At 34.0% G+C, this 72,089-nt stretch overlaps 1 protein-coding gene across 1 annotated transcript; it reads right to left on the reverse strand.

The window, feature by feature from the left end:
- Positions 1-23,625: 23,625 nt before the first annotated feature.
- Positions 23,626-38,241, reverse strand: LOC110711302 (cationic amino acid transporter 1-like). The gene is made up of 3 exons (XM_021889681.1): positions 37,142-38,241; positions 27,020-27,633; positions 23,626-24,730 (listed from the first exon to the last, which is right to left on the reverse strand). The coding sequence occupies exons 2-3, from the start codon at positions 27,125-27,127 to the stop codon at positions 23,927-23,929; spliced, it is 912 nt and encodes a 303-aa protein (XP_021745373.1). The 5' UTR covers positions 27,128-27,633; positions 37,142-38,241; the 3' UTR covers positions 23,626-23,926.
- Between the last annotated feature and the right edge of the window lie 33,848 nt (positions 38,242-72,089).

The following is a 72,089-nucleotide window of genomic DNA, read 5'->3' on the forward strand; positions in this document are numbered from 1 at the left end:
TTCCGAATTGCACATCTAATTTGTGTCTCACAAATTTATGGGGATATGGAAGTCTTTGCAATTGTTTGGTTTCTTTTTCACTCTCTTTTTCTCTTCTCTCTTCACTCTCTTTTTCAAAATCTTTTTCTTTCTCACATTCTTTCTCCTTTTCATTCTCATGGTTTTGCTCTCTCTCTTGTTTAAAATCACTTTTAAAGGGAGGCTCACTCATGTTCATTCTCTCGTTGCTTTTTTTAGGAACACTTTCTTCCAAAACTTTACCACTCCTTGTTGATATAACATTTACAGGCCTCTTAGGATCTAGTCCTTGGGGTGGTAGTTTAGAAGTGCTAGTCCCTTCCTTCAAAGCATTGGCCAATTGTGAAATTTGTGTCTCTAGCATTTTATTATGGGTCATCACTTCACTAAATTTCTTTTCACTTGAGGCCATGAAAGAATTGAACATTTTAGTTTGATTTTCCAACATTTCCTCCAAGCTAGACCTACTATGTGGTGCTTGTGCATAGTGGTTGTCTTGGGAAGCCCTATTACCTCTAACATTCGAATTGGACGCATTTTGATTTGAAGAACCTCTATTATTATTGTTGTTCCAATTGTTCCGATTATTAGAGTTTCCTCCTTGGTGAAATTGCCCTTGATTCCCATAGTTTCCTTGATTATTATGATTATGGTTACCATAACCACCTTGTTGGTTGTAGTTACCTTGGGGATTTTGGTCCCTTTGGTTCCTATTTCCCCATTGATTTTGATTATGGTAATCGTAATCATTTCCTCTTTGGTTATAGGCATTCCCCCCTTGTTCTCTTCTATTTGGTGGTAAGTATCTTTGATTATCATTCCTATGTCTATTATCATAAGACAAGGCATTGACTTGTTCATTTTCATTTTCATTACCATCTTCGTATTGAGGTTGGGGTTGGAAATCATAATTACAAGAAGAGGTATCATGGTCATAAGACCCACAATTTTCACAAAACAAACATCCATGAGGCATGTTATTAGAAGTATAGGGAGAAGAGTTAGAATTCATACCTCTCCCCTTAGATTGGGAGGGTTGCTCTTGTGTTGAACTAGAGGTCTCTAGTTTTGCCTTAATGGACGTCATCTCCTTTCCAAGGTTGGCGATTTGGGAGGTCAAATTGTTGATGGCATTAAGGTGATCAACGGAGTAAACCGCATTTCCTCCCTTGTTTAGAGAATCTCTCTCTCCTTCTTTCCAATCCATGTGGTGCCTCACCACATCCTCAATTATCTCTATGACTTGCTCCTCCGTCTTGTTCATAATCGGGCCACCCGCTCCTGCATCCAAGCTAGTCTTTCCTTGTGGGCTCAAACCCCCATAGAAAATTTGAAGCACTTGATATGACGGAATGCCATGATGAGGGCACTCCCTTTGATATTCCTTGTATCGTTCCCATGCTTCATAAATGGTTTCACTAGCTTTTTGACGGAAACCTTGGATCAAAGCTCTTGCCTCGGCCGTCTTCTTTTGGGAATAGAATCTTCCTAAGAAAGCCGTGGTGACCTCGTCCCAAGTTCTCAAGGAGTTAGGCCTCACCTCCTTCTCAAGCCATTCAAGAGCCCTTCCTATCAAAGAAAAAGGAAACAACTTTAGTCTCACAAACTCTTGAGTTACCCCATTTACCTTGATCGTGTTGCAATATTTTTCGAACTCGTTCAAGTGTGCAAGAGGGCTCTCATGTTTTGCTCCACTATATTGCCTCCTTTCAATTAAATTAATCATTGCGGGCCGAATCTCGAAGTCATTGGCTTGAGTAACGGGTGGAGCAATGCCGCTTGAAGCTCTATAAGCTCCCGGAGTTCCCAACTCCTTTAAAGGTCTTTGAGGTGGTGGTTCCGCGTCACCCATTTGATCTCGATCCTCCTCGAAATTGGTCCCTCTAGCTGGGGGAGTAGTAAACGGCCTAGAACCGGCTCTTTTTCTCCTTCTATAAGTTTGCTCAATCTCGGGATCGTAAGGTACCAAGATCCTGTTATGAGTTCTGCGCATACACTCTCAACAAACGCAATTAGTACCAAGGCTACAAGTGTAGCCAAAAAGAAACAATCTTTTTTTGAAAATTTTTTTATGGTGAACTAGACTCAAGTAATCAATTAGCTATCAACAACACCGTTCCCCGGCAACGGCGCCATTTTGATGGGCGTTGGAATGGTCGTACATTTCACACTCAATCAAACACATTTATTAACAAACACCTTACAAACCAAGCATAATGACAAGTAAGAGTTCGGTCCACAAGGAACGGGATATGATTGCCAAAGATCTTTACACTTAAGCTAACTCGAAGTCAATTGATGAATTGGGGTTCGTCAAGAAGACAAACAAACTATGGTTCTAAATCAATGAATTAAAGATACTAGGGAATGAGATCCACTCAACCAAGGCAAATAGGTAAACGGGGAGTAAAATAGACAAGATATAGCAAGGACTATATGTAAAATCAACCTCATGCAATTAGAAAACAACTCACACTACTAAACTTAGATTCCTCATTAGTTTAGCAATAGACGATACATAATCAAATTACAATAAGTAATGACGTACTCAATTTACACTTCCATGTCAAATTAGGCATATCATACTATCAAGCTCCTTAGTCAAGGGTAGCTAAACCTATCATGAGGAACTAACAAGCAATCTCATATAATCAATTTAATTGCAATTCAAACATCAATGCTTCTCCCACATTTGCATAGTTAACCCAAAAGGTCGAGCTTCACCCAACCCCTAGCAAGAAGACTACTCACAACTCATGTTTATCAACATGCAATCAAGAATTAGGGTTCTAAATACTTCAATAATTGGGGAAAAGTGGTTAACAATTGAAATAACTATCATCCAATAACAAATTACCAAGAACTAGGAAAATTTAAATAACATGCAAATACCAAATAAAATCTGAAATTAAAAGGAAGAAGGTTGGAGAAATTACTAATTGAAGCTTCAAATGTTGAATACAAATTGCCAAACTTTGAGAATAATTCTTGAATTTCACTAATACAATGATTTGATTTGATGAAAACTAAGCTAAATTAATCCTAAGGAATGTTTCAAACTAAGGGAGGTTTCTGAAAACTAGGCTACTGTCCTGCTTCTCCCGTCCTTTTAAACGATCACAAAAGGACCTTAAATAGTCCGTACAAAATTGGCTGAGATCGGGAAAAGGTCCGACCGAACTCTGGGTAAGTTCGGTCGGACTCAGGGTAGGTTCGGTCGAACCCTGTGTAGGTTCGGTCGAACCTCCCTGATCCTTGTTTGGTCGAACTTTTGAGGTTCGACCTCTCCTGCAAAATTGCTGAAAACAGGTTTGACACTGCCTTCACTGCACCCTGGAGGTTCGGTCGAACTTTTGAAAAGTTTGACCACACCAAGGTTCGACCGGACCTTCCAGAGGTTCGGCCACACCTCCTCTTGCACTTCCTTTTCTTGCTTCCTCTCCTTCCCTTTTGCTCCTCTTGCCTTTGTCCATGGCTTCCATGCTTGGCCAAGGGGCCTCCCACCGTGCATAGGACCGTCACGGAACCTGCAGAAGATACCAAAGTTCACGAGAGCATGGGGATGATAAAATAATGCATAAAGATTATCAAAATAAGCATTACTTTTCATCAACACAAAAAGAAGCCATAAGAGGACAATGAGGTGAAAACCTAAGAAAAATAAGAGGAAAAAGACCTAAATACTACCCCTAAGAGTGACATAAATGTCACTCATCAATATCATGAATAATTTGGTCTTATTTTATAGCAAAAGCACTCGAAACTGCCCAGAATTTATCTTTTCACACGCGTAAAACAAACCGCGGAATAATACGCGTCCCGTGACACGGGAAATTCCACTGTGTCACGGGAATCTTTGTCGTGACACGGCAGGTTTTGCCGTGACACGGTGAACAGTGCCATGACACGACACTTTGCGCGCTATATTTTTTCATCTTTTCCGTATCTATTCGGATTTTTTTTGTATTTTCTTATCTTTAACGTTTATTTTTCAGTCTTTTCTGAGAGTTTTATTTCTAATAAAATTCTCACCTTTTTTTTATTTTTATCTTTATTTTATTTTAAGATTTTATTTCTTTTGTTTTTTATTTTATTTTTCTTTTGGGGAAGATATTTTTTATCATTTTATTTTTATTTCTTTTCTTTTCTTTTCTTTTGGGGAAAGTAATTTTATTTTGAGTGTTTTTTTTATTTCTTTTCTTTTGGGGAAGGTCGGTATCCTCCATTACTCCACTTATGTTTTTTCGTCGTGTCATTAATAAGTGCACAATCACACACAAAGAGTCTCAAACACACACTAACACACACAATAGTAGATATATAAACTAAAGAGTCGTAATACATAAATGTGTCAAGTGTCATCATAACATGTACAAAAACCCTCGGTCAAAAATCTCTAGAATCAGAATCAGTCTCATCTTGACCCTGTGCATGTGGACCTCCCTGTGTGTATGGGAACGGCAAACCGAAGAGTCCCTCGACCATCCGAGTACGGGGAGTAGCGTCCCTACTAGTTCCCGTAGGTCCGGCAGTAGCTAAGCTCAAGGCAGGACCCGTCCAACCGGAAAATGGAGTAGACTGGCCCAAAGATACTGGAATCGTCGGCGAAGGCATCGTTCCATACATCGGAACCGAGAACAAGCCCGACAGCAGTGGAGGAATCCCGGATAATGGAGCCGAGAATGAACCAGAATCCAAAGGAGACCCAAACTCGGGAACTGGAGGCTGTGAAAATGACGGATGCTGAGAAGACTGACCCTGCTGCCACTGAGCCTCCTGGAACGGCTGAGTAGTCTGAGGCTCTCGCTGAGAACGCCGGTGAGCCTCAAGAGATCGTCTACCACGATCAAGCTCCTCCTCGTCCGAGCCTCTGGGCCTCAAGCACGAGCGGGACCTCCGTCGCTCCTGAAAAACACAAAATCAAAAGGTGTCAATGATGCAAAATAAAACAAATGGCAGAAATGAAAAAATAAGTGATACCTCAAGAACGTCGCTAGAGCTCCGACAACTCGCACCACGCCGAAGCTTGATGATGCAATACTTCAGCGCGTCCACCAGCTTCATAATTCCCATCACCTCCGGGCGGTTAGGCTGAGGATAAAACAAATAAAAATCAGTAATAAGCAGCATTAAAAGAGTGGATAATGCGTCGAAGAAAACTTACCGGCTCAAAAACCTCGGGCACTGACTCCTGCACCTGTCTATAACCCTCCGGCGCGTCAGCAATATAATCCTCCGTAATACCGATCGGCCCAGGGTAGCGGATAGACTGAGGAGGAATCTGAATCCTCCGCACAGGGTGGATGGTCGTTTGAAAATATGATCGAATAATCAAGTTATTCGACTATTTAAAACAGAGACTAGCAAAGAAGATTCTCGAAAGAAATCATACCTCGGGAAGACGGGGTGGAGGAGCCAGAGAGGGAAGCAAATCCCGCGCATAGTCGCTCTCCATGTGAACGAGCTCCTGCCACAGAAGAGTGTAGCGCTCTCCCCTGTTGATCAACCCTCTGATCAAGCGGGAGTCCAGCATCGACTCTGGCAGGGATGAAGGCACCACGAAACGATCGCCGCTATGCTGACGGACGACTCGCTCCCCCAAATACCAGACGAAGGGCCCAGTACCAACCAAAATGGTACGGTACACTGAAAGACGTAGGGCCTCGGGTAGGTCAGTCATCCCGGCCCAAGGACGATACTGGACATCGATGGGAACCTGGAAACCATAAAAAGTTAGGCGTGAAACAACAGAAACAACATCAGAAGGAAAAAAAAACGCAACAAAGCTAATCCTTACGCCAATGGAAGAGGTGCTTCGGCGTAGTAGCCCACGAAGCGCCGGAAAAGACTCCACCCGTGACTCTCCTCGGTCACGCCAGCTGGCTCCGACGGGGAAGTCATGGACCACTCCCCGACGCCGGCGAGGAGCCAAGCCTGGGAAGTACTCGTAGAACCATAGCTGCAACAAAAATGACATTCAGCACACGAATCGAACAAGCTGAAATGAAACAAGAAGGGAAAAGATCATCACCTCTACGACTCTCCACAGGCCGTAAACGGTGATAGGGGACTCGTCATTCAGCTGACGGCAGCCATGACGTAGAGATAGAAGAAGATCCGCGTACCCAAGACTGGCCCAGCTGTAGGATCCTATCTCGGGAATCCTGGCCAAAGAGGGGAGGTAGCAGAGGAGCACGGGTGAACTCTTGTCGGGAGAGAGGGTCATAGAGATCAGGATTAAGATGAAGATCCGCACCCGCTGCTCGGCCGTCGTATCCTCCATATCGAAGCCGCGAGCAAGAACTGAAGCCGACTCCGATCGTCCACTCCTAGGACCACCTCGAGACACCGGTCGGGTCCTGATGTGCTGAACGACCGGACCCAACAAATCAGCTACCTCAGCCGATGTCCAAGATAGATCAGACATCTGGCCTACTGCCCGGTCAGTAAAGCGCAGCCCGCTGATCATACTGAAGTCTGGGGGGTCACCGTCATCTCCCCCCAAGCAAAGTGAAACGTGTTGGTAGTATCCTAGAAATACTCCAACAATGCCCGAACGACCGTCGCACCGCAACCCCGGGGGCTGCGAAACTCTACAACCGCCGCGTAGAAATCGACCAAGCCAGACGACTCCCATAGGGCGCTCGTAGCAGGATCCCCCGTAATGACCTGGGAAAGTCGAGGGATCAAATCACCGGCCTCGGAACCATGCTGGCGGAGTGTGCCATCGACTATGCCGGAGAGTGCGCGGTGAGAGACGTGGTTTTCACGGCAGAAAACCAACTGGTCTGGGGTCCACGGAGGTGGAACCCACCTACCCCTACTCGTAGAAGTCCGAGGCTCGGACTCCAAGACGTCGTCGTCCACACCCTCAGGGACAGTGGGAGTGTCCTCCAGAAAAGCCCGACGCCGGCCGCGGGTAGAAAGGTCGCAATCTCGTCGTCTAGGCATGCTATTATAAAAATCTAAATGTTTAGCATCATTTCCTAAACATTTTTTAAGTTGCATATTTATAATAAAATATAAATATCTAAATACTTAGCATCATTTCCTAAGCTATTTAGTTGTTTATTGAATTACATGCTAAATTTTATTAAAATCTAAGTGTTTAGCATCATTTCCTAAACATTTTAAATTGCAAAATAAAATCTAAATACTTAGCATCATTTCCTAAGTTAGTTATTGAATTATATGCTAAATTTTTACCTCAAGGCTAAAAATTGGCAGAAATTATGGTATTTAGTTTCTCCATGACAAACTAATACTACAGTTCTCCTAGCCGCATGATACTATGTTCTCCATGACAATATAGTACATATGCAAAATACGAATCAACACATCATTTCACAAGATTCACCACCATTTTTTTCACCATTTCAAAGCATGAACATTATTTCACAAAGTAGCACCCAAAAATGGTGATTTGCTCAATTCTCCATCAAATCATGCAATTTTTGTCTCAAATTTCTCACAAACACACATGTTCACATATACAAGTAAAATCATGGCAATAATTTCAACATAAAGCTTCAAAATCAAAAACCCCCAAATTGATTTTTTGAGAGTTTGTCATGAAATTGTTAATGTGAAGCAAATTCAAAGAAAAAATCAAAGGGAGCTTACATGAATGTTTGTAAAGAGTCGAAAATGAGGAGAAGATCGAGAAATTACAACAAAATTGGTGAAATTCGAACTCCAAAACTCGAAAATGTGTTCGGGCCACCAGCGCAGCTGCCGCGATACGGGCAAGACTAACCGTGTCACGACGACCTTCAAGCCTGACGGAGCTCCGACAAATCTGGGTGGAAACTCCGGGACAGAAACAGAAGCAGCAACGGAAACAGCAGCAGCGCAGTACAGCAGCCAAAAAACCGCAGCAAAACAAAAAAAAAGGGGAGAAGAAAAAAATCAGACTAACCGTGTCACGGTCGCCATTACCGTGTCACGGCGAGCTTCGACGGCCGGCGGTTAACCTCAAGCGTGGCGCGGAAGTTTTTAGTAAGAAAGGAGCAAAAATGGTGAAGGGTGAAAGAAAGTGTGAAGGAGAAATGTGAAATGGTGAAAGCAAGCATGTGAATATAAAGACAGAAAAGGACAAAAAAGAAAAAAATAACCGTTGTTGACTGATTCAAACAGCGAAAAGAAAAAAAAGAAAAAGGAAAAAAAAAATAGGGGTCCCGTGACACGGGATACTAGTCCCGTCTGATGGGAATCCCTGACCGTGTCACGGGAACCTGATGACGTGGCACGGCAAAACTGAGCTTGGTCAGGGAATATTCTTGGCTTTTTGACCAGTTTGGCTGACTTTCCGAGTTTATTGGGCGATTATTTTCCGCTACAGTTACGCGGAAAATCCCAACTGATATTTAAGGGGGGGCTAAAATTACCATCTTACCCCTGGCAAGCGTCAAAGCCTATTTTTCGGCATTTTAAGCATTTAATATGGTCGGATAATCGGCTTAAAATTGTGAATCATCTGCGGCCCACGTTCGGGGATAATCGAACCACCATATACTTATCAATTTTCTGCAATCGTCGGCTTTCCTCAGGCTTAGAAAGCGTTATCGGTGGATTTTTCTTCAAGTATAGAAAACCGCCAAGTCGGCTTTCCTCAGGCTTGGAAAGCGTTATCGGTGGATTTTTCTTCAAGTATAGAAAACCGCCAAGTCGGCTTTCCTCAGGCTTGGAAAGCGTTATCGGTGGATTATTTTTCAAGTATAGAAAACCGCCAAGTCGGCTTTCCTCAGACATGGAAAGCATCATCAGTGGATTTTTCTTCAAGTATAGAAAACCACAAAATTCCTTTATCAGCTTTCCTCAAGTATGGAAGGCATTAGCGGTGGGTTTCTTCAAGCATAGAATGACACTAAATTCGTTCGTCGACTTTCCTCAGGCATGGAAAGTATTATCCGGTAGCTTTTTTCAGGCTTAGAAAACTGCCAAACTCTTCAGTCGGCTTTCCTCAATCATGGAAAGCGTTTCGATCAATGTCACTCGGTAGATTCCTTCAAGCATAGGAAAATACCAAACTTGTTTATCACCGACACACTGGTGCCAGATACGTATTCTATCCCTTTACTCTTTTATTTGTAGAACTAACATTTTTCTGCAGGTATCGGCGTATACAGAGTGATTTAGGATCGCAGAACGTCTTAAATCATTCTCCGTCCCTATCGACTACTTTGACTATCGTTTTCTAAACTGACATTTCTACAAACTCAGTCAAAGTGGGGGCTTCTGTAGACACCTAAAAATGTCTCCCCAAAACCAAACCCAATGATAAATAACCTTTCACCGCCACTATTGGTCGGGTTTAGTATTTAATCCCGAGAGTGCTTAAAAAATCGTATTTTATTAAATTCTTATTTTTGAAAGGTCTATGGATCAGTTTTGGTGTTTGGTAAAAGCATAGTTTTAATTTTAGCCCAATCTTGTTAATTAATTTTAAACCCAAACCCTTTTATTTGATTATTTTATTTATTTTTGGCCCAAACATTTTATTTTATTTTATTATTTTAGCCCGAATAATAAAAGTCAGAAAAAGCCCGAAATTATCAACCGGCACTTAAAAATCCGAAAGAAATTAGGGTTAAAAATGAATTTAGACGGAAAAATGGACTGGAACTGACCGTGTCACAGTACAGCTTGAGCGTGTCACGGGAACCCTCCCGTCTGACGGTGGGACTTCCCATGACACGGGAGGTCTGCCGTGACACGGGAAGTTCCGTGTCCTTTCTGCGTAAACCCTTAACGCGTTTTTCATTCCGTTTTCAGAAAATTTCCCGAGTCACTCCAAAACTGACCGTGTCACGGGAAAGTGTACCGTCTGACGGTACTGTCTAACCGTGTCACGGTACAGTCTGACCGTGTCACGGGATACTTTTTTAGGGTTTTTATTATTTTAGGGTTCCGTGTGCTCCCTCAGCACATTTCCCTATAAATACCCCCTCATTTCTGATGTACGGGGCAACCAGAATTTTATGATTCTTATTTTCTCTCTTCTATGCTATTAACCTAAACACTAGCCTACCCTTTTCACTTCAAAATTCCTTCTTCAAGCACTCAAAGGAGTCCATATTTTACTCGAGGTTCTGTCCTTAAGCCAAGGCGTGAAAGGTAGAATCGTTTGAGGGTTTGGTCCCAAAATCAACCTTATTTTATTTAATTTGATTTAGTTATTGTTTTATTATTTCCTTGAAGTTACTAACTCGTTTATTATTTTGTAGTTGCAAGCAAACATATTCAAAGTAAGGATCATGCTGTTTTATTGTTATTATTATTTTTCTAACAATTTTATGTTGTTGGGATTGTGATTAAATTGGTATTAATGTTGATTCTATTATTTTTTTTATTATGATCACCATATTGCATGTTTAAAGGGAATATGTAATTGAAAATCACGACTAATAAGATAATTTGGACAACCGGTTTAGGTTCCTTTTTAATCTTGTTGTTAATTCAAGTGATCACCATATTTTAGAATTATGTGTGCATTAATTTTAAACCAATTTAGTTAAATAATAGTTTGGAGCGAATTGAATTATTTTTTGTATGCCTTTGAGATCACAGGAATGCTTTTCAATATAAGAATCGAGTAGAGGCCAATACGGGCGAATGTGACTCCATGACTCACTTCGTACCATCATCCCCGATCCTCCTTTCGTGGTTCCGAACCATATGGAGTTAATAATCTCATGGATTATGAATGGGGTGTAACCTTCACGGGTCAATCGTTGTTGCCTTCGTTGTCCCTTATTTGTGGTTGCCTTTTTTATGATCCGTGAACGGTTTACAAGTTCCTTATAAACTTGTTGGCGGCTCCCTACTTTGCTTTGTCCCTAATCGTAATGTCAATTCCCACTTCCTATGATTGCCAAACATATTCACAACATGCTTTAACGTAGGCGCACTTCGAACGACGCCTACATCAGTCAAATTTAAATGACTTTTTAATGATGCAATAAATTACTTTTTCTAGATTAGAATGACTTTTCAATTATGCAATAAATTACTTTTCAGATTTATAGAACTTTTTCATGACTGTATTCACTTTTGTATGACTTTTTTAAGAAATGCAATAAATTATTTTTTCAGATTTATATCAATTTTCAACAAAATAATTTTTCTTCTTGAAAAATTTGATATTTCTTCTGACAAAATAAAATTTATCAGGAATAAAATCAATTTTGTTAGAAAACTTATGGCTCAAACAGAAAAAAAATATCATGGCATAGCTTATTGCTGACTTTTCTTATATTATAATATTGTTTTAGCAGAAAATTATAACATTATTCCTGAGCTGCATGTTTTATTCCTGAGTAAAAATTTTTTATTACTAACAAAAATGTAGTAATCTATTTTTTTTTTTGTTAGGAAATTCAAATACAGATCATTCATTAATAAACACTCCTTGGAGGCAATCAATAACAAAGAATTTTTACAACCTTGTGACAATATGTTAAGGGAATGAAGAAGTATCAAAAATATGTGATGATGCTTTGGAACAAATGTACAAATCTGTAAGGAAAGTGTTCCAAAAAAATGAAGAAAAAATTCGTGAACTTGATGAAGAAGAAGAGAGAAGAAATACAGTAAAAGATCCTAAACGACCAAAAACAAAAGGAAGGCCAAAGAAGAACAAAAGAATTAGAGGACATTTTGAAAGAAGAAGAACAGCAACAAGAGATCCAAATGATTTTGGAACAATAACTCCAAATCCACAACTCATTTAATATTTCACTACTGCTGACTTCTTCTATCATGAGGCCAATCTTCAAATAATTTTTTTTATTCCAAATAATTGTAAAAAATACTATATTTTGGTATTTTAAGGTTTGATATTTTTTTATTACTCCTGAAAAAAATTATTTTATTTTCTGATTAGGACAATGTTATTCCTGACTAACCTAATTTTATTTCTGACATAAAAAATCTTATTGCTGACGTACTCAAGTTTATTCCTGACTAACCTATGTTTATTCCTGACTAAAACAATTTCATTCCTGACTTAAAAAATCTTATTACTGACTAACTAAAGTTAATTACTGACTAACTCAATTTAATTCCTGATTACCTAAAGTTAATTCCTGACTAACAGAATCTTATTCCTGACTATATCAATTTATACTCTGAACTTATTCAAGGATTTAAAGTTGGAATTTGAGACCAGCCTAGGAGAATATACGTCAAATTCTTTGATGTTTCTCTTGATGAAGATTATATGCACACCTATCAAGTCATATATCACTGTTAAAACGAGATTTTAGATTTATAATCAAAATTAAGTTTTGATAATTTTTATCATTCCTGACAGAATTAATCAAATTTCTGAAGAAAAAAAATTCTATTCTTGACTAACATGTTTTATTTCCTGATAAACATCACTCATTTCTTAAATATAATTTCTGAACATAGTAATGATATTACTGACTAATATGATTTATTCTCTGATAATATTCTCTCATTCCTTGATAAAAATAAGCTAACTTATTCAAAAACACGCATGTACACCTAATTGATAAATATTAAGGAAAAGCAAAATATATACATATATAAATAATTGTATAAACAAAGTTTATCAACCAAAAAAAACCTAATATTTAACTACAAAAAGGTAATTTATACAAAATAAAATTATCTAACTTTAGTCTATATTCTTCTGTTTTTCCATTTCCTGTAGTTTCTTCTTCTCCAACTTGATGTATCTCCTATCTTTTTCATTTTGTATAGCTTCTACATCCTTCTTATATTGAGCCTCAAGCTTCTTCCTTGCAGGCTGAGCTTTTAAAATTTTGTCTTTGTTAATAGAAAATTTAATGCAAGAATTCCATAATTGCTTGCGCAAAAAATTGTCTTCTCTATTAACCAAATTATATGCTATTCTGCATCTATACAACTTCCGATTTTGTTTCTGCAAATTTATACAAAAATAAAGAAATAAAAACACTAAAAAAAATTAGTTTAAATAAAATAAAATATCAAGACAAAAAAAACACTTACGCTTTTTAAATCAATTAGTGCTCCATCAAATCCATTGTATTTTTGCATACACATTAATGCAAAAAGCCCACAATCATAATTTTCAGTGCTAGTCTTCCAACTAAAAACTGGAGTATTCCATGGCAAGGTAGGAACCATATTTGCTAAAGGATGTCCTTTACTTTGCAAAAACCGATGAACAGCTCTGATCTGTAAAGTTATATATATATTTTTATATATAAACATCTAAAAGTGTAATATTTAAGAAACAAAATGAAATAGTTACTAGACAACAAACTTACCAAATACTTATCAATTAAATTCAAGTCAGATCGATCAATGTCAGTCCTGTTATTTATCCATTCTATACGTTGAGTTATATCAGGAATAAAATTGAAAACCATCAGAGTGTAGTGATTTTTGTACCAAATGGGAAAGATTAACTGTAAAAATAAAACAAAAAAAATATGAGTTTTATATTACAATGTCTGACTAAATGATAAATGACATAAATAATCTAATACTTGATAATTCCTGACAAATAATATCTAATTACTGATTATAATAATAAAATTCATGGCAAAATATTGAAATCTTTGATAATTCCTGACTAAAAATATCTAATTACTAATTATAATAATATAATATCTGACTAAATATAATAATAACATATTATCTTAAACTTGACAATGTTAAATCCAAAAGTTGAACTCTTAGAGTATAAATTATTAATATCTGACTAAAATTTAATTCCTAATCAATATACCTTAATTCCTGAATTGAATAAATAATATTTAAGACTTAAATTGTTAAGTCTGACAAAATACAACAATACATGATATAAATCATCTAATATCTGACTAAGCATAGTAATTCCCGACTAATAAAATCTTATTCCTGATTATAATAATCAAATTTATGATTAAATATTGTAATGTTAATCCAATAGTGTAAAATCTAAGATTGTCTAATTACTACATTAAATATCTTTATACATGAAAAAATTAGATGAATACCTGATTATAAAAGCTAGTATTTGAATTTAAAAATATATTACCTGAGTAAAAACAACAAAATAAATTTAATAACTTACCAACTCTGCTTCTGTTATGTTTAAATTTGGAAAACGATCACCCCATTTTTGAATAGCAGCATAAACATCATTAGCATCATGTTTTTTCAATTCCATATTGAGCTCAAATTTTTTCAACTTCTCCTTAAAAGTTGCATATTCTTCTGGATTATTTTCCAAAGAATTCAAAATTTTTTCCTGTTCTTTTATCTTCTTGACATCTCTTTTGTAATTATCTCTCTTTATTAAATATCTCTGTACAGAATCCTACAAAACAAAAAAATTGAAACATATATTATGTTATATACATATAAATTATAAACATTATAAGTAATGAAAAAAAAAACTTACAGCAACTCCAGTAAACAAAACAAATCTTTTGTACTTAAACATTCCTCTGTCAGCTATTTTGCTCTCTTCAAGATTCAAAGCAGAAGCCCAAGTATCATGAATAGCACTATGAATCCAGACAGAGGGGCGCACCGAACAAAACTCCTCTTTCACCAAAATAATATCGCTTTGCGAAAGATCATCAGTTTTAAACTGACAGATAACATCATCTATATCTTCCACATACAAACTATTGTTACCCGCCTTAACTCCCTCATCTTCTGCCGTAAGATCTAACTCATTCTCTTCATCATATTTTCTAAAAAAGAGGAAGTCACACATATATCTTTCATGCTCAGTTAAATTTTTCAGATACAAAGGCTTATTTTCCTTCAAACTCCTAGAGACAATCATTTCTCGGTTTTGAATCGGAATTTTATCAATAGGGGGATCTACCCAATCTGAATCCAAACTAGATGCTTCCAAATTAGCCTGCAATTCCAACAGCTGTTTATCTCTTAGATATTGTGATCTCTCAGACTTTTTTCAGCATATGCATCAGTAGCAATAAATTTAATTTCAGGAGGGACATTTTTATCAGTAGAAACTTTGTCCACATCAATTAACTGAATGTGAGTTTTAGGAGGCTGAGGTCCTAATTCCGTAAACTCATCTTGAGATGATTCAGCAGCAGTAGGAGTAGGAGTTTTGTCGATTACAATAAGGGTAGAAAGAGGAGCACTAGAAGATTTTACAACTTCAGCTGGAACAGATTCATTAGCAACCGTTTCCGTTTCAACATATTTATTTCTCAATAAATCTAAAACTTCAGTTGTATCTCTAGGCTGATCTTCCTACAGAAAAAATAATATGTATTAAAATAAAAAACAAATAACTTAAATACAAACAAAAATAACCTTTATTTTTATTACTGACAAAATTAATCTAATAGTTGATTGAATAAATGTTTTTCCTTATTAAGAATGTATTATTTTGAAAAAAGAAGTAAATTTCTGATCAAAAAATTATTATTCCTGACTAAAATATTCTAATAACTGACAATGACAACTTTATTGAACTAAAATTTCTAATTCCTGATAGGAATATTCTTATTACTGACAAAATTAATCTAATAGCTGATTGAATAAATCTTTTTCCTGATTAAGAATGCATTATTTTGAAAAATAGAAGTAATTTCTGATCAAAAAATTATTATTCCTGATTAAAATATTCTAATAACTGACAATGACAACTTTATTGAACTAAAATTTCTAATTCCTATTCTTATTACTAACAAAAATAATCTAATAGCTGATTGAATAAATCTTTTTCCTGATTAAGAATGTATTATTTTGAAAAAAAGAAGTAAATTTCTGATCAAAAATTAATTATTCCTGACTAAAATATTCTAATAATTGACAATGACAACTTTATTCCTGATGAACAACTAGAGTTAAAATTTACATCTCAACAAAATTTTATCATTTCTTGCACAAATCATCTAATAACTGAATAAAATATAATTATTCCTGATACATTAAATCTAATTAAATACCCAACCTATATTTTAAATCATGACAAAAATATTCTAATTTATGACAAAACTTATATAATATATGACAAAATAAATCTAATTCCTGACCAGAATAATTTAACTCGTGAAAAATAACAAAAAAAAATTACCTGATTCACAGCATCAATAGGTGATTGATGTTCTTCTGTAACTTTGCTCTGACCAACATCATCAGATTTAGTAAAAACCTGAAAACATATGTATAACAGAAATAAAAAATAAATAAATTTATTTATATAAAATATTCAATTTTAATACAATAATTACTAGTATTTTTAATAAATTATTCAAATAAAATACAAATTTTAGACCTTAGATGTGTTGTCATCATCTTTGTCATTTTTTGTTTCTTCTTCAACATTTACCATAACTTCTTTTTCGGTAACTTCTGCAATTTGCTCCTTTGATGGTTGAGGAGAAGGAGGAGTAGGGGTAATTAAATTAAATTTTGGCATAGACTGATCTCCCATTGAAAAACTCCTACCTTCTTGCACAATCCTAGCCTGATTATCATTCAAACCCGCGGAATAAACTTCATTGAGTCCCCTAGCTTTCCTTGGTGTCCTAGGAGGTGATGTTGAAGAACCAAAAACACCCTCCTTATCAACTGAACTAACCATATTTTCACCTGGTGTTGTGACAGGATCAGAATTTACAGCAGTAGTTTCAACATATGAAACAGGAACATCAGTTACATTGTCAACAACAAAAACTTCTGCACCAAGTGAAACATCAGCAACAGGTCCTTGGTGAACTGGAGCAGCTTCTGAACTAAGTGAAACATCAGCTTCATCTTCATGTTTTTCTGGTATCTGTTCAGGGACACCAGTTTCAGGTACATCAAATTCTTCTTCTTCTTCAAATTCTTTTTCTTCATTTCTATCTTCTAATTTATCACTTGTAGGTATATCTTGACTAAAGACTTTTGACAAATCAAGATCAACAATAACATTATTCACCTGTATGAAATAAACATTAATATAAAAAATAAAAATTAAGTTAAATTCATATAAAAATTAAAGATAAAAGTAATTAAACTTACAATTTCATCAGACTTAAGTTTAAGATCAAAATTATCCAATTTGTGGCTAACTCTTTGCTCTTCATAGCAACTAACACTATTTCATCAATTTTAGCTAAGAACTGTGGATTGGAATATATATCATCTTCTCCTTGAGATTGAGATTCTTGTAAACTTTTTATTGCCTCATCCTTCAAGTTAGTAGCAAAGTGAATTTGGTTATCTGATACAATCTTCAAGTCACGACCAAATTTCATCATTTTCTTTTTCACAAGCTGATAAAAAAAATTGAGTTTAAAAAATGAATGAGTTAAATATAATAACATATCCAACATAAAAGACACTGAATATTCTAATTCCTGATAAAAATTAAATAATTTATAAATAAAACAACATTATTCCTGAAACTAATACCTTATTTCCTGACTTTAAAAATTAATTCCTGACAAAAAATAACACATTCCTGACAAAAATAATGTTATTCCTGTTAAAAGTGATATAATTTCTAATGAAAAATAATGTTTACCTAATTCCTGACTAGTAATATATAATTCCTGATCATACTAATCTTATTTCTGACTTAAACTGGCTAATTCCTTAAATTAAGAATGTTAAAATAAAACAAGAACTTAATTAAATTATCTAATATATGAAGAAAACAAACTAAATCCTGATTATAATAATCTTATTTCTGGAATAAAATTGTTAAATAGAAAACAGTTACTATTGATTGACATCATCAATTGGGTATTTAATTTTTTATTACTGATAAACTTATATAAATTCCTGATAAAAATATTCTTATATCTGACTTAATAATTTCTAACTTTTAGAATTATAAGTTATTTCCTGATTAAAATTATTTCATTCCTGAAAAAAACTATGATATTCCTTATCAACATTCTCATATTAATAATGATATCAAATTTCTTACTCCTAATAAAACTAAACTAAACTAAACTTAATGACAGGTTATAATAAAAAAGCTTTCAGAATTTAGTGCATAATAAAAGATAATAAATAATGAACTCTTGAATTAAAAGCTTTAATAAATTAATAAAATTAAACATTTTAAACTTACATCAATATCCATTTTATCAATCTCATCATCAGTTGGATATTCTTTAGGAATTTTTTACATGGCATATCTAGCTTTGTCATCATCAGCTTTGAACTCAATTGGAGCAGATAGTAAACCCTGACCATCCTTATTTTTACCAGAATCAATTAGGGCAGATTGTACACCCTGACCTTCCATATTACCAACAGAATATTCATCATCATCAGTATCTTCAAGTTTAAACTCATTCTTATCCAGCTGAAAAGATTTAAGAATCTCCTGTTCACTTTTGCCAGCATACTGTAATGGTAATGTCTGAGGATACAATTTCACAAAACCATAATCAATATTTTCAGCAACCGCTTTAATCCGCTCATTCAGAGATTCACATGACCAATTCATTACAAATGGCTTCCTATTTAAAGTGGTACCAAACTCAAACTTTTGCAAAAAAGCAATTATAAAGGCAACCAAACAGCCATTTACTTGTTTTGATTTACTTTTCAATTCTTGTCCTTCCTTCTTCTTCAAAATAAAGGACTGAAACTCTGCTATTAGTGTTGTCAAATTTCAAACCGAAACCGTTTAACTGCCCGAAACCGACTGACCCAAGTGAGAACCGAACGGATTAAAAACCGATTTTTTTGAAACCGAAAACCGACCCGAACCGTATTTTAGTAAACCCGAAACCGAATCGACCCGAATAATGTTAAACCGTATAAGAACCGAACCCATTAACAAACCGAACTGAATATAAACCGAACTGAAAGAAAATCGAACCGAAAAAGAACCGAACCGTATCTAACCCGAAACCAGTTCCAACCTGAAACCGTTTAAACTGGAAAAAAAACCGCTTACACCGAACCGTTAGCAAACTGCTACCCGTTTGCACCGAACCATTTAAAAACCGAACTGATTATAAACCGAACCATTTATGAACCAAACTGCTTCTAAATCGAACCGTTTACAAACTTTTTTATATAATTAAATGGAATTTTTTATTTTTTTTTACGGGGATATAATTAAATGGATTAAATATTAGAAATCTTAGAATATTTTTTTTTAAATATCAAGGAAAATCATTCATTAAGGTCTTAAGGATAATGAGTGTTCACAAACAGGAGCAAAACAAGCAGGCTCAGGCCCTGCCTCAAACTATTAGCAACACTACTGCCTCTAGTCATGTATACATTTGAGGTGATGAAACCAAATGAACAAAAAGCTTGTAATATTAAGTACCAAGGCTTGGCTGAAGGCGTAATAAATAAAATTAATTCACAGAGACTATTAAGCATATGATTACATTGATTCTGTGAGTAATAATGAAATAAAGATGGGAGTGTGCTAGTGACATGAATATACTATTAGGCTATGTTTTAATTCAGATTCAACTATAATTTAGTAAACTTGACATGGAACCGATATGAATAACGTTAAAGTGGTTAAACAATCGAAGAACCGAACCAGTTATAAACTGAACCGAAAAAGAACCGAACCAGTTAAAAACTGAACCGAAAAAGAATCGAACCAGTTATAAACTGAACCAAAAAAGAACCGAACTGTTTCTAACCCGAAACTGTTTCCAACCCGAAACTGTTTGAACCGGAATAAAAACCGTTTTACACCGCACCGTTAACAAACCGCAACCCGTCTGCATCGAACCGTTTACTACTCGGACTGTTTACAACTCGAACCGAATTAAAACCGCTTAAGAATAAACCAAAACCGAATCGAACCGATAACTATTTAAACCGAACCAAAACCGACCCGTGAGACAATTAAGCCGATTCCAAACCGACCCGATTAAATACCGAACCGATTTCAAACCGAACCGAAACCGAACTGTCAAACCGTTTTGATAGTGCTATCTGCAATAGATGTACATAACCAATCCATCACATATCCAGCCCAGTTGAAAGTCTTTATGAAACATACATCTTCCAAAGACTTTATGATGTTAAAATTAGGGGACTTATCACCAATTAGAGCCAAAAAATTAGAAACAGCAAACATAACAAAGAGTTTCTTAAATTCATAACCTCCACCCCTATATTTCTCAAACAATGATTGATAAGTAAGAAAATTAACATATGTCTTCTTTTTCTTACTTTGAGCTGGTCTTTCAGATTCCTTCTTCTTGCTTTCAATACCTTTTTCAGATTCATCACCAGTTTTCCTCTTCTTTTTTTTTTGTTACTTTCAGATTCATTTTCTCTTTCCAAATCTTCATCTCCATCCAAACCTAAAAATTTCCTCCACTCTGACTTCAAATAATCATCAGGATTAAAACCTTTTTTGTTTTTGGAAATATCTTATAGGTATATCAGTAAAAGGAATGCCCAAAACATCAGCAATATCAGAACTGTCAATATGAATGGCATGTTCTTTTTTACCAACAATCAGATTTCTTGCCTTAGGATTATAATGAGTTACCATATAACCATACAACTGGTGACTGATATTATCCTTCAAGTTCATATTAAGCAACCCACCAAACCCAATATCTTTCACATCCTTTTTTTGCTGATCACTTAAATCTTCCATGATTTGACAAAGATGACTAGGACCAGATTTATTACCAAGCTCTAAGTCTTCAATATCATCTTCACTAAGAATTCTGAAAGTTTGAAAAGTAAAAAATCACATTAAATTGAGTGATTTTTAAAACATATATTTAAGATAAAAATCTTTAACCACATCACACATTAATGAGAACCACTCTGAGTAAAATAAAAGACTAATAACTGACAAAATTTATGTAATATCTGACTAAAACGTGCTAATTCCTGAATAAAATTCACCAAAGCATGAGATTTATTTTCTTACCATTCTAATTCCTGACTAATAATATTTAATTCCTGATTATATTAATCTTATTTCTGTCTTGAACTTGCTAATTCCTGAAATTTAGAATGTTATGCTAGACCAGAATAGACAAAGAACTTAATTAAATTATCTAATATATGAAGAAAGCAAACTAATTCCTGATTATAATAATCTTATTTCTGGCTTTAAATTTTTAAATATAAAACTGTAACTATTGACATCATCAATTGATTAATTTATTTTTTTATTACTGATAAACCTAGATCAATTCCTGATATAAATTTGCTAATATCTAACTAAAAATTGATAATTTCCAACTTTTAGAAATATATGTCTGACTTGAATACACCAATTCCTTAAGCACACTATCTAATATCTGACTAAACAATCCTAATTACTGGCTAATAAAAATGTTATGCTAGACAGAATAAACAAAGAACTTAATTAAACTATCTAATATATAAAGAAAGCAAACTAATTCCTGATTATAATAATCTTATTTCTGGCTTCAAATTTTTAAATACAAAACTGTAACTATTGACATCATCAATTGATTTTTTTTTTTTATTACTCATAAACCTAGATCAATTCCTGATATAAATTTCCTAATATATGTCTGACTTGAATTCACCAATTCCTTAAGCACACTATCTAATATCTGACTAAACAATCCTAATTCCTAGCTAATAAAATATAATTCTTGAAAATAATAATCTTATTCCTGACTTACCAAAATACAATATTATAACCACATATGTGTGTTTATTTCCCAAGAAAATATACAAGTATTCAACATGGAACAACAAATACAAAATGCTATGTCTGTTTGCAAAATAAATAGAATACAATTTCACACCTAACAGGTCGACTTCGTTTAGACCCAGGTTTAGGACCACGCTTCTTCAATGGTGGTTTTGAATCGACCCTACAAAACGGAATAATAAATTATAAAAATGATTGTTTTAAAAAAAAAATAACTGAAGTATAACCTAGAAAATAACTGAAGTATAAAAACCTTTCAGTCATTGCAACTGTATTCTCTTTTTTTCGAGCTTCTTTACTTCGTTTCTGATAAACTTTTAAGAGAGAAGTATCTTTAATCGACGGCATTAATTGAGTCGAAAATGAAGAATGTTTGGGTTTATAAAGAAGTAAAAATTAAGTAATGGAGTGAAATTAAAGCTAGAAAATGAAGTAGTTATGCGAATTAGTCGGAAACGTGAAATTAAGTCGATAGTAATGGAGTGTAACTGTTAGAAATGGAGTGGAAGAAGAAATCTTGGGTGAGAAGAAGAAGGAGGAAGGCGGAACGACGAAAAAAAAAAGATCTATTTAAGTATCGGGCCACGCGCGGGCTAATATTTAATAAACGGGCCGAGCGCGGGCCAGTAAATAGAACGGACTCACATGAGTCCGTTCTACACAATAATTTTCGCATTAAAATACAGTAAAATGTTCTTTTTTCATATACTTACATGATGCAAATAATACAATGTACATTAAACATGTAACCAACATTATAACATATATGTTCATTAGAATATAATAGAGTTATATACAATTGAAGGTACTAAAGTTTGGAAAAAGTTGCAAATAAGGTATTAAAGTTTGAGAAGTTGCATTTAGAGTACTCTAACTTATTACAACAGGTAAAACTCCAAGTGGTACCTTGCTCCAACCGGTTTCCCCCTTTTATATTCTTTTTTTTTTTTTAAAAAAAAAGCTTCATTTCCTTCATCACCATTCACCAACTCTCAACTTTCTCTCTCCTCCATTACTGCAACAAAAATCCTTCATTTCCTCTATTTTCTCTCTCCTTAACAAACCTTCAATTTAGAAGCAGAAAATAAAATAAAAAAAATTAGAAGAAACAATTAATTAAATTATTTATTTATTTATTTTTAATTGAAATTCTAGCATTCCTGAATTGATTGGTAACTGATTACTTCTACTGAGATTCTTTTGAGATTGAATTGAGGGTAACTGATTACTTCTACTACATGAAAAGCATCCCAAGAAATTTCAAACCCATAAATTAAATGAAGATAAGTTAATTTGAGGAGTGCGGTGGATTTTATTAGTAGATCTGTTGATTTAATTTCGCGACGAATTTCTTCAATGGCTTTTGAGAGGAAAGATGAAAGGAGTGTTGATGATTCTGGGGAATGAAGTCGCATTCTTTTGATTAAATCATCTAATGAGCGTTGAAAGAATAAGTCCATTATTGATGAATTCACCACTGATAAATTGGTTTGAGCTTATTTTATTGATAATTTTGATTTGATGGGGTATTTTAGAATTGTGGGAAATCCATGATTGAGTGGAAAAATGGAGGAAAAGGGGATTTGTAAGAGGTTTTGATTGTTCGAATTGAGGAAGAAGATGATGATTGTGAATTGTGATGATATGAATTCAATCCGTGCAGAAACATTAGTACCCTTCTTTTTTTTGTCAAAATTTTATTTTTCCTATTTTTTTAAGCAAGTTTACCTGCTGTAGCAAGTTGAGTATTCTAAATGCAACTTCTCAAACTTTGGTACCTTTTGTGCAACTTTTGCCAAACTTTAGTACCTTCAATTGTATATAACTCGAATATAATATAATGTACATTATATATAATACAATAAAATGTACTTTTTTATAAATGTTCTTTAAATTTACAAAAAAAACATATAAAACTAGATATTCTTTATAAAATAGCTATATGTTCTTTATAAAGCAACTATTTTTGTAATATTTATAGGCCTTCTTCTCTTCAACAATTTTCGTACGAATTGAAATATATTTGAGAGATTTAAATTATTTTTGTAATATTGTAGCCAAATAGCCGTCTTGTTTTAAAAATTGTTATCACTAACTTTGTAAAAGTGTTTTTGTAAAACAGTGTATTTTCATAATAATATAACTATTTTCCCACCTAATTTTATTAACAATCATACTTGTGTAGTCACAAATTTTCTCATAGTAATCTAACAACCAAAAAAGAAATAAATAGGAAACAATCACTACATTGTCCCTTATATACACTAAAAAACATTCTATATATTACTAACTTTTGTCGTCATTGTTCCCACTGTGACCTTCTAAATCTTCATGAGTAACAGGACACTTCTTTGCTTCAACTTTACCTAATTCCATGGCATTCTCTTCCACACCTACCTTTGCCATTTCAATCGCGGTATCATACGACGCATGCAACCCAAAGAATACATAATAAACCATTAGAAGGCAAGTCCATATCGCGAACCTAATGTAAGAGTCCTTGTCAATTAAGCCTAGAAGGAATATGTTGACAGCAATCGACGCAGATGGTAGCCAAGGAACCAATGGGACACCCCACAGTTTAGGATTTCTTGCTTGTGGAAAAAAAAGTTGTAGTCCCAACGTCGAAAGGAACCAAATAGGCCCGGTGATGGTGTATACTATCCACCCCGTTTGTGTAGCACCCCAGTAAGCAGCTGTCGCAATTGAAGAGCCAAGAATGAGAGCAGCGAAAATAACAAACTTGTTACGATCACTAGGTGTAGTTATCCCACTTGCATAGTACCTTCGTACTAGAAGGGCTAATGCTACTAGCATGAAGATGAATAAGGTGGAAATTGAGAGGAGGTTAGACAAGATGTCGAGGTTTGTAAATAATGCAATAATAGCAGTAGCAAACATCATAACAATGGTAGCGTTTCTTGGAGTGCCTGTCTTCTCGTTCACCTGAGCTAGCCATGGAGGCATCATGTGTGTTCGCGCTATGTGAGTCAGGTAACGAGCTTGGCCTATTGCACTGACTAATAACACGGTTGTCATTCCTTTTAGAGCACCAATGGCTACGAGATACTTCGCCCAATTCATTCCTACCTAAAAATATTTCCATAGCAAATGTAAGTATACAAACATATGTGGTACATTAGAGTTATGTTTGAACATTCATATTAGCAAATGTTTAGAATTGTTAGAGCTAGCACACCAAGGTTACTGCCTTTACACAATTTTAACCATTAATATTTTTAATTTTGTATTCAAAAAATAATTAAAAATAGATATATATTTGAAAATTAATATTGTAATCAAGCCAATAACAATAAAATTATCGACATATATGAACTATTTACATGTTAGTAATATATATTAAAATGTGGTACGGTCAAAACTAGTACTTCAGTCATAGCTTAAGTTTTGTAAATTTTTTAATACTACTTTGTTAAGATATTCTACTATCACTATGCATTACGATTTATTCAAACAAAAAACACAGTTATATGTATTTGTAATATATATTTATATTTCCTCAAATTTTATTTTTAAAATGTTAATTTTAACTGTTACCATTTTTACTCAACATAAATTAAAGGAAATTTTTACATTTGTTACCACCTAAAACGCCTCGCTTCAGATTTGCTACCTATTTAAATTTTTTTTTTTCACTTTGCTACCACCTAAATCAGACTTTGTTAAAAATCACTACCACTTAACGGAATCCGTTAGGATTTCCGTTAAGTTTATTTAAATAAAAAAAAATATAAATTAAAAAGATTTTTAAAAAATTAAAAAAAAAATAAAAAAACCAGCAACCCCACCCACCCCTCCCCTAATCCGCCACCCTCTCCCTCCCCTAATCTGCCACCCTCCCCCTCCCCCCTTCCGGCGGCCGGCGACCTCACCTCCTCCCTTTTCCCCACCCAAAATTGACAATCCTAATCCTAAGCCGACACCCTCAAACCCAGACCACCACCGCCACCGTAACCCCCAAAACCCATACCAACACCACCGTAACCCCCTTTCCCCTTCCGTCCAGCGGAAATCGGCCCCCTCCCTTGATTCCCCCACCAAAATCGACCCCCCTACCCTTCCCCTACCCTTTTCGGCCATCCCTAACCCAAAACCACCACAACCGAAACCCTAAAATTTGTTTAGGGTGGTTTTGGGGTGGTGGTTTAGGGTTAGGGACGGCCGAAAAGGATAGGGTAAGGGGAGGGGGTCGATTTCGGTGGGGGAATCAGGGGAGGGGGGCTGATTTCCGGTGGAGGGAAGGGGAAAGGGGGTGGTTTTCGTTCGGGGTGGGGGTCGGAGCTTAAGAACGGGAAAGGGAAAGGGGGGATTGGATGCGCATAGGGTGGGGGAAAGGGAGGGGGTGGGTTCGCGCGGCGGCGCCGGCAGGGGAGGGGGGAGGTGAGGGGTGGCAGTGAGGAGGAGGGGTGGCTGCAAGGGGGTGGATAAACGGTGGAGTGGGCCCACGAACGGAAATAGTAATAGAATAAGGCAAGTGGTAGTGATTTTTAACAAACTCTGTTTTAGGTGGTAGTAAAATAAAAAAAAAAAAATTTAAACAGGTAGCAAATGTGAAGCATGGTGTTTTTAGTGGTAGCAAATGTGAAAATTTCCTTTAAGATATTAATAGTTGAAATTATATAATGACAAACGTAAAAATAAAAGTGTGGTAAGCATCTGACATAGTAGTACGTGTAATTAATTGAACAAGTGAAAACATTTTAGAGTGTCAATCAAATAGTCCAAATAAATGAGAGAGTGAGGGATAGCTCAAGTGGTTAGAGGCTTAGAGCTTCCCTCCCGTTTCCAGGAGATAGCTCTTATGGCTCTCTAGCAGGGGCGGATCTATTAAGGTGCACAGTGGGTCACGTGACTCACCAGCACAAAAAAAAATAAAAAATAAAAAAAATCTAAGAGACATCCTATTACAGATAGGCGGTCTCTTTTTTGCTTCTATTTGAGATTAGCCTGTCTGTTTTTTAAATGTTAAAGAGACCACCTATTAAAATATCATATAGGTGGTATCTTTGTTGCTGCTATTGCCATCACGTCATTAGAGACCTGTTCTCTAGATAACAGGTCTCGTTTTGTCGGCCAGTAGAATAACAGGTCTCGTTTTGTCGGCCAGTAGAATAGTTTAATGTAATAGTTTTATAGTGTGTATTTTTATATCCTATTTTTGGATTTAAATCATTTTGGTGAAATATAATTTTTTTTTTTTATATATATAATTTTTGGATTGAAACAAGTGATCAATTATTGATGGTGACTCATAAGTTCAAAAATCCTAGATCCGCCACTGCTCTCTAGACACCAAAAAAAAAAAAAAAAATAGTCCAAATAAATAAAAGGAGTGTAAGGATCGGAGTAGAAGAATACCTTCTCAAAGGCTAATGTAAAAGGAGCATCTTTATCAATTTGATTATAAGGCTGCATGAGGCAAAGTGTAAGAGACATCAAGCAATACGCAACGGTAACTATAGCCATGGAACCAACCAATCCAATAGGAATATCCCTTCCAGGATTCTTCGTCTCCTCAGCTATCGTCGACACTGCATCAAACCCAACATACGCGAAAAAAAGCACAGCCGAGGCCTGGAAAATACCACGAGGTTCCTAGGGAATAAAGGGGGTTAAGTTCTTGGTATCGGCATGAGTAAGACCCGCGATGATGATGAAGACGATGATGAACACGTGGACGATGGAAGAAATGTAGTTGAGACGGGAAGAGCCTTTGACGCTGTAGACTGCAACAAAACAGATTACGCCAATTACAACGACTGCGATTGGGTCGAGGTGGCTGTAGTCAGGGCTTAAGTGATTTGCAATGATACGGAAATCGTCAGGTTTGTGGTTGCAGAGGGTGGCGAAGTATGATGTCCATGAGCGTGCAACTGCTGCGCCACTTATGACGTATTCTAAGATGATGTTTCCTGCTGCTATGAACGCCATGAAATCTCCTAACTCGACTCTTAAATATGCAAATGAACCACCTGTTATTTGTAAATCGACCTCGTTATTAATGGTAAGAAAAAAAGTAAACATCAAAAAACCCTCCAAATAAGAGCAATTTTTAAGGCATTGGAAGAAAGGATGAGAAATACAGAAAAATTATTAAAAGAAACTATATCCATTCTATCACTAACTAAATGACCTCGTTAATTCGTTATAGAGTATGTAGTCATGGCTTTTACACAAAGGATTTAAACAAGTATTAAGTATACAACTAGGTTGTACCCATATAATCGTACGGGTAAAGTATTGTATAGAACGGACTTATGTGAGTCCGGTCATACAAACATAAAAAAAAAAAAAAAAAAAAAAAAAAAATTCTCAATTGTCATAAATTAGATAATAATGGTCACATATTAAATTATAAATATCATATATTAGATTTAAAGTGTCAAAAATTAGACAAAAAAGTTCAAACATTAGATTATAAGTGTTAGATATTAGGTTTTAATGTTAGAAATTAGAATATAATACTCCGATATTAAATTAGAATTATCAGATATTAGATTAGAATTATCAGATATTAGAATGTAATGGTCAAAAATTTAATTATAATTATCAGATATTAGATTAAAAGTGTTAGAAATTATAATAGTCAGATATTCGTTTATAAGATATTCGACAATATTCATCATAATATTGAAAACAGGAGAACTCAACCTCCATACTCTCCCTTGCTCTTGATGCCTTCCATAATCTCCTGACAAAATTGTTCCCCACTAACAAAATTCTTTTATTTTATTTTTTTAAAGCATGAGGTACCATATAACTAATTAACTATGATTTCCATAATATTCTGTTGCTGAAACATCACCAGTCTTTAACTTAATCTCCTCCAAACTTTGTGGGCTCTGCAAATTGGGTTGTCGCTCTATGTGGAATTGTGGAGGCGTTTATTCCGGAAGGGTGTCGTCGTCTTCTTGATGTTTTAGTGGGGTTGAAGGGTCGACTAAATGTGAGCTCGAGGGATCTAAGCTTCATCTTGATTTTGCGTTTTTGATTCATGTGGGTGTTGTTGTCCTCTTGGTGTCTATGGTTTATGCTGTGGTTTCTAAGGCTTTGGTTGTTTCTATAAGATTTAGGGGGTCTTATGAGGTCTTGCCTACTGCTGCGCTGGGGGATGGGAGGGGGAGGGTGGTCGCCGGAGCGGCTAGATAGTGGCAGTGGGTGGGTGATGGTTGTGTGCAATATAAATGGACTCACGTAAAACGGTCTCACACAAAACCTTTTCGTCAAGTTACTTATCATAAAACCTAGGAATGACAATATTAGATGGATATTCACTAACCCACGGGTGAGGTGAAGTGGATAATGGACTGGACTGGACGTGGATGATGATTTTTTTTTCATCAGCTAACCATCCACCTTTTAACATATTAGGGCAGCCAACGCGCGCGTTGCGTGCGGAATGGCTAGCCTTTGCAACTTAATTTTACTTGTCTTGTGTTTGCACTTCACATGGAGGAATAAAAGACTGGAAAAGGAATATACTACCTCTGGTTCAATTTACTCGCATCAAAGAAATATTTTATGTCTCACAAATAATACCCCTTTGTTGCGAGTACATTGAACCGGAAGTAGTATTTCTATAGCTTATGCATTGTTTGTTTGTAGTCGTGCTAAGTTGAATGTTATGTGTGAAATATCTTGTATATTGAAAAAAAATCTTTATTTTACTATTTGTATATGGTGATTCTTTAATTGAAATACTATGTAGAGTCACTGTAGAATATAATTCTTAGGTTTTTCAATGATAATGCAGAAAAGGAACAAATGTCAGAATTGTTGTTTGTTTATTTTTGCAGTGTTGATATTAGCATTACTTAATTGTGGTGGTACAACACGAAATGGAGAAAGAATCATCAATGATAAAACTGAAACGACCAATTCCTAATCCACCACAGAGGCTAACAATATTAAACAACCGCCATATATTGGTATTGCCAATTTTTTTTTGCCACAATTTGATTTGGGAATTATGGGAAGGTGGTGAACAAAGATGTGGAATTTAGTACTCGGAAATGGCAATGATAGTGTGGAGAGAGAAAAGTTAAAAGCTTTCAAGAGATGGAGCCATGGAGAGGAGGAGAGAAAGCTCAAATGTGTAAGGAAATGTAGACGAGTAAGAACAATTTGAAGTTGGACCATTGGAGTACAAAATTACAAATAAGAGTACAAAGGTAAAACACATTTTGAAGGGTAAATAGGGGTACAAAGGTAAAATAACATTTTGAAGGGTATAAAAGTCCGTGCACTATTCATAAGAACAAGTTTCTACTTTTTTATAAGGTAGGGATATAAAGATTTTTAATCTAAAAATTTTAATTCAATAAAATTGAAATATACAATAAATATACTTTATTTGTTGCAAATTAATTTTTACAAAGAATATGTAGTTAATGCTTCTTTATTTTTTTAAAAATAATAATGTAGATTCGACCATAAATTAAATTTTATGTGATTTTTTTTATCATAAAATGTTCATACATTAGTCATCCGATACACCCGTTTCATCTGCAGATGATGGATGGACAAATTTGGATATGGATGAGGGTGAAGCGGGTGATGGATGGATGTGGATGGAGCTATTTGAATGATGAATGGATGCGGGTGAAGCTCCACCCGATCGAATTTAATCTATAGTTATCTCTAATAGAACCTCCTATCAAATAAACGTTTAATACATTTATAATTATGAATATTGATACAATAGTAATAATACTTCAATTCATTCATTTTGATTTTTTTTTTTCTGACCATTAAGAACATTACCAGTTTTTTGTAATCTTATCAGAAAAAAACTTATGAAAAGTACATTTTAAAAATCGAAACAGAAAATTTTAGATATGAATGCGAATAAAATACGCACTTAGGCAATGAAAAATACGCACTTAGGCAATGAAAAGCAAGAAATCTTGTTTAGCGGCCATTTTTTCTTTATAGTTTTGAAATTCATAATTAACACTCCATTTGTACTACTCTGTAATATATAATTCTCTCCTATATCAGGAATAGACCAATAAAATATTATGTCCCATATTAAATATAAAATAAAAATAAAAATAACTCTAATATATATTTAGAGAGACACTTTTCAGAAGAATCCTCCAAATCCCCAATACTACACTCTCATTTACTCCCGCCTTTTTCACTTATTTAAATTCTTTTTTTTTTTTTAAAAAAAAAAAGGATTACACAAGTAGTTTACATACAATTCACCATCCATAAAAACCACTAAATGTGCTAATCAGTTGTAAAACTCCACACCTCCACCTTCATTTTCACTCCTCATAATATACCAAACTTAAGATTACTACTACAGTTATAAATACTCATACTTCATAGCAAAAAAATCTAAACAAAGACAAAATCAAATTTGGTGATATAGTAGATTATTCTATTGGGTATCTTCGGTTTCTGATTCGGTAAGCAATCAATTTTCGCTTATAATGTTATACAGATTATTATGAGGACTCCCAGTTTAGTATATGGTTATAAACTTTTAATTTTTAAGCTGTTTGAATATAAGAATGTTATCAACGTATGATTATAATGAATGTTATCAACGTATGATTATAATGAATGTTATCAATGTACTGATTATATTTATATCTTTAAAATTTTATTTTTCAGAGCAACAATGTTGTTTTTTTTTTTTTTTTTTTTTTTTTTTTTTGACAGGAATCAATAATGTTGGTTTGATATTTAATTACCAAGTACACTGCTTTTGGAAATACAAGGTTTTGCTTTTATCGGTTGGTTTGATCTTTACCAAGTAGGGTGCTTTTGGAAATAAAAGATTTTGCTTTTATTTGCTTTTATCAGATACATAATTAATTTTTACTATATAACTAATGAGAGTTGGAAACTGAATTAGGAATGTGCCATCATATTATGTAATTAGATTGGTTATAATTTCTTATGTGTGAATATATAAGTTCTGCACTTCTGCATATGTACATGTAAAAGGATTGAAAGATATTGATCAAGTTATAAAATTTGATTAAAAAAAATTAACGTTGCAAGGTTTTCAATACTTTTGATTATTGGTTATGGATTATTATTTGATTGTATTTGTCTACTGTATAGAGTATATAAAAGATTACAATTTAATCTTAATCAACCATCCAAATTCTCTCAATTATATCTTAAAAAGTTCTAATTTAATCTCTGTTACTAATAATGATTAATATTAAAAAAAAAAATACACTGAATTAAAAGGTTTAATTTATCTCTTTAAAAAAAAAACAATTTTAATTTCTAATCCCCTACTCACTACGAAAGAGAATTGATACAAGAAATAGCTACACCATTAGTAACTTCAATTCTTCACCTAATCAATATAATTCTAATAAAAATTAATTGAGGAATATAAATTTATAAAAATAATATATTCTATATTAAAAATATAAACTAAGGTTTTTTTTTTTTTTTTTTGACAGAAAACTAAGGATTATAACTTGCAAATTGTACGGAGTATTATTACCTTATATAAATTTCAGCAAATCAAAATCAACTTTTCATATTTTAAATATATTTTTTCTTATATATCTCGGAACACTCTAGTATCTATAAATTAAAAGTGAATATAGTCGTATACCTAAAATATAAAATAAAAATACAATAAATATTAGGAAATTTTGGTAAAAAAAAACCTTTTAAAAGCATCATTTTGAAAAAAAAAACTTTAAAAGCTTTTTGGTTAAAAAAAAGCGCCACGTTTATTTTATTTTATTTTTTTGCGAGAGGAAACCCATTTCCTTAATTATGTTCTTATTAACTTAATTATACTCTAATTTCCTCCTAAATCTTCTAATTAACCTCTAATCCTCCTAATTACTTAAGAATAAACGTAATAAATACATAATAACACTCCATTTTGTACTACTCCGTAATATTTAATTCTCTCTATATCCGGAATAAACCAATAAAATATTATGTACCGTATTAAATATAAAATAAAAATAAAATAAATATCTAAAATTAAAAGTGAATTTAGTCTTATATCTATAATATAAAATAAAAATACAATAAATATTAGGAAAATTTGTTAAAATAAATCTTCTAAAAGCATCATTTTGCAAAAAAAAAAAAAAAAAAAAAACCCTTTAAAAGCTTTTTGGTTTAAAAAGCACCACGTTTATTTTTATTTTTTTTTGCGAGAGGAAACTTATTTCCTTAATTATACTCTAATTTCCTCCTAATCTTCTAATTAATCTCTAACCCACCCAAAATTACTTAAAAATTAGATTTAATTTATACATAAAAATTAAAAAAAAAAAACCACCACACCAATCCCTTCTTCCTCGCTTTCCCTTTCCCTTTCCCTTTCCCATTGGAAGCAACCCCTTCACCCACTGGACCCGCCGCCCAGATTCCCCCACCTCCGACGACCTACTTCCACTACTGGTTGACCCTCCCTTTCCCTTTATTCCCGTTGGTGACCACCACATCCCTTCAAATTTTTGGCTCTTATTTACTCAAACATGCTCAAATCAAGTCCAAATCAATTGAAATTTGCTTCTAAAGCACCCTACTATCACATACCTACATAATTAAAGCCAGAACAAGCATCAATTGCAAGCAAGATGCATAAAATTAAAAACCCCCAAATTGATTTTTCAGGGTCTTTCAAAATCAAAGAGGTGGTTGTCGGGCGATGATTAGTGGAAAAGGGAGGGTCGTCTGGTGGTGGAGGAGGTCGCGTGGAGGTGGGGTGATTTGGACAGCGGGTCCGGTGGGGGAGGGGGTTGATGTCATGGGAGGAGGAAGGAAGAGGAAGGGGAGGGGAAAGCGAGGAAGAAGGGGAGGTGGTGGTGGTGGCTTTATATTTATATTAATTAAATCTAATTATTTAGTAATTTGGTGGGTTAGAGGTTAATTAGAAGAAATTAGAGTCTAATTAAGTTAATTAGAGATTAATTAGGAAAATAGGTTTCGCTTTTAAAAGGTTTATTTAGGAAATTATGCTTTTAATTTTTTTTATTTTTTGACAAATTTGCCTAAATATTATGTACCGTATTAATTTTCAACAATATGATATATTTGTATTTTTGAGAAAGCTTGAAATTAATAATAATTAGAATTGGAATATATTTTTCAAAACCTTGACCTTAGCATCAAAAGAAAATGACTCCTAATTATATTTTGAAAAATTTGTCAAAAATAAGCAAACCTTTGCTTGATCTTCCAAAAAAAAGCAAACCTTTTGATTAATCTAGATTAAGTTGACATTTATGGGGTATTTTCTTTAAATAAGTCAAATGACCTATAACCTACAAAGTAGATCACTTTTTCTTAATTCTAATTATTATTTTTTTTTTCTTATTTTATAAATGATAATTAATTAAATTGTATTTTAAAAAAAACCTCACGACATACCAGCACTCAACCCCCATCCCCGCCAGCCACCAAACAAACCACCTTCCCCTCAGGCCTCCCCGAGTCCCTGACCCCTTTGTTCCCCTCCTTGAGGGTCGTTGACCCATCCTAACCCGCACAGAAAGCTCAAAACCAACCTGAACCACCCCACCTCGAAAATCCATTTTACGAAACCCCTTCCGAAAACCACCACATACCTCGATTCCCCACCCTAACCACCAGAATATTACCATATCGACATTGAAATCCAACCAAACCCGCATCGAAACCCAACACCCACCTCGTTGTTGTTGTTATGCAAATTTGCGACTTCGATTGTGGGGATTTGATGCGATTTTGGGTGGTGGGGAAGGCTAGGGATAGTGGATTCGATGGGGATTTTGAGGGTGGAGGTAGGAGTGATGGTGATATCGGTGGTGGGGATGGGAGGTGTAGGTATTTCGATGCTCTGGGTGGTATTGACCGTAGCCAAAGGGAAGAGCAGGGAGGGGTGCTGGCTATAGTAGTGGGGGTATCTAAAAAATTAAGGCTTTTATTTTTTTTTTTTTCTTGAAAAAGTGTTTTTTTTTTTAATTTTTTTTTACAAAATTTCAAAAACTAATTAGAATAATAAGTTTTAATTAAAATTTTAAAAACTGATCAACCACACAATGAAATGTGGCATAAGCAACCCAAACAATCGGTTATACTTAAAACAAACCGGTAATGATGAATTATTTTGAGAAAATACCCTATAAAATTCAACTTACTTTGGGATTATCAAATACTTTGCTTATTTTGGAAAAATGGAACAAAAATTTGCTTATTCTTGACAAATTTTCCTTATATTTATTGTAGTTGTAATTATCTCCTCAATTGTTTTACTAGACATAGGACAGCAACGCAAAGACCAATTGAATCAAATAATACACACTTAAAAATTTAGTATAAAAAAAATAAAAATATGAAATAAAATAAAGGATTAAATTGTATAGATATAAGTTGCACTCTCAAGTCCAAGTTCAACAGCTGTCGTTAAAGACATGATTTGTTTCTAGTATTTGACTAATGACCCTTCCACCACATTTTTGACTTTGTTTAGTTAAGGATTACTCAATACTCTGTATTATTCGGTATCAATTTACTTCTTAGCTGGTTGACAACCAGGATATTATGGAATTGGCAAAACAAATCAATCTTTCATCCTTTTATTATTCTCTACTATTTTTATCCCATATTTTATTTATCAAACTTGTGGAATCTAATAAAATAAAACCTTAAAAGGCTACAATTTTTTTGACTAGTATTTCTGTTTCGACCATGCATGAAAAAAACCATTTAATAGCTCAAATTAAAATTTTAAAGTGAATTTAAATAATTTTAATCATACTATCCTTTTTTTTTTAAAAAAAAAATATTCATATTGTTTTTATATGAAACTCCATGCACACGATGAAAAAAATAAAACAATAAGTCTTATATCTATTATATAAAATAAAAAATAAATTAATTCATCTAAGAATTTGCAATAGTTTAGGTGGTTAACAAATTAATTATTTAGAATTTTCCTATATCCTAGTATAGCTTAGAAAGTTGAATCAATACACTATCAATTTGATTTGGAAATGGAATCTTGAAGATTCCTTGGAAAAATGGATTCACTTTTATGTATGTTCACATTTCTAATTATTTATGGTAAAATTTAAACAAATCACATTATATAGGTATATAAATATATAATAATAATTGAAAACTGTCCAATAATTGATTGTTTGTTACTAATTTTGATTAAACTAGGACTGCTAACGCGATAGCTAGCCATATCCAAAATCTCTTTCGATTTAACCTTACATCACAAATTTAGTTCTTGACAACTTCTTAATGAGAAAAAAAATAAACAAATATATTAAGGGGTATAAATTCCATGCTTTATTCTTAATATTTTTTTTTTTACAAGTAATCATTATTAATGACAGTGAATAAATAGTCTAGATTGTATAATTGTCCAAACACTATTCATTACAAAAACTTTTACACATTAATGAGGGTATATATGTAAATACATATTTTGGAGGATATAATTGACATGACACTATTTATAAGAGTAATCTTATCCTTTTTATAATATAGAAAAGAGTAATTTTTCATGCAAAAGACAATTCTAAAAAATAGAATTATATTATTTCTTCCTGAATTATAGGATGTTGTTACTTTTCAAAGAGATTTGTTTCGACTGTCCTTTTCGTAAGCCTTGATTTTCGTTGTTTGTTACGGAGTAATTTTTTGAACAGTTATTATCTTTGATCAATTATAATGCAATATACCAATATTTTATCTTTACAACTAATGGATGACGGCACATATGGAATCAAGTGATTGTTCACAAAAACAACAAGCTATTTTAGGTTTATTTCTTATAATCATCAAGAGGCTTTAACTACAAAAATTCACAAATTTAATTAGTTATATAGTGCTTTATTCCATTTTCTTATATATTATTTTTTTACTCTTCAAAATCATACTTTGATTGGTAATAATACCATTAAATGAATTATGTTAATCAAATTTTATGATAGAGTTTTACAAAAACCAACTAATGCTAAGAAACCGCTAAGAGTCTCGATTCATTTATTCCATAATCTTAAATATTGTCTTTTTGATTTGCTAATTATATCATTACATGAATTATAAAAATAAAATTTTATGATAGAATATTACAAAAATAATTAAGATTTTTTTTTAAAAAAAATATAACCTAAATAATGCTATGAAACCACTTAGAGTCTAGATTCATTTGATAAAGTCAACCTCCCACAAAACCGAAAAAAAAAAAAAAACACTACGGAAACAATGGAGTCATCAACAATTAATCAATCTTAACCTTGATTGCTCATAATAATTTATTAAAAATATTTTTTAAAAAAACCAATAATTGCAGTTACCAAAAAAAAAAAAAAAAAAAAAAAAAAAAAACTTAGAGGAAAAAAACGAAACAAGCATAATGGATTCAACTAATGAATCAGTCTTAACCTTAATTACTCAAGTAATTTATCAAAAAAATAAAATTAAAAATCAATAATTGCATATTAAAAATAAAAAAAATAAAAAACATATACGAACAAAGAATACCTGCAACAGGGATCTCAACAGCAAACTCGGTGTAACACATAACGGAAAGCATAGCAGACAAACCAGAAACTGCAAAAGACAAAATAACAGCAGGACCAGCATGCTGATTTGCTTCTTGGCCTGTAAGAACGAAGATACCGGCACCAATCACGGCGCCGATACCGAACCAAGTTAGATCCCACCATGTCAATGCCTTCTTCATATCGTGGAGACTTTCAGACTTGACTTGATTCAGCTCTGTGTCGTCTAGGGACCGTGTCGTAAGCCGGTTCATGAACCGTGCAGGAGTCTCCTTAAGGGCAGACATATAGTTTGACCAGCTTTGGAATGATTGTTCTGGTAGGAAATCAGCCTTTGAGCAACCTCTAAATCGGTTTTGCATTGTTGTTGTTGATCCTCCGCCTCCGCTCTCGGCTTGGCTTCCTATCTCGCACGCCTTGCCTTTGAGAGGAGTTTACACCGTGTGAGCGAGAGGAGGATCTATGGTTGTGGAATGTGGGTGTTTATGTATATAAATATAGCGTTTGAATAGAGAGTGTAGAGAGTTGGATAAACAAATATGGGCTTTTTATATATTTTTGTACTACTACTAGATGATATGTGGTCATGGGCCACTATAATTTTCATGTTTTATTCGACTAGTTGAAGTGTAGGCGCGCGCATCATTTTGTTAACCTAAATTAGGTAGCTATTAATTAATGAATACTTGAATAAATTTATTTTGGTAATGTTTTTGTTATTTTGTTCAAGAATTCCTAGTTGTATGAAATATAAATTATTAGATAAGTCTATAAGATATAATTATTTCATATCCAAATATATTAATGTTAGTAATTATTAATATCACAAACAATTGATAAGCATTGACACTTATGTTGATATGGAGATCATTACTTGGATTAGATCACATGTTTGAGCTTTATCTTTCTTTGTGTTAATTATTAACCCCTGACCGAGTAACCCCTCGAGTAATTCATGACTAAACCCCTCAAGTAATCCCTAACCGAGTAACCCCTCCCCCTCAAGTAACCCCTAATCGAGTAACACGTCAAGTATCCCCTGACTGAACCCTCAAGTAACCCTTGATCGAACTACTTAAATAACCCATGTCCGAGTAACTCGAGTAACCACTGACCGAATAGCTCGAGTAACTCATGACCGAGTAACCCCTCGAGTGACCCATAACTGAGTAACTCATCAAGTAACATGATACTAGGAATTAATATAAAATTATAAGTATGATTTCTATATTAAAAGAATAATCAAAGTAATTACTTACTTCGATGCCTCGTATTTCTTTCTAATAACAAATACACGCGTTAGTAACTTCAAGGAAAATATTAAATCAAACAATTAATTTAAATAATTAAAAAAGAGATTTGGGTCCAACCCTCATAAATTATTAACCTTTCACGTCTAGGGAGAAAGATAACTTCAAACTTGGCTATGTGTGTCTAGAACTTGTGAATGTGGAATTTTGTAAAAAAAAAAAAGGAAGGTTTAGAAAGAGGGAGAAGAATAAGATTCTAGCTTAAAGACAAAAGAATAAAATTAGATGGTTGTGAATGAATAAAAAGGGGAAAATACGACCCGTATTTATAAGAAAATAATCCAAAATCGATAGAAACAAATTAGAATTTGATTCGGAATAAAACTACTCCCTGACGCCAGCAACAGAGCCCAGCACGAAATGACAAGGATCACGCATGGAGACAGAATCTATCGTTTGGCGCTGGTTTAAGATAAAACGCGCCTTTGTATGCGTAGACACCTAAAAATGTCTCCTTAAAACCAAACCCGATTATGAATAACCTTTCACCGCCATTATTGGTTGGGTTGCGTATTTAATGTTTGGAGTGCTTCAATCCCAATGTATTTCATAAAAAAAACCAATTCCTAGCCCAATTCTCCAAACCATAATTAATTTTCCACTTTTCGTGCCTTTAAACCCAAAATAATTCATTTCGTGTCCTTTAAAATCATTCATTTCATGTTCTTTTTGTAAAAACATTTAGTCCATTTTATTTTGGTCCATAATATGGGTCCAATGATTTAATAATTGGATGGGGTTTGAAAATATCTTTCCAACGATATATTATAAACCCAAATCCGAGTTATAACGAATAAGTTATGGCCAAAATACTAAACTGAGCCCAAATCAAACCTAATCCCACCTTACCTACGACCCAATGATCATGTGGAGGATCCAAAAGCTTTAATCCCATCCCTAAACCAATTAGGATTAATTAGAAGCTTCTATAAGTTTCTAAAAGATCTTAATTATCCTTTTTTAAAAGATAAGATTAAAGAGTTTGAAATTGAATAAAACTTTTCTTTTTGAAAGTCCTAATTCTATTCGAATTGAAAGACGTTAAAAAATAGTCAGATATTATTTTGTGCCTCATACTTTTTAATCCAAATCTTATATGGTTGGATAGCCCTTGAAATTACCTTTCCAATGATATATTATAATATCAATTCCGAGTTATAACGGAAAAGATATGAATGAAATACCAAACTCTATCCAAAACTGAGACCATCCCACTATTTCGGCCCTATCTTTTATTATACAAAGGATTATAATCATTGGTTTAGATAGTAGACTTCAACAACTTTCTAACGATATATTATTTATCCCGATTTCAGGATTGAAAGAAATGATAAAAACAAAAATCGCAAAAAAACTGCTGACTATCGAGTTTTATTCCGATTAAATTCGGATCTTATCTTAATTCTTCGACCCTTCTTTTTTTCTTTATAATTAGAGGTCATATCTCCCCTTTTTCAATAATCAACAAGATTGATCATCAAATCATTCTCTTCATTCTCTTCTCCCTCTTTAGCCTAAACACTAGCCTCCCCATTCTTTCATCATTTCTTCCTTAAGCACTCTCCAAGGAGTCCATACTTGACCCGGGGTTCCATCCTTAAACCAAGGTGTGAAAGCTATAATTAACTGAGGGTTTGGTCCAAATCAACTCTACTTTTTAGTTAATTTAATTGTTTCAATTTGATTTATATATTTTTTTATTGAAGTTACTAACAGTTTATTCATGATGTAGCAATTCAAGGAAACGCGGAAAGTGAGTAATTAATCACTTAATTACTCTTATTTTTATTCTTGTTGCTAGTATCATGATTAGATTAATTTATGATTTGATTTGACTAATAATTTGTTGTTGAATTTCTTCCAATATTAGTGTTTATTCTATTGTATTTTTTTATGATCACCATATTGCATGTTTAAAGGGAGTATGTAATTGAAAATAACGCCTAATAAGATAATTTGGACAACCGGTTTAGGTTCCTTTTTAATCTTGTTGTTTAATCAAGTGATCACGAATATTTTAGAATTATATGTTGCATTAATATTCAACCAATTTAGCATAATAATAATTTGGAGCAAATTGAATATTTTGTTTGTATGCCTTTGTGATCACAAGAATCACTTTTCGCTATAAGAATCGAGTAGAGGCCAATACGGGCGAATGACTAACTTCGTACCATCATCCCCGATCCTCCTTTTGTGGTTCCGAACCATATGGAGTTAGTAATCTCATGGATTATAAATGGGGTGTAACCTTCACGGGTCAATTGTTGTTGCCTTCGTTGTACCTTATTCGTGGTTGCCTTAAATGACCCGTGAACGGTTTATAAGTTTCTTAAAAACTTGTTGGCGGCTCCCTACTTTCCTTGTCCCTAATTATATTATGTCAATTCGCACTTCCTATGAGTGCCAAGCATATCACACATGCTTAACGTAGGCACACTTCAAACGACACCTACATTACGGAATCCTCTTCTTAATATAATTAAGCAATTAAAACTCCGTTTTAATTAATTTTAAATCAGATTTTATCAAAATAAAGCACTTGGTTTATTTCAAACTGTAGGGAATATTTCAAGCATTATCCCAAACTTGAACCCCACTGTGATCATACACTAAAGTACGGTGGCGTCCAAAGGGAAGGAAGCTAGAGTAAAAGAGTCGCCAACAAGTTTTAGGAACTTGTAAACCGTTCACGAGGTGAAGGTTACACCCCTTAACGATCCAAGAGATTGTCAACTCCAATAAGTCTGGAACCATAACTGGTAGTTCGGGGATGAAGGTACAAATCCAACCTAAAATAGATTGAACCTGCCCTAATAATAGGCCTCTACTTTATTCTGATCGTATTCATGTGCGCTTTATGACTAACATGCAAGCAATAGGATTACCCTAAACCTGTTTATTTATGTTGGTTGAATATTAATGCACAAATAAATCTATTATTGGCGATCACTTGAATTATAATCATATTAACCCTAAACAAAATTATTAATTATCTTATTAAGCGTGATTACAAGTACCAAATTCCCTTTAAACATGCATAAAAGGCGTGATCAAGCAATAACAGTAATTATCAAGCAACATAATAACATAATCATAATAATAATAATTGAAATAATCATGTTAAATCATAATAATAGCAAGATCCTAGGTATGATACTAACAAGATTAATAACAAACTCTAGCATGTCACTAAACATTAAAAAATCAAAGCTTTAGCCCTAACATGAATATTAAGAAGAGAATAGGAAACATCACAGGAATCATAATTGTCATACTCGATATTAGAAAACTTATTTGTTACCCTAAACATGATACTAGGAAGATCAAAACACCCTAACATGACACTAGGAATCATAATAACAACCTAAACATGATTTCTATATCATAATATCAATAAATCAATTAAAGCACTTACTTAGATGTCTCATACCTCTTTTTAATAACAAAATACACGCGTTAGTAACTTCAAGGAAAATAATAATCAAACAATTAAATAATTGAAATAGAGATTTGGGACTAAACCCTCAGAAATTAAAACCTTTCACGTCTAGGGCGAAGGCAACTTTGAACTTGGCTAGGTGTGTCTAGATCTTGTGCATGCAAAATTTTGTTTGTAAAAGGCTACTTTAGAAAAGAGAGAGAGAGAGTAATCAAGAGATTCTTGATGAGAATTGGTGAGAGAGAGAATTAGAGAGAATTCATAAGAATTGATGAGAGTTGATGTTTGAAAACGGAGGATTTAGGATGCTATTTATAGAGAAAATCAGCCGGATATGATAAAAAACAAATCAGAGTTTCGAAAAGAATAAAACACGAATGTAGCGCCAAACACGCGTCTGTCGCTAGACGCTGCGCGTGTCGCCAAACGCCGGGTCTGTCGCCAGGCGACAAAGCTGTCGTATGGCGCTAGAAATAATTTTCCACGCGTTTTCTTATTTTGATAAAATTTAATTGTACGAGAGGGTAAAATTGTATTTTCCTTAAAAACACTACTTTTATTCTGATTAAAACTCTTAAAAGTCAACTAAAGTCAATTTATCAATGCTAATTAAATTAGGATTCAAAAGAACCTTCTAGAAGATTTTAGAAGACTATAATCAATCCTAATCACATTAAGAATGATAAATCATAATTAGGCCCTCCTCTAGATCATTGGGCCACATATAAAGATCAAACCGGGCCCAACTTAGTAATTTGGCCATAACTTCCTCATTACTCATTGGAATTGGGCTTATAATATATCGTTGTAAATCTCTTTTCGAACCCGACCCAACTAAACTATTATTGGACCCTTGCCATGGACCAAACTAAACTGGATTGACTGTTTTCTTAAAATAGGTTTTCAAAAACAAAGAGAAGAGAAAAGAAATAAAAACTAACCGCAACACTAGACTTTCCACACTTTCACTTCATTCGATTATGATTCGACGTGAAAGATACTCATCATTGGGTTTGGTTTTGGGGAGACACAAATGGGTGTCTACGCAAACCAAATTCATTATTTTTCTAAAAGATTAATTGTCAATCATAATGCTATTAGAACTCAAAACAACCTTCTAGACTATTTTAGAAGATTATAATAAATCCTAATAATTTTAGGAATAATAATTAATGGGCCCTCTACTAGATCATTGGGCCATAAAACCATTTCAGACCCAATTTAGTATTTAGGCCATAATTTCCTCATTATTCAACAAATTAGGCTTATAACATATTATTGGAAAGCTCTTTACGAGCCTGACCCAACTACACTATTAATGGACCCTTATCTTGGACCAAGCTAAATTAGACTGGCTATTTTCTTAAAATAAAAAAGATTTTCAAAAACAGAAAGAAAGATTTTTATTAAAACCAATACATCACAAGACTTTTCACACTTTCACCTCATTCGATAATCAAGCGACGCGAAAAGTATTCATCACTAGGTTTGGTTTTTGGGGAGACACAATTGGGTGTCTACAATAATATACAAGTATAAATTTCTATCATTATTTGATAAACTGATTCTGCATGCAATATAAATCCAACACTCCAACAAGTGCTTTTTTTTTAAGAAAAAAAAAATTAATTGGATCATAGACAATTTGTACGTAATGGGCAAACATTATGCCCGTTACAAATAATCCCGTTATTTGTATCAGACGAACATGTGCCATTACAAATAACGAGGTTATTTGTAACGACCAATTGTTTTTCCCGTTACAAATAACCACTTATTTGTGACGGGCATGTGCCTGTTACAAATAATACTTTTAACCGTAATGGCCGTATTATTTTTGCATGTTACGAATAGGCTTTTTTCCACTAGTGTCATGACTGAACCCTCTAGTAACCCCTAACCGGGTAACCCCTGATTGAGTAACACCTCAAGTAACCTTGACTGAACCCTCAAGTAACCCTTGACCGAACTCCTTAAATAACCCCTAACCGAGTAACTCAAGTACCCATTGATTGAGTAGCTCAACTAACGCATGACCGAGTAAACCTTGACTGAGTAACTCAAGTAACCCTTGATTGAGTAACCCCTCAATCAACCCTTGACCAAGTGAACCCCTTGAGTAACCCATGTTCGAACCCCTCAAGTAACCCCTTATCGAGTAACCCCTCAGGTAACCCTTGTCCGAGTGAACCCTCAAGTAACCCTTGATTGAGCAACTTGAGTAACCCCTGACTGAATAACTTGAATAAATTCCTAACAAAATAACTTTGGTAACCCTACCACAGTTTGTTTCATAGTAACTGGAACACTAATTTGTTTGGTAAGAGTCCCCAACTGTTTTATTATTCCTCTCTGACAACCCCATTTACACTTTTTTTTTATTATTATTATTTCTCTCTACTACGAACAAATAATATATCCCACTAACTATACTTAATATTATAAAATCATAAATTTTTGTGTACAACATGTTGTACCGTGCAGCAAAGGATACTCGAGTTTCTCGATATGGAATTACTCGAGTTGTCGGGCTTACTCGAGTTTCTTGGTCAAGGGTTACTTGATTTGTTGTGGTTGCTCAAGTAACCTCTAACTAAGTAACCCCTCGAGTAATCCATGACTGAACCCCTTGAGTAATCCTTAATCTAGTAACCTTTCCCCCTCAAGTAACCCCTGATTGAGGAACCCCTCATGACTTCAAGTAACCCCTAGCTAAATCGTTTAGTAATTTAAGCCTTTAGTAACCCCTAATCGAAATGCTCGAGTAAACACTGACCAAACTCCTTAAATAACCCCTAACCGAGTAACTTGAGTAACCACTGGCCAAGTATCTTGAGTAACCCATGACCGAGTAACCCCTCGAGTAACGCTTGACCAAGTAACTCGAGTAACCACTGGCCGAGTAACCCCTCAAGTTACCCTTGATCGAGTGAACCACTCAAGTAACCCCTCCGAACTGATCGAGTAACCCCTCAAGTAACCCTTGATCGAGTGAACCCCTCGAGTAACCCTTATCCTAACCCCTCAAATAACCAATTATCCAGTAACTCGAGTAACCCATGACTGAATAACTCGAGTGACCCTAACTAAATAACTAAGGTAACCCTAACCTATGATTGAATAACTCGGGTGACCCTAACTAAAAAACTGAGGTAACCCCAAAAAGTTGATGTTATAAAATTCACTTTTTGGTCGCCACCTTATTTTTTTTTCTTTAATTTTGTGCAACATCTAGTGTCATGATTCATACAAATCAGAGGGAGTAATAGATTACTTTCCCATAAATGTTATACACAATTGTGTCACCTCTAAATAAATTTTCATTGGTCGTTAATAGATTCTTCCTTATTCAAAACTCATAATCTTTGGATAATAGATTATCTTCTTATACAAGGAAAAAAAATTTACACCGTAATAACTTTTGAATAATAGGTTATCCTTTCATAAAAAAACCATAATAATTTTAAAAGAAAAATAAAATATTATCTTCCTTATAAAAAAAAATTATTACACTTGTACTTTACAAAATTATAAGTATATTACACTTTGAAGTATCTAATGGCAATGATTGTTAATACTTTTAAAACTAAACTAATTGCAAACGTCTTATTACTTATGCTAAAAAATGAAACTCATTGCAAAGCATTGCCTTCTTACTATAGTTAATACCTGTTTATAACTATTGCAAAGCATTGCCTTCTTACTATAGTTAATACATGTTTATAACTGTAGGAATCGTTCGAAGTGCGCCTACGTAAAGTATGTTGTGAATATGCTTGACACTCATAAAAAGTGGAAATTAACATATATAATTAGGGACACGATTAGGGACAAAGCAAATAGGGGGCCGCCAATAAGTTTTTAAGGAACTTGTAAACCGTTTACGGATCATTTAAGGCAACCATGATAAGAGACAACGATAGGCAATAACGATTAACTTGTAAAGGTTACACCACATTCATAATCCATGATATTACTATCTCCATATGGTTTTGAACCACGAAAGGATAATCAGGGATGATGGTACGAAGTAAGTCATGGAGTCACATTCGCCCAAATTGGCCTATACTTGATTCTCATTGTGAAAAGTGATTCTTACAATTTCAAAGGCACCCAAACAAAGATTCAATTTACTCCAAACAATAATTATGATTAATTGGATGAATGTTAATGAAACATATAATTCTAAAATATTGGTGACCACTTGATTAAACAACAAGACTAAAAAGGATCCTAAACCGGTTGTCCAAATTATCATATTAGTCGTGATTTTCAATTACATATTCCCTTTAAAAATGCATTATAGTGATCAACAATAAACAATAGAATAAACATCAAATATTGGAAGCAATTTAACAAAATATCGTTAGTCAAATCTAATTATAATAATCCTAATCATGATACAAGAAATAAAGAATAACAATAATAATAAGAGTAATTAAGTGAATGAATTACTCGCGTTCCGTGTTTCCTTGAATTTCTAAATCATGAATAAATTATTAGTAACTTTATGGAAAATAAATAAAAAAAATTAAAAGTTAAATTAAATGAAACTAGAGTTGATTTGGGGCCAAACCCTCAAACTGTTTTACCTTTCACGCCTTGGCTTAAGCGTAGAGCTACGGGTAAAGTACGGACTCCTTGGAGTGCTTAAGTGATGAGTGCCATTTATGGAACTCATTTGATGAGTATTTAAGTTATTTTACCTTATTTTCATAGCTTTCTTTCTTAATAAATGCTTAGTTTTATGCATTTTTCCTTTATTTCCCTTTTCTCTCTTGTTTTGTGTTTTTATCGTTTTTCTTGTGTTTTCTCCTTTAGTTCTCCTCTTTTTGTGGTTTTAGGTATGGAATGAGGTTTGGGTCTTTGATGGTTTTCTAAGTTGGAAGATGCTTTTGGAGTAAGCTCGTAGCATTGAGAAAGCTCAAGATGCAAGTAAGTGGATGCTCCAAGTTTTAGCTCTTGGGCTCTCAAGCTGTGCTCCCACGAAGAAGTGGTGTTGAACCCACCTGTAGGCGTCGTTCAAAGTGTGCCTACATTAAAAGAATGTGTGAATATGATTGGCACTCATAGGAAATGAGAATTGAAATAATACGATTAGGGACAAGGAAAGTAGGGAGCCGTCAACAAGATTTTAAGGAACTTGTAAACCGTTCACGGATCATTTAAGGCAACCACGATAAAGGGAGAACGAAAGGCAACAACGATTGACCCGTGAATGTTACACCCCATTCATAATCTAGAGATTACTAAATCCATATGATTCGGAACCACGAATGGGATCGGGGATGATGGTACGAAGTGAGTCATGGAGTCACATTCGCCCATATTGGCCTCTACTCGATTCTTATAGTGAAAAGTGTTTCCTGCAATCTCAAAGGCATGCAAACAATGATTCAATTCGCTCCAAACTATAATTATGCTAAATTGGTTTAATATTAATGCAACACATAATTCTAAAATATGGTGATCACTTGATTAAACAATAAGATTAAAAAGGAACCTAAACCGGTTGTCCAAATTATCTTATTATGCGTGATTTTCAATTACATATTCCCTTTAACATGCAATATGGTGATAAAAAATATAATAAAATAAGCATTAATAATGGAAGAAATTTAATAATGATAGCGTTAGTCAAATCAAATAATAAATAAGCCTAATCATGATACTAGCAACAAGAATAAAAATAAGAGTAATCAAGTGATTAATTACTCACTTTTCGCGTTTCCTTGAACTGTTACATCATGAATAAACCGTTAGTAACTTCAATAAAATTATAAATCAAATTGAAACAATCAAATTAAATAAAAAGTAGAGTTGATAGATTTAGTCCAAACCCTCAGTTAATTATACCTTTCACGCATTGGTTTAAGTATAGAACTTTGGGTATTGTATGGACTCCTTGGAGTGTGTAGGCGTCGCTAGAAGTGCGCCTACGTTAAAGAAAGTGGTGAATATGCTTGGCACTCATAGGAAGTGGAAATTGACATAATACGATTAGGGACAAGGAAAGTAGGGAGCCGCCAACAAGTTTTTAAGGAACTTGTAAACCGTTCACGGATCACAAAAGGCAACCACGATTAAGGGACAACGATAGGCAACAACGATTGACTCGTGAAGGTTACACCCCATTCATAATCCATGAGATTACTAACTCCATATGGTTCAGAACCACAAAAGGAGGATCGGGGATGATGGTACGAAGTGAGTCATGGAGTCACATTTGCCCGTATTGGCCTCTACTCAATTCTTATAGTGAAAAGTGTTTCCTGCGATCTCAAAGGCATACAAACAAAATATTCAATTTTCTCCATACTATTATTAGGCTAAATTGGTTAAATATTAATGCAACAAATAAAATATTTGTGATCACTTGAATTGAATAACAAGATTAAAAAGGAACCTAAACCGATTGTCCAAATTATCTTATTAGGCGTGACTTTCAATTACATATTCCCTTTAAACATGCAATATGGCGATCATAATAACAATGAAATAAACATTAATATTGGAAGCAATTCAACAATAATAGTTTTAGTCAAATCAAATAATAATAAACCTAATCATGATATTTGCAATATTAAAATAAAAATGAGTAATTAAATTAATTACTCACATTCCGCGCATTCCTTTAAATTGCTAGATCATGAATAAATTGTTAGCAACTTTAATAAAAAAATATTAATCAAATAGAAATTAAATTAAATTACATAAAAAGTAGAGGTGATTTGTTCCAAACCCTCAGTTATGTGTACCTTTCATGCCTTGGTTTAAGGACGGAACATCAGGTTAAGTATGGACTCCTTGGAGTGCTTAAGGGAAGAATGATATAATTAGGAATATAGGTTTAAAGCTTAGAATATGGGAGAGAGAGAATATGATGATTTTTTAGTGTAAAAGAGAGAAAGAGAGAAGGATTTCATGACCCGAACTACAGAAATGAGGGTCTTATTTATAGGGAAATTGGGTAGAGGGAACACGCGGAACCGTAAAAAGATAAAAACCCTAAAAATTAACACCGCGACACGACAGAAAACACCGTGACACGGTGCCAGGCACCGTGAGACGGGGGAAGGCACCGTTAGACGGGGGAAAATCCCGTGACGTGGTGGATAACTGGAGTGAAACGGGAAATATTTGACCTACGGGAAGTGAAAACGCGTGAAGGGTTTACGTGGAAAATAAACGACAAAATTCCTTGACACGACAGTGTCCACCGTGGCACGGTACAGTACACCGTGTCACGGTATGGGAAAACGCAGTAATTACACGGAAAAAGCACCATGACACGGTGAGAAATACCGTGTCACGACAACAGCAACTGTGCAACGGTGGAATTTGACGCGAAAAAGCTTCAAAAATGGCACCGTGAGACGGGGGAAGGCACCGTCAGACGGGGCACATTCCCGTGACACGGTACTTTTGCACTGTGCGCGGTGATTCCAATTTTTTTACCCATTTTTAAAATCATCAAAACTTTTGATCTGTAATCAAAATAAGAAAAAATAATATATCATTGGAAATCTTATCAAGTCTACTTTCCAAACCAATTAGAAATAGGTCAAAATGATTTGTAGATTTTAAGATATGGCCGTTTTAGTAGAAGGGTGTCGATTTTGGGCCGAGTTTAGTGTTTTGCTCATATCGTTTTCGTTATAGCTCGGAATTGGGCTTATGATATGGTTGGAAAGCTTATTTCAAGGCCTATCCAACAAAATAATAATTGGATCAAAATTATATATCCATAAAATCATTTTCTCTCGGTTTCGCGATATGGACACGAAAAGTGAAAAATAGGTTATGGTTTAGGGAAATGGATTGGTTCATGAAATATATTGGATAGAACATGGGTTTAAGAACTCCAAAGATTAAATACTCAACCCAACCAGTAATGGCGGTGAAAGGCGTTCATCATCGGGTTTGGTTTTGGGGTGACATTTTTAGGTGTCTACAGAGTGCTTAAGGGAAGAATGGTGTAATTAGGAATATATGTTTAAGGCTTAGAATATGAGAGAGAGAGAAGAAAATGATTTTTTTTTGGTGTAGAAGAGAGGAAGAGAGAATGATTTGGTGATCAAGCTTGTTGATGATTGAAAAAGGGGAGAGATGAGCTCTATTCATAAGGAAAAAAAAAGGGTCGAAGAATTAAGAAAAGATAAGAATTCGAATTGGAATAATACTCTTGCGATAGATAGCAGTTTTTGCGGTTTTTGTTTTTATCATATCTTTTGATCAAGAAATTGAAATAAGATAAATATGTCTTTGGAAAGCTGTAAGTCCACTTTCTAAACCAATTGAAATCAGATTAAATAATATGTAGAATAAAAGATATGGCTGAAATAGTGAGACGGTGTCAGTTTTGGATAGAGTTTGATATTTCATTCATATCTTTTCCGTTATAGTTCGGAATTAATATTATAATATATCATTGGAAAGATAATTTCAAAGACTATCCAACCACATAAAATTTTGATAAAAAATATGAGGAACAAAAATCATATCTGACTATCTTTAAACGTCTTTCAATTCGGATAGAATTAGGACTTTCAAAAAGAGGAGTTTTATTTAATTTCAAATTCTTTAATCTTATCTTTTCAAAAAGGATAATTAAGATCTTTTAGAAACTTATATAAGCTTCCAATTAATCTTAATTGGTTTAGGAATTGGATTAAATAATTTGGACCCTCCACATGATCATTGGGTCGTAAGTAAGGTGGGGAGATGGCATTATTGGTATTTTTGTTTGATATTTTGTGACTTCTTGAGTTTGTTTTTGAGAGTAGGCCACTCTTTTGCTTCACATAGGAAATATCACCAAAATTTTCAAATTTTTACCCCGCCTTAACCCTTAGCCTTATGTTACAACCCAATAAAAGACCCTTAGACTTTAGTGGGGTTGGGTCAAAGAACGGTGGAGGGAGATAGATTTCAAACCTATGGAGAGAGTATGCATAGTTCAGATGTCGGGATTACCTTCTCAAAGTTTTTCATTTCTTTATCTTTTTCCGGTTCCTTCGTGGAATCATGAGAAGCTAGCTTGAGGGTTGATTTGAAGCTAGTGGAGAGAACGCGACCCGATTGGTTGGGGCTAGGGTTGATGGAGTCCTCATTAGTTCTCTATGCTTAGCATATGTTATGTTTCAATCAACCATTGACATCTTGGAACGTGCATACATTTGTCTATTTAGAAAGGTTTGCATTCATTGGTGCTTGTTCCTATCTCTCATCTAAATATGAACATTGTGTTTTCTTTCTCTTTTTATGTTTTTTTTCTTTTATTTTTATTGCCTTACCTTGGTTTTTATTTAGAGTTGTGGGTTAAACTCTTAGGACACCCTCACGAGAGCACACTCGTCCTCTAGGGCGATCTAGGGGTTTAAAGGGCTTGTCTTTAGTTGCTAAAATTGACCGTGATTCCTACAAAAGTGAGTTAGTGTACATTATTTTCTCCATTAGTGTTCTAGCTGTGCTTGAATAAATCATTCTCCTTCTCTCGTGTTTCATGTTAATTTGCTCGAGGACGAGCAAAAGGTAAGCTTGGGGGAGTTTGATAAGTGACTTTTATGTCACTTTTAGGGTGTTTATTGAGTCGCTTTCCGGCTTATTTTACAATAATTTAGCCCTTTTTGTTCTTTATTTCTTTTATTTGCTTATTCTCGTCTTTTATCTTTATTTTGAGTATTTTAGTAGTTTTTATTAGTTTTTAGTTTATTTTTGTAGTTTTAGTTAATAATTTCCCGCTTCTCTCTTTTTATTTATTTTATTTTCTTTTAGTTTCTAGTTTGTTTTATTTTATTTCATTTTATTTTATTATTTCTTTAGTTTTAGCATTTTATTTTACTTTATTTATCTTATTTTATTTTACTTTATTTTTCTTATTTTATTTTATTTTATCTTCCAATTCACCTCGTGTTTTTGGTTGTAGGTGTTCCGGGTTTCAAAGTCATATTCGCGTTCGGAGGTCTAAGGTTCGAGGCACAATGCACAAGCACCACTGCTGCCCTCTTACTATCACCTTAACCATCACCACCAATTTTCTTAACCTCCACCACACACACACACCACTCAAGGCAGCAACCACCACACTCCCCTGTTTTCCCTCTCCTTTTCTCACCTTCACGAAATTCACCCAACCACCATAAACCACCACACAAAACCTCATCCACCTTCAAGCAACAGCCGCATCCACCACAATCAACCACGCAACTCCAATTACAGCAGCCACCACCAATCTCAGCCCTCACAAACCGCCGCCATTTCCCCGCCACTGAACCACCATCAACAACCACCTGCGAGCAGCGATTTCGAACAGAGCAGCCCCCAAATTTCCCCAAATCAGCCCGCAACTTATACCCACAAGCCTCAATTAAGGTCCAATTTAATTGGAGCTTCGCGGCTTGCTTTTTAAGGTCCAAGTGAAAGCGCACGAAATCGAGTCCAAAATCGAGTTGAGGCAAAAGCTTTGCGCGACTTGCCGTGCGACCTCTGTGCGGGCGCGCAATTGTGGGTCAATCACGAGCTTTTCATGTGATTTTTAATGAGAATTGGACGGCCACGATTTTGGATGCTAGATGACGACGATGCTTGCGATGGTGGTGATGTTGGTTGCGTGATGATTGATGATGGAGTTTGGTGTGGCGTGAAGCAGGGGATTACATCCCAAGAAATTAGAGCAGGGGAATTCGAAAGTGAAGGAGTTTTGGGGTCTGATTTAAAATCGTGGGGTTTGGACGGGAATTGTGGGTTTTGGGGTTTGTTTTTCTTTTTCCTTTTCCTTTTCCTTTTCCTTTTCATTTTCCTTTTTATTTTATTTTATTTTTAGTTTTGTTTTTTTTTTGGGTTTTTAAGTTTAGTCATTTTAATTGTTTTAGTTTAGTTTTTATTTCTTTTTAGTTTTCTTTCTTTTATTTTAATTTTACTTTAGCTTGTATTATAAATACCCTCTTTGGGTTATTTTCTAAGAAGACTATCAATCAATATTTTTAATTTAGGTAGATTAGATTAGTTTAGCCTTTACTTTCTCTCTCTTAGGGTTAGTTTAGGAGTAGTGTAGAGAGAGAAAGCTTGGATTTCCATGGAGTTTTTGAGAGGTTGAAGAAGCAACTTTGTGGAACTTCTTCTCATCTATTCAATGAGAATTTTCTAACTTTCTCTCATCTTTATTTCTTGCTTAATTCTTAGTTTTTTGCATTTTGTTTATTGATTTGAGTAGATTAATTAGTTTATTTGTTTAATCTTGTTTTTGTTGTTATTTTACCTTGTTTTCCATGTCTTTCTTCATTATGTTAGCTTAGATTTTGTTCTAGGGAAATGGATGAAGGTTATGTTAATAAATTGAATGATTGATTGTGATTATTATGGAATTGTTTCTTGATTATTGTGTATGGATGATCCTTTTATGGATTAGAATCTTTCTAGCTAATTGATTCTATGTTCTTAATTGTGCTTTCAATCGATTGTGCGAGAGTGAGTTGGTTGAGAGCCCTAATTTCTTCCATACCTTTGCTAGGCTAGTTGCACGAGAGTGAATTATTTTAGTAGGATAATTAACATGCTTAATTGTGCGAGAGTGAGTTAAATGTGTTGATTTTTCCTAATCAAGGTCATTTTCATCTAATTGTATGATGTTATTGAATGTATTGATGTAATTGGTTTCCACTTTCCCTAGTTTTAGTTATTTGTTCTTAGTTGTGTTTAGTTGTACCTCTCTCTATCTCACAAGCTTTCCTAGTAGTCTAATTAGCACAAATTGATACACTTAGTCCTTTTGGGTTCGACCCTTTACTTGCCACTAACTAGTTTAGTGTAAGTTTAGGTATTATAAATTGTTAATTTGATTAGGGTTAGTAGACCAACGACCTACTTTTACCCGCGATCAATCATCGGGTTTGGTTTTGGGGTGTCATTTTTAGGTGTTTACAAAGTGCTTAAGGGAAGAATGGTGTAATTAGGAATATATGTTTAAGGCTTAGAATATGAGAGAGAGAGAGAGAAGAAAATGATTTTTTTTTGGTGTAGAAGAGAAGAAGAGAGAATGATTTGGTGATCAAGCTTATTGATGATTGAAAAAGGGGAGATATGAACTCTATTCATAAGGAAAAAAAAAAGGGTCGAAGAATTAAGGAAAGATAAGAATTCGAATTGGAATAATACTCTTGCGATAGATAGCAGTTTTTGCGGTTTTTGTTTTTATCATATCTTTTGATCAAGAAATTGAAATAAGATAAATATGTCTTTGGAAAGCTGTAAGTCTACTTTATAAACCAATTGAAATCAGATTAAATAATGTGTAGAATAAAAGATATGGCTGAAATGGTGAGACGGTGTCAGTTTTGGATAGAGTTTGATATTTCATTCATATCTTTTCCGTTATAGTTCGGAATTAATATTATAATATATTATTGGAAAGATAATTTCAAATTCTATCCAACCACATAAAATTTTGATAAAAAATATGAGGAACAAAAATCATATCTGACTATCTTTGAACGTCTTTCAATTCGGATAGAATTAGGACTTTCAAAAAGAGGAGTTTTATTTAATTTCAAACTCTTTAATCTTATCGTTTCAAAAGGATAATTAAGATCTTTTAGAAACTTATATAAGCTTCCAATTAATCCTAATTGTTTTAGGAATGGGATTAAATAATTTGGACCCTCCACATGATCATTGGGTCGTAAGTAAGGTGGGTTTAGGTTCGGTTTGGGCTCAATTTAGTATTTTGGTCATTAGTTATTCGTTATAACTCGGATTTGGGCTTATAATATGTCGTTGGAAAGATATTTCAAATCTCCATCCAACTATTCAAACATTGGACCCAGATTATGGACCAAAATAAATTGTACTAAACGTTTTTATAAAAAGGACACGAAATGAATGATTTTAAAGGACACGAAATGAATTATTTTTGGTTTAAAGGCATAAAAAGAGGAAAATAAGTTATGGTTTGGGGAAATGGGATAGGAATTGGGTTTTTTTTGAAATGGAAATATGGATTTAAGCAGTTCAAGCTTAAATACTCAACCCGACTAATAATGACGGTGAAAGGTTGTTCATCATCGGGTTTGGTTTTGGGGAGACATTTTTAGGTGTCTACACGACCTTAGAGTCTGTTTGAATCTGTCATACTTAGTTTCTATCTTCATCATTTGCGTGCGCTCGAAGACCCAATTGCAAACGCACGAAGTAGTGAGAAAGTCAAAGAAACCCAGAAGAGAGCAGGCGCGCAACCCCTGTGCGCGGGTGCGCGCCTCTGCTCACGTGGGCGCTTCTCCTTGTTTTCTAGCTTCGCTCAATTTTTTTTTCGCACCTCTTATAAATACCTTTTTTCAGCCGATGTTTGTAGGAAGTTCTAGACATAATTTTGATCATAAATTTAGCTTAGTTTAGAGATTCTCTCTAGATTTAGGGTTAGTTTTTGGAGTAGATTTTGAGAGAGAGTGAGGAATTTTATTGGGGATTTGAGAGATTGAAGATTCAAGATGACAATTGTATTGAAGATCTCCATAATCAATCAATGAGGATTTATAACTCTATGTCATTTTATTGCTTTGATTAATTTCATGTTTATTTGGTTTGATTATGATGTTTGATTCTTGATTAATGTATTTGTTAATATTTTGTTAATTCTTGATTTCTTTAGTTGATTGTTGATTGTTGATGATCCTTGAATAGTTGTTTGGCTAGAATTGGGTAAAACTTGTATGATTGATTGATTGTGATTATTTTGGGAATTGTGTTGATTGATTATTGAGATTAAAGTGATTAGTGTAAGTTTGCATGTGTGTAATTTGATTAGGCCTTGAGAATTATGCTAGATTGCATTGTAATTGCTAATGACACAACCAATTGATTTAGGAATTGCGATTATCGATTGGTGTGGATTGTAATTCTCTTAGTTTGTTATTCGTAGAGACATCTAGCTTAACGATTAGGAGATAGCTCTTTGATTCCATTTGATAGCTCTTATCATTAGTCTTCATAACCATTGATTAGCATGTTTGTCCCAAGTTGTTGCAATTATCATGATTACTTGTTGATCCCCATTCTTAGTGCTTTACTTGTTTGGTTGTTTGTTTTGTTAGTTATTAGTGTTTCCTCTTTACCTTTGGCTTCGACCTAGGTTAGGCACCCAATTGAAAGCACTTGAACATAACTGTTCCGTTGGGTTTGACCCTTGACCTACCTCTATACTTGTATCCCCTCGTAAAAAATGGCGCCGTTGCTGGGGAACGGTGTCTATGTTTGAGTGTTTTTGATTTCTTGTATGAGTCTAGTTCTTTGTATATACTTTTATTTTATTTTATTTTGCTTGCTTTGAAAAATAAAATGGAATATCTCTCATTTCCTCAAAATGAAAATAAGCCTTTTTGTGAATATTTTAATAGACTTGAGGGATTTCTTAATTATAATTTTAGAATCTTTGGGAAGCTTGTGAGATTTATTATTTTAGCTTGAATGAGAAAACTCTATTTACCCTATTGCTCATGATGATGAAGTATATGCTAAAGTTGATGCTAATGGTCTTTCAATTTTCTTAATTATTTACCATGCCTTCTTGTGATGTGCTTTGTTCCCTTAATAACGAATCTCATGTGTTTAATTGTGCCCCCACCCCCAATGTGATGAATATGCTCATGATTTTAATGTTGATTCTTCTAATCTTGCTTGTACTGCTTCTTTTGTTGAACCTCAACCTTTTACACCTTTTGTATCTCTTGTTGATATTTTTTAAACTCAAATTAGGCTTATTGACCTTAGTTATGAGCTTGAGCCTAGTAAGGAGTCGATTCTTAATTCTGTGAGGAGTCAATTGGAGATGATGAAAAAGAGTGAGGGGCATTTTGAGGAGGAAAGAAGGAGAGGTGGAGAGCTAGAAAGCTAATTGTCATCTTTGATGCTTGTTTTTCAAAATTCTTAATCCAATGCGTGTGTTGAAGATGATGATGATGATTTTTAGCAACCAAGAGAGTGTGAGGATCCCGTTGGTGAACATTTGAGTGATGACGAAGGAGTTGAGAATGAAGAGAGTGTTGATTTTGAAAACCCCAACCCTCCTTCCCATCTTGAGGAGTCTCAAGTGCATGATTGTGATTCTTCTATCCATGATTATTTGGACTCATTTGAGGTTATGTATAATATTTTTTTGAGAGTCAAAAGAAAACCCATAGCCTTTTGAATGAGTTCATTGAGGATGCTTCATGGGAGAGAGATGAGTTTGAAATGAATTTGCATTAATTCATGCATGGTTTTGAGACTTTGGGCTTTAAGGAAATTGAGGGAGTTGTTGTTTATGGTTGTGATGGAGGGGATTATGTTGTTCCTCTCGGAAGTTGGATATTTAAGGGAGATGGAGATCAGGAGTGTTCTTCTTTTGAGGATTCTATGATTGATTTTCATGTTCTTATTGGTGATTTGAGTCATGGTGGTGAGGAAGAGTTCATTTGTGAGACCATTACCTCTATTCCCTTTTCTCATGTCCATTTTTCAAGAAATTTTAACCATATCCATTACGCTCCTATATCCCTCCCCTCTTTTGTCCATAAGCCTATTGGGGACCTTCTTGTCTATGGTGATCTTCATGTCCCTCATTCGTGTTATTTTGAGGAAAAAAGTGATTTTGCAACACAAAATATTTTAAGGAGAGTTTGCCTTCTTCTTCTTTTGTTTAATTTTCCTTTGATTTTTCCTTCTTCTTCCTGGCATCTCTCTCCTCATAGGTGTGCACTAAGCTTATTTCATGGCTTCATTTTTTCATGTGCATACTTACTTTCTTATTAAATGTGTAGTAGTGCATTTTACAAGCTCTTGCGTTCGTTGCAATATTATTTTCTACAGCGGTCAAGCTTGGACCTTAAGCAAGCCTTTCTCGGGAAGTAACTCGTGTTTTATTGCTTTTATTTTCTTTTCCTTTTAGAATAAATTTTCACTCATGGAAATGTTTGTGTGCCTTTTTCTAGATACATGAATTGATATACTTTAGTGCATTGGTTTGAATCGAGAGTCAAGGAAGTATGACTCGACATTGCTAGAATATGGAAGACAAGATTCAATTATAAAGGAAAATGGTGTCGAAAGGTTGAATTGGGACATTTGCGGGTATTTACACGCACCTAAATCCGGTAATATATTTCCTTGCTCTTTCTCTAATGGTTGATGCCTTGCTGGACATTGATGAGTGTTATAAATCGCACCTATTTGATGAGCATTTAGGTTGTTTTTACCTTCTTTTCATAACTTTCTCTCTTAATAAATGCTTAGTTTTATGCTTTTGCTCTTTGTGTTTTGGGTGTTTTTGTCCCTCGGGAGAGTTACTGCTCGAAGACTGGTTGCTCGTGGCCTGTACCTGCAAAACAACAGAGACTCATGGGGGTGGGAGCTCCGCCTCCGACGGTCAAGTTAGTGCTTGAACAAAAGTAGGAAAAAGGTGTGAAAATCTAGGTGGGATTTCTCGGATTCCGAGATCAGGTTTCTCTCTAATGTAAGAGAATGTAGGGTATGCTATAATAAATTGTAGATGTACTCAAAATGGGGTAACCTCCCTATTTATAGGGTCATCGGGAAATGTGCCCTTGATTAGGTCATCATGACCTAATCCTCTTAAGCTGTGCCGAATTACGGATTTCTCGGGATTTGGGCCCTTGAAGGCTGCCTTTTTCTCCCAAGTTCTAGGAAGGACAAGTTTCAAATGGAGATTGGTCCAATTCGGACCAATCAGAGTATGACACGTGTCAAGACATGATTGACCCACATGGCATGGGTAAAATTACCTAAAACATTGACCCACATGGCATCTGTGACACATGTAACTCAACCATAAAAAATAGTAATAAAGTTTTTTTTTTTTTTTTTTTTTTTTTTTTTTTTTTTTTTTTTTTTACTGTGAAAGTTTAACCTTTCACATTCCAAGAAAATTACCTAGATGCCCGTGTTTTTACCCCTATATAAAAACACAATTTACCCCCCTCATTTTGGACGTTTCCAAAACATTTTAGAGAGAGAAAATCACAAATCTTAGAGAGGCAGAGAGTCAGCCTTCCGCCTGTGTGTGAACACAAGCTTTGCTCATTTTCCGTTTGCCTCAGCCGGTTTATAACCGCCTATGCACCACACAAGCAGTGTAACACCCTAGAAATTCCTTTCCTTTAAATATCCATTCTACTCTTTAAAATACGATTTAGGAATATCTAAGACATTACCACCACCGTGAAAACGACTATAGCAATTATCAAAGATACACAGCGGAAGACTCAAAATTAAAAACCGTTTAAACAAGTCAACTCAAAAGTGAACCAAACGAAAATAAAGTTTAAAACCAAACAAACAAAGTCAAATAAAATCAAACTACAACTTGGAACCATTAAAGACCCTTATTCAAAACCGTTCCAAAACCAAACCTTTGTGTTAGTCCACATAAAATATGTCATAAATAAATAAAACATAAAACACCTCGTAACCTAATGAAAGCTAGTAATAAGATTCACTCTTCTCTCATGCCCCATCATGATTATGCTTTAATACCTAAAAAGTTTATCTCTACTTGTTTCCACTACTCTCAATTAAAAATGGGTCATCGTAGGGCCAAGGTAAAGACAAGGCCAAACACACACAATCAGCAAAGCTGAGTACATAAGCGTAAGTTAACCACACTAACATGCTTTCACCTATCAACACACTTACCTTATTACACCTGTTTACAAGCACACACATCAATCAACAAAACATAATGACTAGACACTAAATAATACATTTAGCGTTGATTACGCATCGAACGGGTTTCCTCCTACTAACCTCCCCCAAATAAATTGTGGTTAACTGACACGGGAGCTAACCGTGCCGGCGACAAAACCACTAAAAGGTGGCGGAATTCCTGCGCATAATAATAAATAAAAAGGAATGTACAGCGTCCTGTACTCCATTAGAAGTTATGGTTAAATATAAAACCCCATAACTCCCCACATTGTTCATACTCAAGGTATATACGTTCCAAGAATTTAGGTGCGTAATCTCTTTCACTTTACGTTATTTACATGTTATTGGACTTGGTGATGACTCTCAAAGCATAATAAATCAATCAATAATAATTATTTAATCAACCAAACATGCATGTCAATTTAATTCTTGAACAATTAGTGACCACATATTATTTAATGTTGAACCCCTATTAATTCTACCTCAGTGTCAAAGACACCTTAAACGCATAATGTGCCAAAAATCCTATCCCTCGGTATTAAAAAAACCTTAAGTGCACAAAGGCACCAACATACAATTTATTCCTTGTGTACATAAACACTTATATAGCTCCTTCCTCATGCTTAAAGCATCAATAAAAATTATTTGAACAATAATAAAATTCCATTTCAATATTCCAAACATAATTAAACATGTAGTTTAATTAATCATGCCTTCTAACATGCCATAAATAAAAATGTGGTTCAAACACAACATGCCCAAAATATAATTTTCCAATCCATATTCATCACAAATAATTCATGCTTCACAATTCAATCACCAACACCATTAATTCACAATTCCATACATAAACCTTAGCATGATACTACTTGTAATTGATTGAAATCAAGCATAGCATGATTCTACATCATCAAAATATGCTAAGTACGCGTACGTACCTCAAATAAGCTCTTAAAATAACCGAGTACTCTACAACAATTCTCGAACCAAGTCGCCTACATAAAGGGACACTAATACTACATTAATTACCCTTGTATACACAATTTCCAGCAACTTAAACACACTTTAAATAACTTATAATAATCTGAAAATTATTTAAAAACCCCTAATTAAACCCCTTTTTAATGGATAATCACACCCTTTTATTAAAAATCACAATTATACTACTTTAAATAAAATTCCAACATTTTAAACTAATCAAAAATCCTTTAAAACTTCATCAAAATACATCTTTATACTTAAATTATCCATAGAAACATTAAATTATCTCTTACCCCTTTTAAACTCAAAGATAAAATTTAAAGCATAAAAAAAAAAACTTCGTTAAAAATAAAAAACTGCTCGAAAATCGTATTTAGAGGCTGAATTTGGCCACGAGAGGGTGGTGCGCATTACCGAAGGTAGTGAGTCTTTCTTAAAACGTTGTTTTCACTCGAAAAACACTACTTTTTTTTTTTATCAAAATCGGAGGAGTTTAGAACCTGATCGGGATTAAAACGGGATTAATATTAACGAACGGAAATCTAATAATTAAAACATGAATTTACGTGTTCAAAATAATCTGGAATTAAGTTAAACTAATAAGTAGTTATAATCACCAAAATTTCAAAACATCATTACTATAAAAGCCCTAAATCAATTACTCATAAAAACCCTAAAATCATAATTTTCAATAATTAAAAAAAACCCTAGGTTATAAAATATGCAAAATCTGAAAATTATAAAGTTTAATCATCAACATACAATTTGATACTAATTAAATAATTTCAAAAAATAAAATCAAAACCCATAAATCAATAATTATAATTACACAAATTAATAAAACAAAGGAGAGAGAAAATAAGACTAACCTTTTTGTGTGGGAAATTTTTGGGGATTCATGGGGTATTTATAGAGTAGAGAGTGTATGGTTAAATTTGGGCTTATAAAAATGTGGGCTTGAGTTATGGGATAGGGCTTAAGTTATGGGTTTTGGAATGGGTTATTCCAATAAGAGTATGTAGGAATAATTTACATTGCCCAATAATTAATAAACGTTTGGCCCAAAACATATTTTACTTTTAAACTTTATATTTAAAATACTTTAACCCTTTAAAATATTTAATTAAAATACTTGAGCCATTGACAATAAATTTTATTAATACTTAAATACTTTATAAAAATACATAAAAATACGGGGTATTACAGTCTACCCCCCTTAAAAGAAGTTTCGTCCTCAAAACTTAGGTACGAAAACTTTAAAAACTCGTTTAAAAGCAAATAAATACTTAAAATCTCAAAAACTTTTCTTAATACTTGTAGTTGCTGTACTTTTGTGATACTTCCTTTCTATCTCCTCTATTCATTCACACACAAACTAGTGTGTAAAGTAACCACCTTGTTGACCTATTTACACAAAATAATGTGTAAGATAACAACTTTATTAACAAACTTACACAAAATAATGTGTAAACTATTAGACTATCTAACAAACTCACACTAGCATTAGTGTAAGAATCAACTTTGGTAATAAACTTACACATCTTAGTGTGTAAAATAATCAAACTTATCAACTAAATCAGTGTAAAACTGATGGAAAAGCACTTTAAAATGCCAAAATTAAGGAAAAAGCGCGTAATTCTATCGCACTCTACCCCCCTTAAAGAAAACGAGTTACGCCCCCGTAACTCCACTTAATTCAACTTTAGAGTCATGTTGTTCTTTTCTCATTCCATCCTTGGTAAGGTCATAACACTTCTCTGTATGCATTCTTTGTTGCAAACCAAAATTCTTATTAATTCCTTACTCATTATACCAAAAGTAAAGTAATTAATTTCCATCTATATTATCTTTCACCCATCCTCTAGTAAAATTATGAAGCACTTTGATATTCAAAACTTTGATTTGTCTAGCTTTTTCATGATCAAATTGGCTGAACTCAATAGATCTCTTTGCAACTCATACCTGTAGTTAATGTTCTTTCACAATGACTTATGAAAATTGTCTTATACTTTACCAAGGTCCGATAATATGCCAAGTTATTTGCCACTTTACCAATTCTATGCAAATTCATATATATTTCTATATACTTTGGCTCAAATTTTCTTTCTTACCAAAATTCATCTTTTGTCTTATGGGTTACACTTTCAATAACACTTGTGTCCTGTCCGTTGTTTAACTTGCACTACTCAGATCAAATCCATTCATGTATATTTTTCTTGCTTCGTTCACTAATGTTCCCCAACATAGTGAAATTTCATGGTTCTTTTATTCCAACCTCAAAATGTTGCCACACCAATGCTGACTTGTGTGGTTACTTTGTTACATCCTTTTCTGAAATTGAATACGCTTGTTTTCTGCATAAATTCCCCTGTCAAATATTATTTCGCTATTATACCAATGGGTGGAGGTTGTAATCGTCTCCAATGTATTACCAAAGTTCTCCTGTATACCTTCTTCTAGGATTTTGAAAGAAACTAGGAATTTTTATCTGACATGATATTTTCATGAACTCCATGTAATCTTACAACGAATTTGATGTAAGCCTTCACAAGTTGCTCCATCTTCAAAGTCTCCTTCATCGGGTTTTAAACATTGCGGACTTAGACAATCTATCCACTACAATCCGAATAAATTAATCACTCTAAACCCTCAATGCACCTTTACCAAATCATTTTTGCAGCTTGTCCTTTCCTGGTTGTATTACATTTCCTTCCATTATATTTCCTTTAAACTTCTTACTCTTACAAAGTATACTCAAGCTATTATCTCTATGAATATTAAAGTGACATATCCTCTTACAAATTCGATCAAATTCACACTCTCTAATTGATTTTTTATTTCTTCATTTCCTCGAATATTGTTGGTCTCATGTTGTCGTTACCCCAACATTTTTTTAGCTTTCCTTTTCCAACACTTTCAAGGAGATTAATGTCCTTATTCCCCCTTCACTTTAACATTATTAGCAACGCATTTGCCCAATACATTGCTTCCCTTTCAATGACATTGAATGTCTCTTCCACGGTCCTTTATCAACTCCAATAATTTCTTGTTACATTTTTAAATCCTTATGTATGAGAGTCTATCTCAAACTTTAAACTTTAAAATTCATTCACAAATAAACATTAATTTATACAAAGTTATTTCACACTTATCACTTTCCATGAACTTCCAATTATTCTTCGCCAGGGAATTCACTTGTTAATAATCCTTTCGAATCAATCAAAATCTTCCACACCGTTGTCCAACTTAAACCTCAACAACAATTGTTTTATCACGGAGACCATAATTCACCGCTTCTATCCCTGTTACATAAACATTTCCTCTTATCGCAAGGTTTCCCAAAATGGTCCTTTCTCAATCACAACTCACACTCGGGAAAAACTTGCGTGCATTTGCTTCTCTCTAAGCATCAACACGTTTTATTACAGATGTTCACATCGTCCTTTCCTTTTTATTCTTAGAATTTACCAAAATACCTTCAATGAAAATACTGAATTCCATAAGTCCATGGAAATTATAGGTGATTCATTACCCCTAAAGGCAAAAATGAAAACTCGAATCGTCCAAACCATGTCATAAGCGCCAAATTCTAAATATCCTCTTTCGAATATTTTTACTTAGTAGTTCTATCCTCAAGTCTAATATCGAAATTATATTTGCTCCTTTCATTTGATCAAACTAATCGTCGCTTTAAAGCAAAGGATAATTATACTTCTTTGTCACATTGATCAATCCCCCATAGGCACTTTACAGACACTTCCATCCCTTTCTTTAACAATTACATGCGCTCTCCAGGGTGATGTAACCTTCTTTCAATGACTTCAATAGTATCTTTCAACCCCCTTTAAGCAATGCAACATTAATCTTTTCTCCACACGCAAATATGTCCATATAATACCTCCAACTTCACTAAACCTTTATATCCTTGCTTATATTTCCCATGCTTACATCTTTCCTCCAATTAAATCCATAATATTTGTTCTAGCATCCCTTGAATAAATCTCGTGACCCCTAAATAATCTCAACTTCAATCACCTCATATACAATCCTTACTCAAGTTATTTCAACACATCTCAATCAAATTCATAAATCTAGTCATAAACTCTTTCTCCTTTATGATATTTTTACATCCATAGTTCAATATTCTCGACAATTTCAAGTATACAACTTCTTCATAATTTAAATTTCCTTAAGTTTCAAGAGTTATTCAAGCCGCTTTCAAAATTTTTATCATTTCCAAAATATTCCTTTAAAGCTCTTTAGCCATTTTGTTGAACTTTTGCCTACCTTCTTTCTTGATTTGATTCCTTATCTTTATTTTTGATCTCACCTTTATTTTAGATAATATATGAATTGATTATTTATAATTCAATTCAATCAAACTCCCAAAGACTTTATGTCTTGAAAACCACCCTTAAACTCATAGTTCGCCATCCTTCAATTCATTCCCTTAAGTTTAAAGCAATATCATTTCCTTGAATACCGAGAGATCTTAACAACTTGGAGTTTTTCTTGAAACCAAGTAATATTTTCATTTCCACTTAATTAAACCTCACTATCTTTTCTTTCTATCTGCATGAAAAACTAGTAAAACTTATTTCGGGTTTGTTATCTCAAACATCTCCAAATAAGATCGGATGTATTCATAACTTGTTCGTTCCCTCTGACATGGTAAAAATCAACTCTCTCCAGTACTTACCATACAAACTTTTATTCACTCTCAAATTCTCAAGACACAAATTGTTTTTAAACAACTTGTATAACTCCTTAACTCAACCGTCAAAACTTCATGAATTGATCTCCCTTTGGTATATATATAGTTTTCACTTCTTAACACCATCTTGTTTCACCTTTTTCCCACTATGGGATTGTTGGTGGTTATATCATCCTTGCCTCCTTGGCAATCTGTCAAGCTTGTCTTACTACCTTGTTCAAATAATTCCATTATTAAAATTGCTTCTTGTTACCATACTTTCTTGATGATAAAACTGGTTGCTATAGGTTGGGTTGAAACACTTAGCTTCCTCTTATTCTAATCAACTAACACCAACCACTAAATTAAACTCAATCAAGAAACAATTATCATTTAATTCGAATTAAGGTATGAGGTAAATTTTTTTTTTTATGTCCTCATTCCCAATAATTCGAATACATAAAACCTTGATTGATAAACAACCAAAATTCATATACTTAAACAAACAATCAAAAAAAAAAAAAATATCCCCATTAGCTGCTACTCATAAAGGGAAGAAAGAAATGAGTAGCTTTTGGAAAACAATATAAATCATAAGGTTGTTGAACAACTCTAAAAGATTAGGTGGATAAATTCAAGAATTTTCTGCAAAATGATAGCATTGTTACCCATAATGACTCCTTGAAGTAAAATAATTATCCTCATATCCCAAGTGAAAGAATAAATACTCATAACTCATAAATAACATATGTCAATATTCTCAAGGTTGAACATGTGACAATGTATTTAAGGTCCAACATAACAAGAGTCCTCAATATTTCAACAAGATCATAACTTCTCAAAACTCCAACCATATATTAAAATATATATGCTCAATTCTCCATCCCAAATTAAATAACTTTAATCATAAGAAATGATAAGTCACTAAGCTTAAAATGTCAAACTTCAATTGATCCACATTGAGTATCCCTCAACTCATATAATAACTTTCATCATTACTCATCTCTAATCAATTCCTATGCTCACCTCTCTAGGGCTCTTGTTCAATTTCGATTCCAATTCAAACTCATACTCAAAGAAAAAACATATTTTTCAGAATAGATAATATCTCAAACGATTTCATCCTTAAGCTCCTTAACCATATGCATTAAAATCAATCTATTTATCCTTATAACTTGGTGTCTCCATACACAAGTGTACAAAATTCAAATTACTCATTTTTAATATCTAGACAACGTATCTTAACAACAATTTATCTTAAAAATAATACTCACATTCACGTGATGATGTGCATCAAAAATTTCTTCGAAAATACATCTCAAATAAGACCATTGAAGTGAACCATCCTAACATAAGCAATTGAACTCTCAAAATCCTTAACATTCCTCAAAATTCTCATCATAGAAACTCACGGGGTATAGGTTTAGGGATCCTACAAGAAAACGGGATTAACTACCAATAGAAAACCCTTCCCATAACCACATAATAAAGTTCTTGTAGAAAATTAAGTTCGATGTTCAATCAAACAATCTTGATGGCTCACATATAATGATTCACATATTACATGTTATCATCAATAAACATTTAGTCATACAATATGCTTGAACACCTCTTAAAAAAATAAATATATATGCACATAGTAAAGAAATTAAATTCTAGCCTATATGCCATTTCTTCTCCTACCCAATCTCACCAACATGCTTACAAAAGCTTTTAACACATATTTCTTACCTCAATCCTTGCTTTTCTACAACATGAACAAACTAAAAATATTTTTTGACTCCTTTTTTTTTTTTTTTTTTTTTTTTTTTTTTTTTTTTTTTTTTTAAAGAAATTCAAAAATAAGCTTTGAAAAAGACCGAAAAATTTTCGGCTTCTTAAAAAAAAAATTCAGACATCCTTAATAAAAAAAATTCGGATGTTCTTCATAAAAAAAATTTGGTCATTCCTAAAATAAAAACAAAAATAAAATTCAAAAAAATTTAGTTTAACACCGTTTAATTAAATAAGCACTTGGCCAAGTTTTAAAACAAAACACTTTAAAATACATTTTTTTTTTGTTTTAGTGGTAATAAAATCTCAACCTAAGCTCAGATACCACTTTGTAACACCCTAGAAATTCCTTTCCTTTAAATATCCATTCTACTCTTTAAAATACGATTTAGGAATATCTATGACATTACCGCCACGGCGAAAACGGCTAAGGCAATTATCAAAGATACACAGCGAAAGACTCAAAATTAAAAACCGTTTAAACAAGTCAACTCGAAAGTCAACCAAACGAAAATAAAGTTTAAAACCAGATAAACAAAGTCAAATAAAATCAAACTACAACTTGGAACCATTAAAGACCCTTATTCAAAACCATTCCAAAACCAAACCTTTGTGTTAGTCCACATAAAATATGTCATAAATAAATAAAACATAAAACACCTCGTAACCTAATGAAAGCTAGTAATAAGATTCACTCTTCTTTCATGCCCCATCATGATTATGCTTCAATACCTGAAAAGTTTATCTCTACTTGTTTCCATTACTCTCCATTAAAAATTGGTCATCATAGGGCCAAGGTAAAGACATGGCTAAACACACAAAACACACACAATCAGCAAAGCTGAGTACATAAGCGTAAGTTAACCACACTAACATGCTTTCACCTATCAACACACTTACCTTATTACACCTGTTTACAAGCACACACATCAATCAACAAAACATAATGACTAGACACTAAATAATTCATTTAGCGTTGATTACGCATCGAACGGGTTTCCTCCTACTAACCTCCCCCAAATAAATTGAGGTTAACTGACACGGGAGCTAACCGTGCCAGCGACAAAACCACTCAAAGGTGGCGGAATTCCCGCGCATAATAATAAGTAAAAAGGAATGTACAGCGTCCTGTACTCCATTAGAAGTTATGGTTAAATATAAAACCCCATAAGTCCCCCCATTGTTCATACTCAAGGTATATACGTTCCAAGAGTTTTGGTGCGTAATCTCTTTCACTTTACGTTATTTAAATGTTATTGAACTTGGTGATGACTCTCAAAGCATAATAAATCAATCAATAATAATTATTCAATCAACCAAACATGCATGTCAATTTAATTCTTTAATAATTAGTGACCACATATTATTTAATGTTGAACCGTTTTTAATTCCACCTCAGTGTCAAAGACACCTTAAACGCATAATGCGCCAAAAATCCTATCCCTCGGTGTTAAAAACACCTTAAGTGCACAAAGGCACCAACATACAATTTATTCCTTGTGTACATAGACACTTATATAGCTCCTTCCTCATGCTTAAAGCATCAATAAAAATTATTTGAACCATAATAAAATTCCTTTTCAATATTCCAAACATAACTAAACATGTAGTTTAATTAATCATGCCTTCTAACATGCCATAAACAAAAATGTGGTTCAAACACAACATGCCCAAAATATAATTTTCCAATCCATAACAATCACAAATAATTCATGCTTCACAATTCAATCACCAACACCATTAATTCACAATTCCATACATAAACCTTAGCATGATACTACTTGTAATTGATTTAAATCAAGCCTAGCATGATTCTACATCATCAAAATATACTAAGTACGCGTACGTACCTCAAATAAGCTCTTAAAATAACCGAGTACTCTACAACAATTCTCGAACCAAGTCTCCTACATAAAGGGACAATAAAACTATATTAATTACCCTTGTATACACAATTTCCAGCAACTTAAACACATTTTAAATAACTTATAATAATCTGAAAATTATTTAAAAACCCCTAATTAAACTCCTTTTTAATGGATAATCACACCCTTTTATTAAAAATCACAATTATACTACTTTAAATAAAATTCCAACATTATAAACTAATAAAAATTCCTTTAAAACTTCATCAAAATACATCTTTATACTTAAATTATCCACAGAAACATTAAATTATCTCTTACCTCTTTTAAACTCAAAGATAAAATTTAAAGCATAAAAAAAAAACTTTGTTAAAAATCAAAAACGGCTCGAAAATCGTATTCAGAGGCTGAATTTGGCCATGAGACGATGGTGCTCACTACTAAAGTTAGTGAGTCTTTCTTAAAATGTTGTTTTCACTCGAAAAAACACTACTTTTTTTGTCAAAATCGGAGGAGTTTAGAACCTGATCGGGATTAAAACGGGATTAATATTAACGAACGGAAATCTAATAATTAAAACATGAATTTACGTGTTCAAAATAAGCTGGAATTAAGTTAAACTAATAAGTAGTTATGATTACCAAAATTTCAAAACATCATTACTATAAAAGCCCTAAATCAATTATTCATAAAAACCCTAAAATCATAATTTTCAATAATTAAAAAAAAAACCCTAGGTTATAAAATTTAAAAAATCTGAAAATTATAAAGTTTAATCATCAACATACAATTTGGTACTAATTAAATTAATTTCAAACAATAAAATCAAAACCCATAAATCAATAATTATAATTACACAAATTAATAAAACAAAGGAGAGAGAAAATAAGACTAACCTTTTTGTGTGGGAAATTTTTGGGGATTCATGTGGTATTTATAGAGTAGAGAGTGTAGGGTTAAATTTGGGCTTATAAAAATGTGGGCTTGAGTTATGGGATAGGGCTTAAGTTATGGGTTTTGGAATGGGTTATTCCAATAAGAGTATGTAGGAATAATTTACATTGCCCAATAATTAATAAACGTTTGGCCCAAAACATACTTTACTTTTAAACTTTATATTTAAAATATTTAATTAAAATACTTGAGCCCTTAACAATACATTTTATTAATACTTAAATACTTTATAAAAATACATAAAAATACGGGGTATTAAAAGCAGGGTCAACTTCTGTAGCATCTTAGTCGGTCATCGTTTGCCCCCCTTTTATAGACAAATGTAAGGTATCGTCTCTACCCCCTTTAGCTCATTTACATTTGTTTCAATTCATTCAATAAATGGACTCATCACCAACACACACAACGCGACCTAGGTCATTAGTTAGCCGGTCTTCTGGTACGACTGAGTCTTGGTCTAGGAGTGCTAGCTCCGGGTGCATGGAGCAATTTTGTACTCCTCAACTGACCATCTATGTGTCTGTGCAGGACATGATGGATAGAACTAAATAGACAACCACCAAACGGCGTCGAAGAGACGGTACATTGGAAGTGACGTCTAATGAGATAACCCTGATTGAGGGGTCAGAGAGCAATGAAGGCTCAGGGCAATACTCCATGTCTGAGATTCCTAGGACCCCAAGCGACACAATTTTGTACGATGAGGGTAGGGACGGTGAGAGAGCCGTCTCCTAGATGGAACTTGATGAAGCTGGCCCCGAAGATAGAGACAGGGAAGAGTCTACATCGGGGTCAGGCGGCAAAGAGGGAGACAGTGAGAGCTCTACCTCAGGGTCTAGCTCTGAGGATGATAGTGATGCCCCTCTTTCCCCGTTGGAGGATAGCGAGGCTGAAGAGTGGAAAAAATGGGAAGCAACGGATCATCCTTTTAATATCCATTTCTCCGCCAAAGACAGGCAGATAATGCTAAAGGGTATTGAAAGCTTTGTACAGAAGCGTCCCCTGGGAGATGGATATACTATCCGGGTGCCGCCAAAGCTAGGCACCATCTTTTGGAAAGATGACCAGGAGAATGCCAATGCCTACTTTGGATGCTATGAGGCGGCATTCCTGGCAGGCCTCCGATTCTTGCTTCACAATGCTGTGAGGGCCATACCCAGGGGTTATCGCCTAGGTGTTTGGCAACTCACCCCCAATTCATGGGCTAACATTTTGGGGTATGTAGCTGCATGCGAGATGCAAAACTTGAACCCCGGCTGGGAGGCTTTTGCACACATGCACTATCTTAGCCGCAACCCAGGCAGTTGGAGGGAGTGGTACACCTTGACCACCCTTCCCCAGTATCTAATGACTTCGGACAAAGTGTCCAAATATGACGTTGGAAGAACTGTTTCTACATGATGTCTGCCCCATCTCATCGAGAGAACCGGGAGCTACGCTGGTAGGATAAAAATTTGACCTATTGGGTTGCAAATGTGCCCTTCTTCGGATACCAGGGGATGACTATGACGCTATCATGGAAACCAAGTTCTTTGAGCTCCATCCAGAGACTCTCTCAACCGGGGTTATAATAAAGGTCCCTAATAATTGGATTCCCATGTGCGCATGGTTTAGAGATGAGGAGTTCTTATTTTCCCGTGAGATAAGCATGATATTTCCAAAGCGTATTTTTGATATACATTCGATAAAATACCGCTTGTACCATTGCTCTTAGCCATTGATTATTTTGTACTAAGTGTAGGTTCATTATTTTTTGTAGAAGAAGCTTTGAGAATGGTTGCTGACGAGAAGACTCCCAAGCGGTCCTCTGCGCAAATCCGGAGAGACTTGGCGGAGGCTAGAGCCGCCAAACTAAAGGTCGAGGTAAATAACCATCTGGCCCTTTGTTCTTATTTTCAAACAGGCGTTGCCAATTGTATACTTGACACATCTTAATTGCAGGTGTAGACACCCAAATGTGTCTCCCCAAAGACCGAACCCAGTGATGAATATCTTTCACGTTATTGATTATCGAACAAAGCAAAAGTGTGAAAAGTCTAGTGATGCGGTTGTTTTTAATAATAATACTTCGTTCTATTTTTGAAAATTTTCCTTTTCATACACTGTTTATGACAAATACCCAGCTAATTTAGTTTGGTCCATGATAAGGGTCCAATAATAGTGTAGTTGGATTGGGCTTGAAAAGAGATTTCCAACGATATATGATAAGCCCAATT

This window comes from Chenopodium quinoa, unplaced genomic scaffold (genome assembly GCF_001683475.1).
Source record: "Chenopodium quinoa cultivar QQ74 unplaced genomic scaffold, ASM168347v1, whole genome shotgun sequence".
Taxonomy (NCBI): Eukaryota; Viridiplantae; Streptophyta; class Magnoliopsida; order Caryophyllales; family Amaranthaceae; genus Chenopodium; species Chenopodium quinoa.

What these genes read in the sequence shown, in the direction of transcription:
- LOC110711302 (XM_021889681.1), bottom strand. Translation starts at nt 27,127, where the DNA reads ATGGCTATAGTTACCGTTGCGTATTGCTTGATGTCTCTTACACTTTGC. An exon ending in TTACATTAGCCTTTGAGAAG is followed by an intron (nt 24,731 to 27,019) that starts GTATTCTTCTAC and finishes AAATATTTTTAG; the next exon opens with GTAGGAATGAATTGGGCGAA.